Below are 71,793 nucleotides of genomic sequence, written 5' to 3' on the forward strand. Positions count from 1 at the left end.
CAGCGTGCGGGATAGCTCTCAGAAACACACGCGCAATTTACAGATCATCACAGGGTCTTTTTATCTACAGGAGTATTGAATACACAAACTACAAATGCATATTCATAGCTCTGATACCTCCCACTCCCCGCTTCGTATGGTAATTAGCCCAAAAAGCCATCAAGCATGCGTAGTTTGTTCTTTGAAATGGGTCGGTGGTCTTTTTAATGGGGTGGGGTCCCAAAATGATGAAGTAAGATTGTCTTCCTCAGCTCTGACTTTTTAACCTTTAGTGTTCGTGACAGCTAAATCCTGTTTTTCCCAGGACTGTTTGATTTATGATTGTATTGTGTTCATAGGGCCTATTGATTATTCAGGATGCAGAAGCCCTAGTTTGACAGTTCTCATGATTTATCAGTTCCTTATCAGTTCCTTCAGTCTGGCTTCTGTTAGCAAAAGGGAAGTCCTAGCTACATTATCTCAGCACTGTGGTGGTGCTTAAATTCAATTCCAATTGGGTTTTCACTGCTCCAGTTTGGTTTTATAAGTTGTGTTTTATAATTTTGTAATTATTACTATTGTTTAAGATGGCCTCTCCTTCCCTCTCCTTCTCCCCTTCTCTCCTTCCCTCTCCTTCTCTCCTTCCCTCAGACTTTCCCGCCAAAACCTTGGTTGTCCTGGTAACCCTATCCCATAATAGTTGTTTACCACTTTTCTGTTAAGTGTCAATCTTTAAGTTATATAACTTCCCCACCCCCTCATCATGTATTCCTCCTCCCCAAGTTACTTATTATTGGTTCAAAAGTTGTGCATTCCCTCATTATACGTTGGCAAAAGGTTGTGATTGGTCCCACGCAATCCCACCCCTGTAACCCACTCAATAAAGAGCCGTGGCATTCCGAGGTCAGCGTCTCTCCTCGGAGCGCTGCCTTGGGGAACACGCACCCCTTGGTTGCACATCCTGAGAGTCCCGCCTTTCTATTCTGCGCACTATCCGCACCGTGGTCGGGTTTGCCCACGCCTCTGGCAAAGTGGCCCCCTGGTTGTAGTGGCGGCAGGGCTGGCCGGAGCTGCACCCATTGGAGAAGCCGAACCACTGCACAGCACTATCTATTTTGACTACAGTCTTCAATGCCTCATCTGTTTGGTCGGGATAACATCCAGTGAACATGTAAAGAAGACCCTGCTATTGATATACCAACTATCAGCATCTACCATCTGAAGAAAGTATGGACCAAAGCCCAAGCTGGAGGTGATAATGAAGACACAGCCACGAAACACGCATGCTCTATAAAGGCGGACCCAAGGAGGGACCATGCAAAACAGTTCCTGGAATATGGAAACTAGTTTATGGAAGAATATGAATATTCAACACACTGATGCAATAGAAAGGGTGTTTAAAGAAGGCCTCTGAAATAGCAGGTTGCGGACTTGGCTAAATGCCAAGTCACCCGGCTGGCTGTACTTTGCTTTTTTGTTTTCTAATTGTATTATTTTTTATTATTAAACATATTTCTTAAAATTTACCAAAAAGCGAACCTTGTTTACCACAGACCTCTGCTGGGGAAACTCGTCAGGCCCGAGGTGAATGCAAGCGGCATTCAGAGGACTCCCAGCCGTCTCGACTCCTGCGGGAAGGCAGGTGAACAGAGAGACAGGGAAGACCCCATCACCCCTACCCTAACCGGGCAGGCTCACCCGCCCGATCCTCCAGTTTTTCTGGGGTACGAGATGGGACAGAAACTTTCCAAATTAGACCGGGCTGTATATATGTGTTCTTAAAAACTTTTAGCAGACCACAGGAAAGAATTCAAGAAACGAGAGTTAAAACCCCTACTGAAATGGGTATTGCGAAATTCTCCGTCTGCTGTAAATCTGGGCGGCATCATTCCAGCTCCTGCGGGACTCAACTCGGACTATCATATTTTTTCCTCAGGATTTTGAGATCACGTGGGGATGAAGTTATATGATTTAACCACCAGGAGAGACTCGATTGCCCCCCGTTTGCTGCCTACTTTTCAGGTGATCTTAGAAGCCCTAAAAGCCGAAGAAAAGCAGCAGCAACTGCAGTCTCTCATCTCCCCGCCCGAGAGAACTGGAATTGCATCCCCTGCGCCGAGTGCCTGCTCCCTTACACCTGGGACTGCTATTAACCCTCTTATTCCTAGTAAGAAGACACGCGGGCGAAATCCGTCACATACGCAGGAATCTGGTTTATCGGCTACTTCTGTCCCTTCGTGTTCCCTTCCTTCTAGTCCCTCAGATTTTCCTGGACTAGAACACAAAACAGAGATTGCCTCTGTGCGCGGGAGAAGCTATATCGGTTATCCCACTGTTTTGTCTTCTGTCTCACCGGCTGTACGGGGTGTAGAGGATAGCGCTGGCCACATTGTCTCCTACCCCCGGCATTCCTTCCTCCCCTCCCCCTCCTCTTCCTCCCCCCCATCTTTTCTGACTACCCCTCTCCCTCCCGCCTATTCACTTGCAAATGAAGCAGCCCCTGCCTCCCGGCAGGAACCCACTAACCGGTTTTGTCTCAAATTTCCCCGCCCTCCTCCCTTTCCCCTAGCGCGGGGAACGCGGTGACTGCTCTCACCCTGGCACCGCCCTCGTCCCTTCTCCCTCGGACGTAGAGCGCGGGGTCCGTTGCTGTCCCTGCCCTGCCCCTGCCTGCTGCCTCCACAGTGCCCCCGACTGTCCCACCCTCCCGGGGCGTGGAGCGCGGAGCCTGTTCTCGCCCCCACCCCGCGCCCTGCGTGCCACTTCTGCCCTGCCCCCAAGCGCCTGCCTCCCCCCTCCCAGGGCGGGCTCCGGGGAACCCACATCGCCTCCGCTCCAGCCGCAATCCTACACGACCCACGCCACTGCCCCCACACTGGCTCCCCAAACGGCAGCCGTGGGCCCCCGGAAACTCCTGCCGGCTCCCAATATGGCAGCTGCTTGCTGCACTCATAGTAACAAAGCTGCTGTTATAAACACATATTATATTGAGACATTAATTTTTAAGAATTAAGGACTTCAGTTAAACTAGATATTGCTGAGGTAAGATAGATAAACTTTCCTCTATTAACAGAAGCCGGATTTAAGGAACCGATAAATCATGAAGCCTGTCAAACTATGTGCATCCTGACTGATCAATAGACTCCAAGAATACGATACAATCATAAATCAAACAGTCCTGAAAAAACAGGATTCAGTTGTCATGCAACACTAAAAGGTTAAAAAGTCAAAGCAAAGAAGACTCATCTTACTTCATCATTTTGAGACCCCGCCCCGTAAAAAGACCACCAACCCATTTCAAAAAACAAACTACGCATGCTTAATGGCTTTTTTTGGCTAATTACCATACGAAGCGGGGAATGGGATGTACCAGAGTTATGAATATGCATTTGTGTTTTGGGTATTCAATACTCCTGTACATAAAAAGACCCTGTAATCATCTGTAAATTGCACGTGTGCATTTGGGAGCTATCCCACACGCTGCCCCTGTGTCGTAATAAACATACACTTTCTAACTTTAAACTGTTAGAGAGTCTTTGTCCGTCATAGTTGGACATTGGTATTAGATCAATATCCATATTTTTTTAATAATTCACTGGGAATGGGAGGATTCAGGCACCAGTATGCTCCCTGCAGGAATTCTGTCTGCTGCTCATGGATGCTGAGTGTTTGGGGTTTTTTCGTGCCCTAAGCCCCATGGGGTGGACACCACAGTCCCCTGACATGGCTGTGGTCTAAGGCCAGGTCTGCTTCTCGCTGTGGGTGGGAAAAAAAAGATGCCAGGGCTGGTGGTACCTGAGAACCTTGCAGAGAGTGACACAGGGATGTACAAGGAGCCAAACTGGGAGGAAAGCTCCAGCCACCAGGGCTGACCTGTTCCTGGTGCACTTTGGGACACACACACATACACTCCACCTCTCTCCCAGAAGGGCAGATCAATTCACCCTGAGCATCACCAGAGCTTCTGTAAATCCCCACCACCAGGGGCCAGGGCAAGCTGTTGCTCTGTAGATAATGACAAGTCATTTCCCTCCAGAGCAGAAGCTTCCAAGTTACCAGACAGGATTCTTTTTTTTTTTTTTTTTTTTTTTTTTGGGGGGGGTTGTTTTTTTGTTTGTTTTGTTTATTGTTTTTTTTTGTTTGTTTTTTTTTGGGTTTTTTTTTTTCAATCATGGTGAGTTTTTTACTTGCTCTTAAAAGATGCAATTGCAAGAGTCCAAATCAAATCTACACATATGTGAGAAGATGGTGCAACTTCTTTTTGAGCAAGCCCTGAGAAGTCTCCATTTCTGTCCCAGAGCAGTGCTGAAAAGTTTTGCCATTTCCCTGTTTACTCTTTCTTTCTCTTTAATTTGATATTTAACAAAGGCACAACATGTGCCCAGTAACCTGTGCCCATCACTGCTGAGCTTTGCTGAGCAAAGAGCTGCCCAAGCTTCTTGCCCTAAGACAGCTCTCAGCTCCCATAAGGCTGTTCAGGCTGAACCATAAATTTGGGCTTGAGCTTTGCTGATTGACAGTGAGGCCCAGAGTATGGTGGCATTGGGGACAGATGGGTTTCAGCTCACCAGGATATCTGAAAGGACATTTGGAAGAGGATATGGGTGCCTTTGTACACTACTACATTACAGAAAATCTGTGGCTCATGTTTTGTGATTCCTGAAGTCACTCTGCAGAGTTGTCTTTCTACAGCCAGGTATAATTTGTGGTTTCTTGTTGCTAGTATTGGCCCACAGCAAATAAGCAGCAAAAGTCCCATTAGCATTTTCCCACAACAGCCTCCTCGGAGCTAGGACTGTGGTGTTATCTCCATTGGAGCAGCGGCCAGTCCCTGAGCCAGAGCCCTGATGTTCCCCTTGATTAGGGTCATGGTGCTGTACTGTCGCAGCGGGTGATGGTCAGAGTGCCGTAATCTTCCTGGAGAAGTGTCCTTAGAAGGATGACCCAGAGGCACAGGCGCTTCTGCTGCCTGCTGAGTGATTTCAAGCTCTTCAGTGAAATCAGCTCTTTGGGGCGACACTGAAGGAAGAGACAGAGCCTTCGTATGGAGTTCCACAGGAGGCTTTATTCAGCTGCTTCTTTGGAGGAGTCCAGTGACAAAGTGCCAATGGGCCAGAGAAACAGTGGGTTATATAGAGAAGGCAGGGGCCAGGGTAAAACATCTGAGCCAATCGGGTAGAGGATTGAGAAATGAACCAATCAGAGGAAGGATCGAAAACAGACCAATCGGCTGGGGTAAAAAGGAGGAAGTAGGGAAAGAACCAATGGAGTATAACTGATTAACATATCAACCACAAAGCCTCATGAGGGGAACACATTTCCTCACCATAACAGAGACAGCTGTCTGCCAGGGTTTCTCCCTTAGGGGGTTGTGTTCCTATACTGTCTGGATTAACTGCTCTCTCTCTAAGGGAGAATGTTTATATACTGTCTAGCTTGACTGCTCTCTCTCCAGGGGAATGTGTTTATACCATTGTCTGTCTTTTCTCCAGGGAAGTGTGCTTATATTAACACTGTCTGGCTTAATGGCCTCCACACTGTACCAAGGATGCCTGTGCACTGCTGCACCAGAGAGCCCTGGGCTGAGCAGCCAGGCACAGTTCCATGCCAGAGCACTTCACATTAGTGGGCTCAAAACAAATATTGCCATAGTTTCACATTCCTGACTGACTTTGTGTTAGAGTACATCAGCATAAAGAATTGGATGAGCCCTCAGGTTGAAGCAAGATGGTTGTTATTTAGATCTAATGAACTACAATAGGTAGAAATACATAAATCATTCCTGGCCAAGGAGTAAATCAAATGCAAGCGGTTAAGATGACACCGGAGCCTGAATTTCAATCTGCTGAGGGCCAGATGCGTCCAACAAGAATACAAGCTCTGTGATTTCTGACAAGCTGCTTTTCCCAGCACCCGAATTAAATGCTTTAAAACACTGACTGACCTACGCTTTCTGCTGAGACCTCTGCTCTGGGTCAGCCACCTCCTGTGAAAGTCTCTGATTTGGCCATCACCCATATGGAGGTGAATAATAATTTCTACCTGTAATGTGGACAGTTCCCTATGCTGTGTAGGGTTTTGCATGAGCTTTCAGCCTCACTGAGCTTCCTTTATTCAGTTTTTAACTAATGGGAAGTAATTTGAACACTGGTATAACCCCTGGATTCAGCAGAACTGCTCACACAGACAGGGTTGGATCTGGCCTGACCCTCATTAGTAGGAAAAAAGGACAGATCATCACAGTTGCCATCAGAAGTCCCCACCTGGCCCTGCCACTGCACCCCAAAGGTTTTCATCTTGGATAAATAATAAATGCAAAAGCCAGCCTCCCCTTGAAGACTAGATAAAGCTGTATTCAAACGAATTAAATCTGCTTGCTGTCTTTTGGTGATGAACTTGAGGCTGATGAAAGTGAACTATTTTTAGTGCTAGCTAGAGGCACAAGTGAATGGCTGGCAAAGCATGGAGTGCACTTCCCTTCCCTGCCAGTGTATCCAGCCAGGACTGCACTACCCAGGCACAAAGGACACCAAGAGCCTTGATGCCATGCTCCACCTTGCCCTCTTTTATTTAGAGTATACTCTGCAATTCTTGTTTCACAAGGAGAGGCTCCTTCCAGCTCAGACCCACCTTGGGTAGGTGAGTGCCTGCCTTTCTTAGCCAGTGCCAGGGGATACATTGCTGTGTTCAGCATTTGGGTGCTTGCATGCGAGCCTCACGGTTCTACTCCTGAGGCAACAGTGCTTTTCTGCCTTGGAGCAGCTCAGTGGGAAATGCCCTAGGTGTAGCTGCCTGTGCTGTGAGGCAACACTGACAGCACTGCCATGGACTGGAGAAGGAGGAGGAATCTTCTACCTTTGGTTCAGGGCTGCCAATAGTAGCACAAGCATCTAAATTGGCTTCTGCTGCACATCTTGCATCTTGCACCATGGGATGGGGGAGATGTCAGTACTGGATGAGCTTCTATTTCCTCCAAGTGCTCTGAGGGCTGCTGCTGATTTCAGATTTACTTACTGTAATGTGTCCTTTACTGTGGTCATTTGTCTTGTTCTTTAAAGGCTGCAGTCTGACATTTGGTCTTTACTGGATTCCACATTGCTTGTGAGCATAAAGGTCCTGTCTGCTTAAATAAAGTTTTATTGAAGATGCTATTTACAAGTTTCTCCAAAATGTCAATATTTTCTTTCCTGCAAGCTAGCAGGGTACATCACACTTCCTGCTGGATAGCACAGCAAACTGCAGGTGCTCAGTGTCCAGATGGTGTTTCTGAGCCCTCAGGGACTTTTTCTGGTGGCTGATGTCCTGGAGAGCTGCCCCTTGCACATCCAGCTGCAGCTCCTCCAGTAGGGATCTGGCTCCTTTTTTTCAAAGTTTATACTAACAGTCACACATTGGGCTTTTTATACACACATATTTCTTAAACTGTTTTCTTCTGTTCCTTGACATATTTATTTGTGCTGCATGCATGGAACTTTTCTGTCTGGGATATATACTCAAAGCAGAATTGGTCAAGTCTTTCTTTATGGCCTTGGTAGAGTCAGCTGCTCATTTGGCTGTTGTAAAAACAAATGAAGAGTTTAAATCTGCAAGACAGGAAGATCCTGTATTGTGTTTGCAAGCACTGAGTGAGCAGGACCCTATTCGAGGTGGTGGCCCCAATGGCCAGAGGGAGCTGCAAGTGTGAAACAGGCTCCCTGCCTACAGCAGCTGCAGATCCAGGCCAGCAGAGGCCGACTTATCTGCCTAATGGCACAGCAGGAACATTGCTCCATGGGTTGCGGCAGTGCCCAGTCCCCTGGTGCCAGCATCACCTTGCAAGCACTGTGCCAGGAAGGGACAGGTCTCCATGGCTTTGCAAGCTGCCTTCCAAACCAGATATTCAGACAAAGCTCCAGCAGCCTATGTGCCAAATGCGTGGGGGCCTCATGCTGCTTTGGCTCTGGAGGCAACAGGACTGCAGGAGTCTAGCAGCACACATCCCCCTGCCTGCAGGGTGAACCTTGCACTCACACATGCTTGGTCCCCTGCAGCAGTGCCATGGGCTGTGGAAACATCCAAAGTCCGATGGCAGGAGGGGGAGATGAGCTATGGGTGTGGTCCTCAGCACAGCACCCAATACCAGACGCACTCCTGTCCCTGCTACCCAGGGTCTGCTCTGCCCCAGCACCAAGGAAGGGAGGATCTGTTTCCATTGCACCAAACTGCATCTGTTTCCCCACAGTATTATTTTTGTCCAAGTCATTCCCCCAGAAGCAATAGTGCTTTTCTGTTATACCAGAATGCCCTTCCATTGCTGCCTGAGGAAGGGGGTAGTGAACTGTTGTTTGCTCTGCTTTAAGACACGGTGAGGGGAGATAAGCACCAGACAGCAATCTAAGCAACACAGCATGCTCTTCCCAATAGACACTGGCCTGCACTAGACCTCTGCTTTGTGCGATGAATCAGTGTCCTTACCAGAGATATTATAAAACATGATTTCCTTAATTCCATGGTATTCAGGATACAGAGCTAAACTCTCAGGACTTAATCTATTTAAATTGTCCTGTGATATATATTTAAAAAAACAGAGGTACGCTCATAAGAGTTAATCCATTCAAAATTGATTTTGCCTCTCAGCCTTTGTGAAATATCTGTGCAGGAGAGCCTGGGGGATTTCTGCATTTTTCAAGTAGGAAAGAGACCAGTCAAGTCAACCAGGCACAGGGCAGATCTCAGCGTGCTTTATTGCAGGCATGCAATATATCCAGTATTTCAACTAGTACCCAAGGACAAAACTGTTGGAAAGGAACTGGAGAAAGCCACCAGAGTCTTATTTCTTGCAAAGAAGATCAAAACAACCCCTGAGAATTGCTGCAAAGACAAGCAAGTGGAAAGGTCCCAAGGGAGTGAGCATGCTTAAGCTCAGCTCTCATGCAGAGATAAATAAATGGCTTTAAATTGAGTCCTTTGCCAATCCCTGGATGGAGATATAGAATTATAGAATGCTTTGAGTTGGAAGGCACCTTAAGGACCATCGAGTTCCAATCTGCCTGCCATGGGCACTGTTATGAATAAAAATGGGCGGAAAAAATATTAATCTCCTTAAAACGCCTTTATTAATCAGCTCTTTCAATATTTGCTCGAGGGGTTTTTGGCTGCCCGTGCGCCGTGGAGGAGGAGGGTCTTTTCAGCTCTGCTGCAGGCAGTTCAACAGAGTTGGAGAACCCGCCCTCCCTGGGAGCAACCCCAGGGTTCTTGGTTTCTTTTGTTTCTTCCGGGGGTCTCATCTCTGGTTTGGTCTTTTTAACTTACAGCTAGTAAGCAAAACCGGAGAAATCAGCTCTTTCGATACTCCAGGGTCCACACGGCCTAGAATTGGTTTCTGTGCGTTTCAATTTTGCTTGGTTTTTATTTTATAAGGGGTTTTTGGTGTTAAACGGTATCCCGAGATGCACCTGGAGTCCTTTATTTGCATGCGGGATTAGTTGGGGCGGGCGGCTGGAGACTTTTGCTACCGCATGGCAGTTTTGCAGTAGTCATGGCCTCTCGGGGGTCTCACGCTGCTTCACAGCAGCGGCAACGTTTGCGGGGGTTCGGGTCGGGGCTTATGAGGTGGGGGTGGAACGTGGCGAGCGTGGGTTTTTTTCTTTTGGAACGGGGCGGCGGTCCGGCGGGGAGGTCCGGCCCGGGGCGGGCGGCTCCGCGGCTGGAGCCGCGCCGGCGGCGGCGGCGGCGGCTGCTCCGCTGGTCTCTTTCGCTCCGTCGTTGGGGGTGGGGGGGGGACGCGGTGCCGGGCTTCTTTGAATGGAGCTCTTTTTGTTTTTAAGGTGGTCTGGGGGGGAGGTGCCACGGAGGTGGCTTTTCACTGTTACATTACAGGATAAACATTTTAAATTTCATTTTTATCAGGCACCTCCCACAAGACCAGGTTGCTCAAAGGCCCATCCAAATTGGCCTTGAACACTTCCAGGGATGGAGCATAATTCATTTTCCCGTACAGATGGCTTTAGCTGTTGGATACAGTGGCAAGACACGGTGCCTTTCCCCCTGGAGTATCAAATCCGTGTCGACGCAGGGGAAGTAGTAGTGGCCCCAAAGCCTCCAGCGGGATTTGATACCAGGGCTTCACTGTGCGGCTCAGTCAAGGGAAGCCAGGCTCTGTGGAGTTCCCTGAAGGCACTGCGCTTGGTTTCCAGAAGCTGTTAAAACATCCTGCCGCTAAGCCGCAGGGGCCAAGCCCCCCTCCCGGTGACTCCCGGGCAGAGGAAAGGGGGGGGGGGAGAAGCCCAGCCACTTAAGACATCATGCAGCTGAGACCAAAAAGTGGCTCCCCAGCCAAGCAAGGGGCCCCGCAGCAGCCAAAGCCTCAAGATCCTGGCCCAACTTCAATGCAGCCTGGCCCTACCATCTTCAGCCACTTCCCAGGGAGAGCCATCATGCCCTCTCCAGACCTGGGAGATGTTAACTCTTTCCTTGACAGATGAGACTTACAAAGCACTGGCCCTTCTCTGAGTGAGAACAGACAGAGCGATTGAACCCTAAGGAGACACAGCATGAAACTGAAGTCAGTGAAGAGAGAGTAAAAGTCCAAAGTTGGAGGAAGATTAAGGAGTTGCCTAGTTTGGGGTGGACTTGTCTTATGAGGTCATGGAGAATGGACTAAAATTTCCCTGTAATTTATAGAATGCATTTTAGGGGGATGCAAAGTTCTAGTCATAGCTGTGGACTGATATAACTGAGATTTAATGGAGAATTTTGAACAGAGGAAGATAAAGACAAAGTGGTATTAAGCCCTTTGCTCCCAGGGAAAAAGAGACCTCTGTTTCTTGAGATGAAGATGATTTTGGAGATAGATGAAGAGAATCTTCCTTTTATCTTGGGTTTAGGTTTTTTCCCCGAGATTCCAGGTGGTGGTTTGAGTGGGCCTTTTTTGCTCTCTGCCCTCTGAAGGCTTTGAGTCTGTCACGAGAATGAAGCGGAGTCTCAAGGTCTTGTTTTTTCTTGGTTTCTTATGTTGTTTATTAATTCTTATCTTACAATTCTCTGTGCCAGACAAGGTGTTCACAGCAGCTGGGACATGATGCAACTCCCCGCACGATGGGAGGTCGCTACCTCTTATACAGATAATTACGTACTTATTATTTACCATTTCATACCAATGCCTAGTACCTATGCTAAAAGGGTCATCTCTACTCTAACCCAATCCCCTCAAACTACCTTGTGCCCATGTCACTGCAGAAGATGGATGCCAAGGGAGAAGGAGAAGAACTCAGGGCACCGTCCTAAAATTTCCATCTTGTCCCCCTGCATCTACATTTTAAAAACTCAAAACTACAAAACTTTCTACCTGGTGATAAACTACACTACTGTCTGTTACACATTTGTGACTTGTAATTCCTCTCTGTGTTGGAAGTTTTTTTCTCATGGACCAAAATCAAAGTCTGTGTCTTCCTGGGCTCTGTGCCAGTGTCTCAAACTCTCCTGTACAGACCCCAGACCCTCTTTCTCGGGTCCCAGGCCTCTCTACCGAGGTCTGTGACCTTCCAGGGCACCCAGAGGGATGCCCTGGACTCCGACAGTTTAATACTAGAAGAGTCATCCTTAAACGGTACCCTAAAAGAAGCTGATAAGCCCATGAGTGCAGTTGTGAGAAAAGCTGCTAAATGGGAGGGACTTCAGGGTTTGCAGAATTCTCCCAGGCAGATGCAGATTCGTGACATAGGAGCCACCAGAGAACTGTTTTCTTGTGGCAATGTCTCCATGGGAATTCTAAGAGAGGCTCCTCTCCCTAAGAATTGATGAAAGACTATTTTAAAGTGATGAAACTGACTGAAAATCACAGGTTTTGTCTCTTTATGTTGTCAGTGGGAAAGTGAACAGTTTGTGGGGAGGGAGAAGTGTTTCAAAGGTTTAATTTTTGATTCTCATTCTTCTACACCTATCTTTATACCTTTTAAGTTTGAGCCTGCTTTGCTTTTCTCATAATCCTATCTCACAGCAGGAAAAAGAGTGGATGATTCAGGGAGACACTCAGACCACTATAATAAATTTAGAAAACAGAAATCAGCAAACGTGAAATTACTACAATCGGTCATGAGGTCTTACACTTTTATAAGTTTTGGTCCATTTGCATGTTGGGTTTAATTGTCCAATTACAGCTTTGGGTTGTGAAGTCTCATCCTTCTTGCTTTAATTCTTCAGTCCACCATTGCTTATGCTTTTGGGCCTGAAAGTTGTAATTGCTGTCCTTGGTCTTCAGCAGGAAATGGATTTGTGTTGTCTACCTACTCTGTGAAGAGAGCTTACTAACTCTTAATATGATGCTCAGAACTACACTCCTAGGCAGCACAGAATCTGAAAAACATGAAAGCTAAAACTTAAGGCATCAGTTGTGGGTATGAGCTCCTCAATCACCTACAGCATGAAAGAGAGAGGTGATTGCATAGCTTTTGCTGCTTTGCTGCAAGCCTTGGCCAGTCCCACCAAATCAAGCACTGCAGGCTATCTGGGTTGAAAACATCAGATCCACACAGAGTCCAGGCATCATCCCTGGGATGCACCCCAGCCTTAAGCCATCAGAGCCCAGGGCTTTAGCAGGAGCTGCTTCCTTCCAGGAGAACACTGGATCTAAAATAAGTTACATTTCCTTCATTATTTCTTGGCTTGAGCTTCTAAAAATTCAAACTGTTTCTGTTTTCCTGGCATTAGTCATGCACACAGATTGGGAGCTTAACCTGTAATTCTGGGTTTGCTGTTACTATAAAACATTCACACTGGGTTCTTCTAAACCAAGAGCAGAAACCTTCAATTTCATTCCACTAGAGGAGTTTAATCTAGGACTATGACATTTCAATTACTTAGTAACACATATTTACCACTCCCAAAATTAAATCAAAAGAAGGAAAAATGTTGTATATAAGCAACTACAAGGATTTTATTTACAGCCAGTAAAAGCTCTAAATTTAGAACAAAGATCCAAACAAAGATCTTATAGTATCTCCTTCTGCCTGTTAGGCTGCATACTTTAGGATTTTCTGTTCAAAACATAATGTCTGAGATTTTAATTTCTCCTTAGTTTGAATTTTTGGCTTATAAGGGGCAGAAAAGTATAAAATATTGAAAATTTCCCCAAGATGAGAAAATCATTTCTGCAGGATGCTGGTCCTACTCTGGAGCACACAGATGTTCCTCATCTGCAGGGGCTCAGTGCAGCTCCTTTGTCTTTATCTTCTGGTAGCTATAGGTTCTCTCTTGGTCTTTAGTGGAGCTGTGAATTCCCTCAGGCAGGGTGTTTCTCACTGTCCCATGCTGGTGTAGATGCCGGTCCAGCAAGGTGCTGGTCTAGAGCTTGGCAGTGCTGTACTGCAGTATGTGAAGTGCTCCATGGCTTGGCTCTCTTGAATAACTGTCACTAAGAAATACATTCGGTTTTATATTCTTTAACATTGCTGCTTTCTGTGCCTCCATAGATGGCTGTTTATCACCCACAGCCAGAGATGGTTTTGCTCCTCAGCACAATAAATCAGGCTCTTTTTAGCACAGCCTCAAGAATTCCTGGAGTGGTTTCAGCTCCCCCAGAACTACAGTGTGACTCAACACACTGAACAGAAAAACAGACTTTCCCAATAAGCTCCTGTTTCTACATAGAAGTTATTGCTGTATATGTGTTGGCTTCTTTTTCATGGTTGTTGGTACTGGGGATCTTCAGCCTCTGGATTAACATTGAAGCAAGGCATTGCAGGGGAAGCAGGAGGCAGTCTTGACCCTGGAGATCCCACAGAATGGGTGCCAGGTGGGCTGAAGTGGTTGGCGAGCAGGGGACAAGTGATGAACAGTCAAAGGATAAAGGAAAAAATCCTGCCAGGCTGCAGGGATTTGGAAGCAGCCTTGTGGAGGCAGCTGTTCAGGGAGGTGAGGAGCTTCCTGGCTTGGGTTTACGGACACACGCTGGCCCATCGTGTGAAGGATGCAGCTGGGTTTCTGCACTTCTTAAATATTTCTGGGATTATTATTATTACTTTTCAATCAATGCAGGGTATTAATTGAGGTGAGAATGGAAGTGCAGGTGTCAGCAAAGCAGCTGCTTTGTTATTTCTGACACAGCACAGCAGGGACCTGGAGCTGTTGGATAAACCACAACAATATCAACAATAGCCTTGGAGCTTCTTTTTTATAAATTACTACTGATGTCTCTATTAGCTTCCACAGCAGATATCAACACCTGCAGCAGGAAAGAGCTTTATACCCACTAATAATTAATTCTGTGTTAGCAATGGGGACTAACTCAAATACCATTAGCTTTGCCTAACAATAAAACATAGAGGTGGCATAGTGCCCTTTAAAAGCTCTGATGTGACTGTTGTGCTAAACTCACCACACTGCTCTCCTGCCTGCCAGAGCACGCAATGTTAATGTGGTCCTTAGCAGTCTTTAGAGGAAAAGTAAATGCTGAACTTCATTAAATATAATAGCACATAATAGGCTGATATTCATTTACTTAATGCTCATGCTATGAATAGCAGATATTGACCCAAATGTGAGAATAGCCTTATCCAGTGTTCTATCACCTAACATTAATCTTTATCAGCTTCGTGGTCATGTTCAGAGATCTCCCCTGGGTATGTTTCCTTGTTTCCTGGCCACTGTTAAACAAGTAAATTGCTTCTGCTGCCTATAATTAAAGACATATATTCAGCAGCAAAGAGGCACAAATGGAAGTGTACAGCAGAAAATTACTGCACCCTGAGTTATCCTTCATTGTTGCAATTCTGTGTGAGGCCAGTGTGTTATGAGCCCCACAAAGGTGTATCAAGCTCTGAGGGTTAACCAGCAACCTCCCAGAAATGGTTTAATAATAATTAGCAAGACGGCTTGATCAGAGGTGTTTTGAAAAAACAAAAGGGTTTTAATAAAAGATAAAATAACAAATGATACAAGAAAAAAGAATAAAAGCCATGCACAGTGCAGGGGAGTCCCTTACACCTGCTAAGACACCCTGAAAAAGCCCCAAGAATGTCCATGCTCTCGTTTTTTGTACTCAACAATGTAGGAGGTTTTTGGCAAGCTGCCCAATAGAAAATAGCTACATTCTTTGAAGAACAGCTAAAAGGTTCAACAGGTGCCTTTGTCCTGGCACTGAACCAATTACGGTGTGAGAAGCATAGAAGATTCTGGTTCTTCTTCCTTAAAAGTTCCAGGGGTGTAACTTAAACTTTTCCTAATTATGGAAACACCCACTCAAGTGTGGGGGTGCAATGCAACACTTCACATAGACTACGGTGGCAGAATAAGACACGCTCCCTGCTGCCAAGGAAAAAACAGAAAAGAGAATGAGATTAAACACTGACAAGCTGCAGTACAGTCTCTGGGGTGCCCTAGGGTTACCACATCAAATATTTTGATATATCAGCAAATACTCCTGATCTGGGAAAGACCAGGCTCATTTGACCCCCAACACCACTGTTATTCTGTTGCAATCTATCTGAACAGCTTAGGCCATAATGTGCGCCAGGCTAACCATCTTTAGTTATTCTTATCAGAACTCTCAGGAATTCGTCAAGGTTACTGAAACAGAAACAGTGCTAAATTAAGAAAGAGGAGCCTGAGAAGCAGAATACCAAGAATGCAAGAATTAGATAAAGGAGGCCCAACAAAGTGATGGACTGTAACCAATCATATTTCCTGAGGGTGCATGCCGAACGCATGGACAAGATGGAGGAACCAATAAAATAATGCATGATTATGTGAACAAGCAGCCTTAGAATGTATAACTGTAGCTTAATGCAAACAATAAATAGCTTCTGCTCAATCATATTGATTGGTAGTCCAGAGGTCCTTAACTCCCACATTATTCCAGCTTTTACTGCCACCCTCCACTGACACCTCTCTGCTACCACCAACATCACACCACCACCTCTCTCCCCATCCCTGTGCTCTGTTGACACCACGTCTTGCACCAGAGAGCAAAGCTCATTCCCAGGAATGGGGCAGGTGTTTCAATAAGTGGAGGTTTTGGTAGATTCTTTCCATAAAAACTCAGAAGGCCCATTTTAGACTTTTCTCCCACATCTGTCCACCCAAGTTCACAGATATTCACCACGTGATCTTTCTGGGCACTGGAAAGAACAGCAATGAACAATTTCATTTCCTATGGGACCCAGAGTCCATCAAGAGAAAAAGCAGCAGAACAAGTCACTAGAAGTAAATTGTAATTATCATCAAAAGCAGAGATTATCTATCGATCGATCGATCGATCGATCGATCGATAGAAACTTGGGTTTAACTTATCCTAAGGTTTAGGCAGAAAACCATGAAAGCAGGAGATTTCAAAGCTGGGGCTGCCATGGCAACCCTGACTCATGCCATGGTGGTTGGGCATTGCAGCATCTCCCTGGGACCTCCCAGCAAGTGCTGATGTGTGCTCTGCATTTTATGGGCATTCTGTGGACAGGTAATGGAGCAGGAGAAAGCAGCTGGTGTGTTTGTGGAAGAGGATGCAAGTTTTAAAGGAAGAACTGGAAACCCAGATCTGGAGAGTACCAATATAGGCACAGGTAAATCTGGGCTCACAAGTGAGGTTGCACATGAACTCCTGAGCCCACAACCCCAGCAAGCCATGGAACCGTGAGAATCTGGTCAGGAAAACAAAAGTTTTAGTAGTGAAGCTTGGAATACTGCAATCCAACCTGTGAACCCTAAATCAGTGCCAGCTCTAGCATGGGTCCCGCCCACAGGGCTACAACTTCCAGGTCGTGCTCTGCCCAGCAGGTACCTCTGTGCAACAGAACAGCTTCATTTACCTCCAAGTAAAATTTCTTACAGTCATGGAAGCCCCTTCAAACTGCGTCCCATTTGCAGTTATTCTGTGGAGGAATTGAGTCTTAACCAGAGACCAAGGGTTGGTAAAATCTGAGTTAAAAACAGTCTGGCCCACTGGCTGTAGGCCAGGAGAGTCTGGGCCCTCCCTGCACTACATCGGAGAGGCAGTGCCCAGGAAAGCCAGCTACAGGTTATTAAATAGGGGTGTGATGACCAGGAGCTGGAGAAGATGTTTTCTTAGCACCAACTGGCTTCATGCTAATTGAATATAAAGTTATAACTTCCAGACTCCTCAGTGTCCTTAGAAATCAGACTGATTTTTGTGAGCATTTTTAGAATGCAGCCATTTCAGAATGAATTTTGTCCAATACAGAAAATGTATGCAACATGATTCCTCCACTGTAATGTTATTATATTTTCAATTTCTCTTTCCCTTTCAATATAAGTGTTCTGTAAAATTGTGTTAGTAAAAGATATGTATTTGTTTCTCTTTCAATGCTTACATTAATTTTGGATTTTTTTTAGTCTTCACAAGTAACAAATTACCTTTTGAAATCTGACAAAATTAACTTCAAAAGCAACCTGCTCTCAATTGTTCCTTACAAAAACAGACAATATTCTCTTGTCTTGATTTGGAAAGACAGGTTTCTGCCAGGGAAAGCTGGAGCTTCCCTTGGAATGGAGAAGGTAAACCCTCTCCCTCCAAATTATTATAATTTTGAAATTAAGGGGTTTTCAGGCAAAGATATGGGAATAGGAATAACATTTCCTTACTAGGAATATCAAAAATTAAAATGTAGTAATACAAAAAAAGCAAACAAAAAAGAAAACACTGACAGTGTCAGAATACAACCTGACACCCTGTTGGTCAGGTTTTGGTAGCAATCCAATTAAGTCCTCCTGGAGTGACAGATGTGGTTCTGTTGGAGCACAGATGATCCTGTAGAAGGGTGTCGTTTTCCTCTGAAGGTCCAGTGATGGTGAGATGGGTCCAGTCTTCCTCTGGGAAATCCAGTGGAAACAGGCTGTCCTGGTGTTCTGAATCTCAGATTTTATCCAGGTAGGAATGCTTGACTCCTCCCGCTGGGTGGAGCACCTCACAATGGGATGATGTAATTTTATCAATCATGCAGTGATCCTTAATGGCCCATTAACAGCAGATATCTCCCTGGAGGGAGGATGGGTCCTGGAAGAGATAAAGAACACTGCCCCAGCAGGTTTTAACAGCAGGCCCATTAACAGAAGACACCCACCCCCTCCCCCCCGGAGTTATGAGGAATGGGTCGTGGAAGAGATAAAGAAAAACACCTCCCCAACCATGTGGGGATGCTGGAATTGTTTTATAGGTTTTTAGTTATAAGTTTAGTATGGTTTGAATTTTAACCCTAGCTAGGTAAGGGCCCCTGTCCTGGAATGTTCTTATCAGAAGTTGATAAGAGTTTCCAAGACAACCTAAGTCTCTGCCTGGAGACTGGTCTTCCCATTGTCTTTTCCCCCATCCCAATGTATCTTCTCCCCCCTCCTGTCCATCAATCTCCCAGGCCCAAGACCTTCTGAGAGGTGTCGGCCAGTGGTTGGTGGATCCTCCAGGGACCCCACCCCAATTTACCTGATTTGTTAATGTTTGTATATTGCAGTTGGTATTAGCCACCTTGCTCTGTTTCATTGGTTTGCAACTTGTACCCACCCCTGAGACTTCTGTTGAACAAAAACCCCTTGCAGACCAGGTCCTGGGTCACTCTCCTGAGGCACAGGGACTGCCCCTGTGATCCCTGAATAAAACCTTTGTTCCTCGAGCCTTGAGAGTGTCCCCTCTTTCGAACCACGGCCGTGACAGTGAAGGTAAAAGTGCTGCGGAGCCAAAGACCCACGCAAGGTCCTGTTGAGGCGTATCAGAGCTAGCAGGGTGGTCCAGCCGAACGCTGGGCTGGCCTGAGAGACAGATACGCAAAGCAACAGATTGGCGTGCCAACTGTGGGGCCTGCAGACGCCTTTCGACCTCGCTGTGGCGTGGGAGCCGACACGGAGGCCCGAGAAAGGCTCGGACCCTGTGACCCAGAGGCCTTCTGAGAGGACGTCGCTTTGTCGTGTCCCGAGGCTTTCGGCGCTCTGCGCACCACCAGGGTGGCTCAAAAAGCGCCCCTGGTGGACGAAGGGAACAGCTCCTGCCCAGAGGAGTCCCCTTCGGCTTGTGCTTGCCCCAGCAACGTCGTCCAGTGTCCCCAGGGCTGGGTGAGTATTTTCCTCGAAGGGAGGGGAAGATACCCACCACAGAGGCTTGGAAAAGCCTCAGGGATCTAGGTTGCGCAACCCCTGGGAGGGAAGGAGGGAGGACTGTGGGTCCGCCCCGAGCAGAGGCCCTTTCCCCCAGGAAGGGAAGCCCACAGGGGGAATTTAGGGTGGATGTTGCTGGGAGGGGTGGTGAAAAAAGTAACAGCTAGTTCGGAATGGGAAACAGATTAAACACCACCCAGAAAGAGGTTTTTAAAAGTTTAATTGGAGTTTTAATTGTCGCCAAAATTGAATACTCAAAAAAGGAACTGAAAAAATTAATTAGGTATTTGTTTTTGCATTTTCCGAATGTTAATTTGGACCAAGTTAACAGCATTTGGTTTTGGGAAAATGCTTCTAAAAAGTTAGAACAATTAGCAAAGTCAGGAGATATCCTTTCTTCCAAATTTTTATTTTGGCCGTGGCAGATAAAAGCCGCTTTAAAAGAGATCAGAGGAATGCAAGAAAACAAAGTTGCATCCTCTCAAAGTATTCCCTCAGCCCCTTCCCCCCTTCCCCCTCCCTCTGCATCTCCCAAGTCCCCGAAGTCCCCAAAAACCCCACCAGGAATTCTTAAAAACGCAGTGACCCCTCCGAGGTCCCCCAGTCCGGGTGCTTTAGGAATTCCGGGGTCCTCTCCCCCCTGAAGTCACGGCCGGGCTGCAAGGGGTTCCCGGGGCAGTCTGGCTGGCCAGAATGCCCAACCCCCCCCCGATGTCCCCCCGATTTCCCCAGCTAACAAACCCAGAGTTCGTTTCTCGTTTGCCGAGGAAGACCAGCCCCCGACACTCCCTGTTGGGGCCGGCGGCGAGAACGGCTGTGGGAACCCCCAAAAAGGAGACGCCGAGGCCTCCCCCCCTTCAGAGAACAAAGAAAAGTGCCCCGATAATGGCAGCAGCCACGAGGAGCAGCCATCGTCTCTTTGTTCACTTCCCCCCTCACCTTCTTGCCCCCAGAATCCCTTCCCCCCGCCTCCTACCAACCCTCCCCTGTACCCGCCACTCTTTTCCTCCCAAGGCTTGCCCCCGCCCCAGGGGTGGGGCATGTCTGCATCTTGCAGTGCGAGTGCCGCCCCATCTTCACCCCGAACCTCCCTCCTGCCCTCCCCGCCCCCAGAGTGGGGTGTTCCTGCTCCGTGCCGTGCAGGAGCCGCCCCACACCCGCCCCAACCCCTCCTCCCGCCCCCCACGTTCCCGGTGCCGAGCTGTCCCGAGTCATGTGGCCCCGGGGAGGCTCTGCACCCACCCCAATCCCCCACCGCGGCGGCCTCGCTCCTGGGACCGGGAGGAGATCACGGCGCAGCCCAGACAGCGTGGGGCTGTCCTGTGTCGCCGCCTCTCCTGGAGCTGGCGGCGCCGCAGCCACCGTTCCCGCCGGAGCCGCGGACGCCCGCTTTCTCCCCTGCCTGCCCGGTCCCCCCTCCCCGCCTGTGTTCGCGGCAAGTTCCGCACCCGCGTTCACGGCGGGTGCCGCGGCTCCCACGCCCCCCCTACCCCAGCCCATCTTCCCGCAGCCCCCGCGCGGCACGGACGGGGCGCCCCCGTCCAGTGCGAGCCCCTCCCACCAGCCGCAAAATGGAGTTTGAGCTTTGGGAGGTCACTTGGGGAAAACTGCTGAAGGCCGCCCTTCCAGGCCTGTTAGAGGATCCAACCACTGCCACTGACAATGCTGGCAACTCACTCACCCTAAACCACTTGTTGGGTGAAGATGATTGGAAAACAGCCTCAGACCAGGCCACTGACATTCCCCAAAAAGTCCTTGAGTTTGTAGCTAAACAAACATGCAAAGCTTTTTTAAAAATGCAACCATATGGTCCCTCACAATGTTACCTAGAAATTTTTCAGGAACCACAAGAACCCTATGTCAAGTTTGTGGAGCGACTTGCATCAGCAGTTGAACAGCAGTTGGTTGGAGAAGGACAAAAACAAGTGATACAGCAGTTAGCATACTCCCATGCGAACGAGGAATGCACTGCTGCCATAAATCTCATACTCAGAGAACCAGGCTCGATACCTCCTCTCAAGGAGATGCTGCAAGCTGTGAGTGCCATCGTCCCACACTGCAGAAAACCAGCCCTGAAAGAGGGGAAAACGTGACCGAAAATCACCGCTGCTGCCGTGGAAACACCAAAAGCCCAGAACACGCAGAGAACACCAGAGCCACACAAGAAGAACACTCCTGCACGAGCTAACTGCCCGTGTTTTCTTTCTGGAAAAAACGGTCACAGGATCAACCAGTGTCCGTTGAAGGGACGATTTGACAATTTTTTAAAACAAGAAAGGGAAAATGAGGGGAGGGAGAACAAAAAGAACACCAGGGTGCCAAAAAACTGAGTGGGGAGCGCGGGACTGCCCAGCGTGAAGATCTCAATCGGGCAGCCCAAATAACCCAAAAAGAAAAAAGGTCATCTAAATCAGATTTGTCTCTTTCTTCACAGGACCTGACAGAACAAGGGAAACTGAGGCACATAATATTGCCTGAGCCAACAGGATCCTTGACAACAACGGACAGGTATGAGCCCTTTAGGCTCCAGTTGGCAGAGCCTCTTCACCTGTGGGACAGTCAGTGGCAAACAGCCATGGTCTCAAAGGAACTCGGCACGTGGCACATGGTGGAGACAAAATTTGTTGTCATCGGAGACTGTAAGTTCACTCCCTCAGACATAAAGATCTCCCCTGGGACAATCACAACTGACCCAGAGCGATTTGTTGTGTGGCTCCACAGTGAAAACCCACCCACCTTTCTACCAAAGGGGCAAATTATTGCCCAGGCCATCCCAGCAGTGCAAGGGCTTGCAGTAAAAGCAAGTCCAGAGGACAGTGCCACAGAAAGTGGCAAAGGAAAAAGCGACGAAGACACCACTGTCGCTGTGGTAAAAAAGATAGGCTCAGACAGGCCAAAAGATTGCTGTAAGCTCTCCGTGGGTGGGGAATCCAAACTCCTTAAAGGAGCTTGGGACACAGCTGCTGATGTGACGGTCGTCCCAGAAAGGATGTGGCCATCACATTGGGAACTGCAGGACATTGTCAAACATGTAAACGGTATTGGAGGTTTGCAATTGGCCAAACAGTCAAAAAAAGCAGTGACAATTGAAGGGCCAAAAGGGCAATTGGCCACTCTATGCCCTTTCGTTTTGGATTTTGAGAAACCCCTGTGGGGAAGAGATTTGATGTCCCAATGGGGGGTCACAATTAACATTCCTGACCCTCCAAAGGTTTTTCGGGCAGTGGTCACTGAGGAGCGCCCTATCCAGAAACTGAATTGGCTGTCAGATGAACCAGTCTGGATAGAGCAGTGGCCACTTTCTAAGCAAAAGGCGCTCAATGAGCTTGTGGAAGAACAGCTGAAAAAAGGCCACATTGAAGAGACCACTTCACCGTGGAACTCTCCAGTGTTTGTCATTCAGAAAGCAGATAAGACCAGGTGGAGGCTTCTACACGACCTCCGCAAAATTAATGAGGTAATTGAGGACATGGGATCCCTGCAACCAGGGATGGCCGCTCCAAGCATGCTCCCCGAAAACTGGAATTTGACTGTCATTGATATAAAAGACTGTTTTTTCCACATTCCTCTCCACCCTGACGATGCCCCATGCTTTGCCTTTTCGGTGCCCACTTTGAACTGTGAGGCTCTGTGAAAGAGGTATCAGTGGACGGTCCTTCCTCAAGGTCTAAAAGTTTCGCCGGTGATTTCTCAAAAATATGTTTCTTCCCTGCTCGCACCTGTGCGTGCAGCGGTGCCCCAAGTAATAATCCATCATTACATCGACGACGTGTTGATTTCCGCACCAACAGATGACCTGTTGGCGCATGCACTCGACCTCACAGTGTCTGCACTGGTTGCTGCAGGGTTGAGCTGCAAGAATCCAAAATTCAAAAGATGCCACCCTGGAAATACCTAGGGCTTGAAATCGGGAAGAGGACCATTGTTCCTCAAAAATTGGAAATCAAGACCCAAATTCAGACTCTTGCAGATGTACATCAGCTGTGTGGAGCTTTGAACTGGGTCAGACCTTGGCTGGATCTTTCTACCGAAGACCTGGCCCCCCTTTTCAATTTGTTAAAAGGGGGAGTTGAATTGAGTTCACCCAGGACCCCCATCCCAGAGGCAAAGATTGCACTTGAGAACATTCAACACGCATTGTCCACCAGACAGGCCAACAGATGTAAACCTGACCTGCCTTTTCGTTTCATCATTTTAGGAAAGCTGCCACACCTCCATGGGATGATTTTCCAATGGAACAGCAAAACCCTCCTGTCGTCCCTGAATTTCTTGCCTTCAAGTGTTTGAGTCTTTGCAGCACCTTCTCACGCTGCTTCATGTAAACAATGTTGTATTCTTAGAAATTATCTCTATGTTTTGCATTCTTGTTCTCTGAGAGAGAACTTGACTGATGGTCATATTGACCAATGGAGTCAGGAGGTTGTAACCTCTTTGGGCCAATCTTGGCCCTCTGTACAAAATGTATATAAGCCTATTGGAGTCAGATAATAAAGAGCTTTCCATGTTTCACCAAGCTGCTGCCTGCTGTCCTCTGTCAAGGTCCACTCCCACGTCACAACATGTTGCCCCTCTAAAGGCTTGGGGTAACACCCTCCAAAAATCAAGGAAGGTCCAAGGCAAAGAAGATCCTCTCTCTATTATAGAGTGGGTCTTTCTGAGCCACCACAGGACCAAAAGGATGACAAAGCCACAAGAATTGATGGCTGACCTGATTCAGAAAGCCAGAGTTCACCTTCAGGAACTGGCTGGTTGTGACTTTGAGTGCATTCACATGCCAATCAAATTAAAATCGGGCCAAATTACAAAAGCATTGTTAGAGCACTTGCTTCAAGAGAACGAAGCACTGCAGTTTGCCCTAGATAATTACCCTGGCCAAATTTCTATTCATCGGCCTGCCCACAAAATTTTCAATTCGGATGCCCAATTTCAATTAGAGTTAAAAAGTGTCCAAAGCAAGGAGCCTCTTTGTTGTGGTTTGAAAACAAAACGAGTGAGAGGCTCCAAGTCAGAGATATAATTTAATGAGAAGAAAGGTAAAAAGGTAAAAATAAAATAAAATAAATGCAATAACACAAAGAATCACTGACAGGGTCAGAATACAACCTGAGCAGGATGGTGGAAGCAGTCCAGGTGAAGTGCTCTTCCTGAAGCAGTGATCCTGTAGAGAGGTTTGGGAGCTCTGGTCCTCTGGGAATCCAGTGGGTAAGTGCCCACTGCACTGTCCCAAATCCCAGCTTATATCCAGGTGAGAATGCTTGGCTCCTCCCCCTGGGCAGAGCACCTCACAATAGCATGAGAAGTGTGAAATGGGTCCTTGATGGCCCATTAACAGAGATAACCCCTGGAGGGAGTTACCTGTGACTCATGGGCCATTAGCAGGAGACACCCCAGAAGTCATTAGCAGAAAAACACCCCAAAGGCGTTAATGGGCCATTAGCAGAAAAGGCAGGGGGCTTGGGAAAACACTAGCCCACCTGGTTTCAACAGTTGATGAAGATGGTGATAGAATAAATACTTTGTGTACATTCTACACTGCAACTCAGGACACTCTTAATGCTCTAACCCACCTCCTCCTTAGCAGCCCAGGTACGTGAACTGAAAAGAGGAACACCTACCACAAGAAGCCCATCTAGAATCAGGGTTGCCCCAGTCTCTCAAAACTCCAGACGGTACAGGAATGATGATATGACTGATCCTCTTGAAGGGACCTCAGAAACATACATACAGGAGGAGAACAATGTATGCCATGACCAGGAATAGGGGGGCCCTGCCTCTAGCCAGGAAGAGGAAAGGGATAATCGGATCTACTGGACTGTGTAGATGCGATGGCCTGGCACATCTGACCCACAAAAATATACGGCGTTGGTTGACACTGGGGCCCAATGTACCATGATGCCATCAAGGTATATAGGAACAGAATCCATCTCTATTTCTGGGGTGACAGGAGGGTCCCAGGAACTGACTGTATTAGAGGCTGAAGTGAGTTTAACTGGGAACGAGTGGCAAAAACATCCCATTGCAACTGGTCCAGAGGCCCCATGCATTCTCGGCATAGACTATCTCAGGAATGGATATTTCAAAGACCCGAAGGGATATCGCTGGGCTTTTGGGATAGCCGCAGTTGAGAAAGAAAACATCAGACAGTTGAATACTTTGCCTGGTCTCTCAGATGACCCCTCTGCTGTGGGACTGCTCAGAGTCGAAGAACAACAGGTACCAACTGCCACAACAACAGTACACCGCCGCCAATACCGCACTGACAGAGACTCTGTGATTCCCATACATGAGATGATCCGTAAACTGGAGAGCCAAGGGTGGTCAGTAAGACTCATTGACCTTTCAACAGCCCAATATAGCCTGTGCGTAAGTCCGGTGGAGAATGGAGACTGACGGTGGATTACCATGCTCTGAATGAAGTCACGCCACCACTGAGCGCTGCCGTACCAGACATGTTAGAGCTTCAATATGAGCTGGAGTCCAAGGCAGCAAAGTGGTATGTGACCATTGACATTGCCAATGCCTTCTTCTCCATTCCTTTGGCAGCACAGTGCAGGCCCCAGTTTGCTTTCACCTGGAGGGGCGTGCAGTACACCTGGAACCGACTGCCCCAGGTGTGGAAACACAGCCCCACCATCTGCCATGGGCTGATCCAGGCTGCACTGGAAAAAGGTGAGGCTCCAGAACATCTGCAGTACATCGACAACATCATCGTATGGGGGAACACCCCAGGGGAGGTCTTTGAGAAAAGAGAGAAGATTATCCAAATTCTGCTGAAAGCTGGTTTTGCCATTAAACAAAGTAAGGTTAAGGGACCGGCTCAAGAAAACCAGTTCCTGAGAGTCAAGTGGCAAGATGAACGTCGCCAAATCCCCACAGAGATAATAAACAAAATCACTGCCATGTCCCCACCTACCAACACAAAAACCCCACAAGCTTTCCTAAGTGCCATAAACTTTTAGAAGATGCATATTCCTGAGTACAGTCAGATTGTGAGCCCTCTCTATCTGGTTACCCACAAGAAGAACGATTTCCACTGGGGCCCTGAACAGCAACAAACCTTTGTTCAGATCAAGCAAAAAATTGCTCACGCAGTAGCCCTTGGCCCAGTCAGGACAGGACCAGATGTAAAAAATGTGCTTTACTCCACAGCCGGGAGCCATAGTCTATCCTAGAGCTTTTGGCAGAAGGTGCCTGGGGAGACTTGAGGCCGACCATTAAGATTCTGGAGCCGAAGTTACAGAGGCTCCAAAGCCAACTACACTCCCACAGAAAAAGAGATCTTGGCCGCCTATGAAGAAGTTCAAGCTGCCTCAGAAGTAATTAGCACAAAAACACAGCTGCTTTTGGCACCCCAATTACCAGTGCTGGGGTGGATGTTTAAAAAAAAGATTCCCTCCACGCATCACGCCACTGACACCACATGGAGCAAAACACAGCGTGCCCGTATTAGAAACCCAAATCGCCCTGGGATTCTGGAAGTTATAACAAACTAGCCAAAAGATAAGACTTTTAAATTATCGTGTGAAAAAGAAAAAAAGCAAGTAACATGTGTCGAGGGAGCTCCACCATATAATAAGCAACCGGAGACTAAAAAACAATACACTCTCTTCACTGATAGCTCCTGCCAAATTGTAGGCGCTAACCAGAAATAAAAAGCCGCAGTTTGGACCCCCACGCGACAAGTTGCACAAGCTGCCAAAAGACAAAGTAGATCGAATCAAGTTGCAGAGCTTAAAGCTGTCCAGCTGGCTTTAAATATTGCTGAACAAAAGAAATAGCCGAGGCTCTATCTCTACACTGACTCATTGGTAGTAGCGAATACTCTGTGGGGATAGATAAATCGCTAAAAAAAGGCCAACTGGCAGCGCAGAGGAAAACCCATCTGGTCTGCTGACATTTGGCAGGACATTGCTGCCTGAGTAGAGAGACTGACCGTGAAAGTTCGACACATGGACGCGCACGTACCCAAGAGCCGGGCTAATGAAAAGCATCGCAACAACAAGCAGGTGGAAAAAGCTGCCAAGGTGAAAGTATCACAGGTGGATCTAGACTGGCAGCACAAGAACTGTTCCTAGCTCTTTGGGCCCATGATGCCTCAGGTCATCAGGGAAGAGATGCAACATACTGATGGGCCTGTGACTGAGGGGTAGACCTTACTATGGACAGCATCTCACAGGTCATCCACAACTGTGAGACCTGTGCTGCAATCAAAAGCGAGTGAAGCCTCTGTGGTATGGTAGACGATGGCTGAAGTACAGGTATGGGGAAGCCTGGCAAATTGACTACATCACCCTTCCCCAAACCCGCCAAGGAAAGCGTTACGTGCTGACCATGGTGGAAGCCACCACTGGATGGCTGGAAACCTACCCTGTGCCTCATGCCACTGCCCGGAACACCATCCTGGGCCTGGAAAAACAAGTCCTGTGGAGACAGGGCACCCCTGAGAGAATTGAGTCGGACAATGGGACCCATTTCAAAAACAGCCTTATAAACACCTGGGCTAGAGAACATGGTATTGAATGGATATATCACATTCCTTATCACGCACCAGCTGCCGGGAAAGTTGAATGGTGCAATGGACTACTAAAGACTGCCCTGAAGGCACTTGGCAGGGGGACCTTCAAGAATTGGGAAATGAACTTAGCCAAAGCTACCTGGATGGTCAACACCCGAGGGTCTATTAATCGAGGTGGTCCTGCCCAGTCTGAACCCTTGCACACAGTGGATGGAGATAAAGTCCCTGCAGTACATATGAAAGGCATTTTAAGGAAGACTGTTTGGATTAATCCCGCCTCAGGAAAAGGCAGACCCATCCGTGGGATTGTCTTTGCTCAAGGACCTGGTCACACTTGGTGGGTAATGCAGAAAGATGGGGAAACCCATTGTGTACCACAGAGAGACTTAATTTTAAGTGAGAACAGTGTGTAACGTTTTATTCTCTATGTGTATGCATATCTTTGTAAGAATGTATTGATCTGGATATGATGTAGATGGTAATAGAATAAGGGGTGGATTATGTCCTGGGTTGTAGTGTAGGATGTACACAAAGTATTTATTCTATCACCATCTTCATGAACTATTAAAACCAAGTGGGGCAGTGTTCTTCCCAGGCCCTCTGCCTTTGGGCTGTCTTCTGTTAATGGCCCATCAACACCTTGCCCGTGACTCACAGGTAACTCCCTCCAGGAGTTATCTCTGTTTAATGGGCCATTAAGGACCCACTTCACAACTCATCATCCCATGAGAGATGCTCTGCCCAGGGGGAGGAGCCAAGCATTCTCACCTGGATATAAGCTGGTATTTGGAACAGTGCAAGCAGCCCTTACCTACTGGATTCCCAGAGGACCAGAGCTACCAGACCTTTCCACAGGATCACTGCTTCAGGACAACGACCTCATCTGGACTGTTTCCACCATCCTGCTCAGGTTGTATTCTGACTCTGTCACTGGTCCTTTGTGTTATTGCATTTATTTTATTTTATTTTATTTTATTTTATTTTATTTTTTACCTTTTTACCTTTCTTCTTATTAAATTGTATCTCTGACTTGGAGCCTCTCACTTGTTTTGCTTTCAAACCACGACACAGAGCCATCTGCCTTCCCCAGCTAAGGTTACATCATTACTGACTTTATTAATTTAGAGGCCATCCTACTTACTCTAATGCAATTGTTGTGTTTGTCTGTCAGAGCAGAAACAGTGTGCAATGAATAAAATCAGCAATTTTCTGTACTAATTATTTATTCAAATTCTTCAACATTGAGAGCTTATGTGTATGCTAGGCTCATTCTTCCTTATTTTTAAAAAGAAACAGAAGAATTACTCATGCATTTCTGTGGCGATTCACGAGAGTGAGACAGACTTAATTAGCATATCTAGTGTGGTAACTAGGATGCCCTGGCGAGGACAAACAGAACTTTGAGCTCATGAGAAAATAAGATTAAAAACCTGCTTACAAAAAAAGAATTAATCGACTCCCTACAATGAAGATGTTGAAAAATGTATGAGTTGTTTGTATGATCTTTTAACCTAATTATTGTAGTAAAATTTATTAATCTTACTAAAATGGTGTATAAGTTCTTGAAAAACCAGAGTAAAATCAGATTCTGATCATGGTCAGTCTCCCCATCTCTCCTTCATTCGCTGATACATTTCCAGTGTGTTTCTTTCCGAAAACGCATCATCAGTGTGTCATCTAAACATTTCTGGTTTGGCTGAGAAGCATCATGATTTTTTAAGGGAACTGGAGGATGTGGCCTCATGTCACCTGCATGTGCAAGGACAGGTGTGCATGCACATGCCTGCATGTGTACAACCACCTCTGTGTTGACCATTTGACAACAGTATCTGTCTCAAATATGTTAAGCCTTTACTTATTAAAAAAAAAAAAAAATAGACTGAGAACTCCAGCTTGTGTCAGTGCTTTGGGAGACTCTGTACTTGTTAAAAGTCAGAAAAAAAACTGTAGCTCAGCTAAAGGAGCCAAAGAGCAAGGGGGACAGGAGGTCAGTGCAGAGAATGTGGAGGCAAGCCTAAATTTATGCTCAGCCTGCTGAGGCATAGATTTAGAAGAATTAAAGACTGTAGTCAAAATAGATAGTGCTGAGATAATGTAGCTAGGACTTCCCTTTTGCTAACAGAAGCCAGACTGAAAGAACTGATAATCCTTGGAAGGAACCGATCAATCAGAGGAGCTGTCAAACTAGGGCTTCTGCATCCTGAATAATCAATAGACCCCATGAATACAATACAATCATAAATCAAACAGTCCTGGGAAAAACAGGATTTAGCTGTCACAAACACTAAAGGTTAAAAAGAGCTAAGGAAGACAATCTTACTTCATCATTTTGGGACCCCACCCCATTAAAAAGACCACCGACCCATTTCAAAGAACAAACTACGCATGCTTGGTGGCTTTTTGGGCTAATTACCATACGAAGCGGGGAATGGGAGGTATCAGACCTATGAATATGCATTTGTAGTTTGTGTATTCAATACTTCTGTCGATAAAAGACCCTGTGATGATCTGTAAATGGCGCGTGTGTTTCTGGGAGCTATCCCGCACGCTGCCCGGTGTCGTACATACACTTTCTAACTTTAAACTGTTAGAGAGTCTTTGTCCGTCATAGTTGGATATTGGTATTAGATCAATGTCCATAGTTTTTTAATAAATCACTGCCACCGTCACATGTATTGATTGTTTTGGTTCAGGAACAGGCACATATTGCTGAGCAAATATAAAAGCAATGCAGGTTTCAAGGGGAAGCCTCTTTCCCCTGGGAGTTATTGTTGATTGCTCATAATTAGATGGGAGGTCAAAACTGACCAGAAGATCAGATGAAAATATATGGCCAGAAAATATGAGGAAAAACAATTAAAGAACCATATTATTTAATTCCTTCTGCCTGGTGCAAACATTCATTACTGAAATTAATGAGAAAAAATTGTTTAGAAAGTTCCTGTCATTGTCTAGTAGACTATCTTAATTCTCTATCACCTGATTGTATCACAGAATCCTTTGGCTGGAAAAGATCCAGGTGGGGGTCAGGCTCTTCTCCCAGGGAATCAGCAACAGGACAAGGGGACAAAGTCTTAAGTTGCGCCAGGGGAGGTTTAGGTTGGACGTTAGGAAGAATTTCTTCACAAAAAAGGTGATTAGCGATTGCAACGGGCTGCCCTGGGAGGTGGTGGAGTCACCGTCCCTGGAGGTGTTTAAGGAGAAACTGAACGTGGCACTCGGTGCCATGGTCTGGTTGACAAGGTGGTGTTGGGCCATCGGTTGGACTCGATGACCTCAGAGGTCTTTTCCAACCTATTAGATTCCGTGATTTTACGATCCGACGGTTCCGTAAGGGCCGAGAGGCGGCCGCTCCCCCTCACCCACCTCACCGCGGCCGCCAGAGGGCTCTGCAGCGCGCGGGGGGAGCCCATCCCGCAGTTCCGCACGGGCGGGGGCGGAGCCGGGTCCCTCTCGCGATACCCGCGCGGCGCCGCCTGGCCCGCGGTGCCCGGAGGTGGCGGCCCGGCCTGGCCTGGCCATGGCGTCCGATAGCGACGCCGAGGAGTTCTACGATGCGCCCGAGGACCTGCATCCCGCGGGCTCCCCCGCGCCGTGAGTTCGCCCTGCCCTTCCTTCCTTCCTTCCTTCCTTCCTTCCTTCCTTCCTTCCTTCCTTCCTTCCTTCCTTCCTTCCGGGAAGCGGGGTCAGCGCGGGGCCGCGGCTCCCCCGAGAGGTCGGGGTCTGCCCGGGGCGCGGAGGGTGCGGGAACCGAGCGGGGCGCGGTCGGCGCTCGGGGCTGGTGCGGACGGCAGTGGCCGAGAGAGGATGAGATCATATCTGCCTTCCTGAAGCGGGAGCGGGTGTAATGCTGGGAGGAGACGTGCGGAAATGGCATCGGGATCGACAGAAGTAATCCCTGAAATGCGATAAAAGTAACAGATTTTCTGAGGAAGGAGAAGCGAGCGAGCTTCGACAGCATCAGGCAGCTGTTGCTGCGTGAAGAACAACTTCTGGTGTGCTCTGTGCTCTGTTTTTAGTGGTGTCTTTAATACTTTTACTGTTTTTCATGGGGATTGGGCTAGATGATCTCCAGAGGTTCCTTCCGACCCTAACAAATCTGTGATTCTGTGTCGCTTTGATGCTTTTTGCCTTTAGCCTGTTGGTTCCAGTAGTGAAGATTTACCAACGTTTTGTGAAGTAGATCCCAGTGCTGCTGCCTCAGAACTAACCCTGACACCGTGTTGTTGGTGTCAGCCAAATGTGCTCCCTCTTGTAAATCTCTCTAGTTGTGTGCTGGACAGGATACGGCTTGTATCTGTTTGGTTTTTGTGTAGCATGAACCAAACCTCTTCATTATTTTACTTGGTAGGATGAGGTTTCACATGGCTTGTTTACAGAGTAATGGATATGGATTGTGGGATCCATGCATTTGAAGCTTTAATAATGGACTAAGGAGCTTGTTTTAAGCTGCAACTCAGTGGTCACAGGATGCCTGCAAGAAAGGAAAGACTAGATATTTTCTCTTCATCTTCAGATCCTATATTAAAGTTTTTCTGAATTTAGCTACTTAGCTGTAGCCTGGTGAAAAGCACATCTTAGCATACAGTTCTGCAAGATGTGATAAGCCAAATTCACAGTGCTTGTACTGAAATTAGGTTTTTCTCCAACTATTTACCTTCTTCTAGGAATAGTGATCAAACTCTTCTCTGAGTTGCATTAACTCAAAGTAAACAGCAGAAAACTAGAAACAGCAAAAACTGTTCAATAAGTTAAAGCAGCTAGAACCTGTCAGGGTTGGGACAGGAGTGGGTGAAGATGAGGGATTTGTGTGACTAGAGGCCACAGACAGGAAAGGGGAAGCAGACCATTTGGTAGAAATGAGCTATTAAATCTGCCCAACTGCACATCCATTTTTGTCTGATACAGATAATGCCATGTGTCCTGGCTTTGCAGGTTTCCACCACCTGTATCTAAGCAGAACTTGATAGTACAAAGTCACTCACTAGAAATTAAAGTGAAAGATGCTTTTAATTTCTCTAGTGCTCTTCCATAACCTGTATCAATGCATCATTGACTTGAATCAATAGAATTCTGTGAGCCTGAGTCAAGTAAGGAGGTGATGTCCGTGAGCTTAGTTTGCAATACAGCTACTGGCCTGTAATTGTCTGTTGTTGGATCTAACAGTATTTGGACAGTATTTTCTCAAAATAAGCTTTGAGATTTCATAAGGGCTAATTTCACAGAGGCATTGGACACTTCTAGGAAGCAGGCTGGTATATTATTTTGCATGTGTAATGATGTTGAGTTGGGACCGCAAAAAAAAATAAAATCAAAACCTTGTTGCAGGCAAGGCAACTGAAAACAAGTACATGTTGCCCTCTGCAGTTTCAGATATTTCCTCCTGCATTCAGTGTTCTGATGATCAGTAAACTCAGTTGGGAATCCTTTTTGACAGCAATAGTTTGCAGCAAAGCAGTGTAGATATATTTGCCCTAATTAAAAATGTGAGGTTTGTAGCTTCCTCCCTCCCTTGCCTTTGTTCTATGTGGGGAATTTTTAATAGCTGCTGATAGAGAAACTCTGAAAGTGGTGCCAAGTGTTCACATCAGCTTGCTGACTTCTTTGCTGTTTATTTGTTTTATTAATTGTCTGGTCTATAAGAGTGGAGTTTTCAAGTTGGATGTAGGCTCCCAATTCCCACTGTTAAGTTATTAAGTTACTGATGCTTGAGTCCCTCTGAAGGAAAGCACCATATCCTCATCCTCAAGTACATCTCTAACTGGTGCTTTTTAAGAACTAATTAGCAGAAATTACAGAACCTGATGCAAAGTGTTTCTTTCAGATTGGAATGATCTTAGGTAGTGTTTCTGTGGTAGTGCTTCTGGGGTGATGACTTCTCTAAGGTGAGGCATGTTTGGAGATGTTTTGAGACTACTGTATCCCCTCTGGTGAGGCCTGTGTACTTCCCTTCTGCTCTAGATCTTGCCTTTTGCTTGTAATTCTGCTTTTGACAGGACATGTGGAGGGTGTCCATCTGTTGGATAACTAAGTCCAGAGTAAAAAGGGAGAGGTAGTGTGACAAAAGATGCCTCTATTTAACCTCTGTCACTCGCTTTAAAAGCACTATAACCATGGAATAATTTAGGGAAAAATGCTGAAATGTAGAGGCCTGAACAGTCCCAAGCAGGAGGATATCAGTTTTGAGAGAAGGAAAGTATGAAGTAAGGCACACTTGGTTAGATGCAGGCACCTGAAAGGTCCTCTATATTTTATTTATAGGAAAAGTGATCCACCCACTCTGAAATCAAGAACTGCCAGACCTAATAGTTTGGACTTCATATGCCTAGCAGTTTGTTCCTAGTATGCTTGTATCCCAAAAATTGTTATGAGAAACCAAACAAAAGAGATGGTGTAGGTAATGAGAAATGTCCTCTGGTACTTTTGTTTAAATTCTTGACTTGTAACTTCACTAGTCCTGTCTTTTAGAAGTTGTCTTGATGCTTTTCTTGAAGAATCTAGTGTTCCTCTGTGTAGGAGAAGACAGGTAAGGTTAAGTTGTGCCTCATTGACATATGGGAGATGCTTAGTACAACTTTTGTGTGTGCGTTTTAGCCAATGTGCAAAGCTGATCATGGCAGAAAATAGATGAAGTGTGAAGTGTTGGTTGTGTTCAGTGCTGCAGATGCATTTCTGCACTCAGTTTGCTGAATCTTCCGTACAGGAGCTTTCCCAGGGCAGCCCAGACCATGCATTGCAGCAGTGAATCTCTTGTAGGTTTGAAGGTGTGACTGGCATGGAGAGCTGCAGCAGGAGTAATTAAAGCTTCCAGGGCAGCACAGGTTAGAGGGAACATCATGTGCAGGACAGTGGCAAATGCAGTTCCTGGGCTGGCTGTTGAACCTGTATGTTCTGTACAGGGCACAGCTGCTGTGTGTGCACTGTAAACCTCTTCCCATCTGCTTGCTAGCACACATGTTGTATAACAATGTGCATCCTCCCAGGAAGGCAGGCAGTGTCAGTTTGGGATTTGCCCAAGGCCAGTATTCACATTGCTTTTTGTTTGAAGGGCTGAATGTTTTGTTTTCTGTCACAAAACTTAACAACAACATGTTGAAAATGTGTAGCCTGCTTCAAACAGGTGCTAGGCTGGAGCTACCTGATAGTAAGAATGGGAGCTTCCTGTAGTCTGGTCACTATCAGGATGAATTTGATAGTGGGATAAACAATTAAAAAAAAAAGTTTCTCAGTGAGTTTATTTGACTTTCAGATTAATCATACATCTGTTTGTGCAGGTGAAATGGGATATTCCTTTGAATTGTGTTTAATCTTTGTAGCTAAACTCAAAGCCTTCTTTGTTAAACTGGTATAAAAGTGGTATCGTGCAAGATAATTTAGAAGTTATGTGAAATGCAGTCTAGAAGATGTGTTGGTATCACTTTATAAATCCCACTTTTTAGTAAACCTTCATACCAGATTACTTTTTGCCTTATGTTTTCTGTGGCATATGTCAGTTTTCATGTGCTGCCTGACCCTTCAAAGCCAAATCAATATTTGATCTTTGGGTTGATCTTATGTAAATATTTTCAGACACTTTTGCCACTGTATATACTTTTTTTAAAAAATGCAAGGATTTCATACACTGCATCCAGAGAACTAATGGGCCTAAAGTAAAACTGGGACATGGAGAAGGCTGTAACTTCATGTGATTGGGAAGACAAGACCATTCCAGAGTCATGTTTAACTACAAAAGATTTCAGTTACTGAGCTGGCTGACTTTGTGTAAACAAGCAGTAACTTCTCACGACTCAGGGAGCAATGGTGCTGACAAACACACAGCTCAAGTCCTCTCAGGCAAGCCACTGAACTTACCTGGCTGTATTACAAACTGATCTGAAAGTGGGATTTTTGCCAAACATGTCGTGGAAGCTTTGCAGTATTTTAAAACTATGTAAATTCTATGGTAAAGCTTCTCCTTAATTGTGTGTGTGGGTTATGTCAAGCTATCAGCATGATGTGTTCTATACCTACTGGTTCTATAACCCTTATCATTCAAGCATCTTTTTCCCAAGGTAGCTGAGTAGCCTGAGAGTGGAAAGTAACATCTGGTTTTGAGTGCAGATTTTCTGCAAAACTAATTAGCTAAAGAAGTCTGAAACAGTAGCAATGTCTTTTGAACCTCCTATTTTGTGCAACCAGTGTAGGAATGAGTTGCCTCTACCAGAAGTGAGGGGCTAATTAGTGGGAAGTGTCACAGTAGAAAGTTGAAATATCTATTTGCAGTTGAGGGATTTGTCTTATTTAGGTTGTTAAGTCTAAGCAGTGTCTTGGAAAATAGGACCCTGGCTGAAGCTTAGGCATTAATGTCGTAATTACAAATATATTTCATTGCTAAAGTCATCTCATGGATTTAATGAACTGTGACACATTTCTGCCACTCCTAAGGAAATCCAAGAGTTGATAGTGGAACTGAAAATGTTTCAGTAACCAGAAATCCCATACAGGCTGAGGCCTTTCCCACCAATGTATTTTGCGAGACAAAAAATGTTCTTGTTTTTCTGGTCAAAATATTAATTTTTCTATTTTTGCACATCAGGATTAGAGCTTTCCAGGAGGATTATACCTCAAAACAGTGTCACAGGTATTGTGCACCTGAAGTTAGTATTTGGACAGAAGCATCTCAGTGTAACATGTTAAATTAGCTGCAATGATAGAGTTTTTATGTACCAATTCACTGTACTTTCTTGTTTACTTAGCTCTGCTGTATAAATGGGATCTTTGCTTTTTGTGATTAAATGCTTCCAGATGGTAAAGAGAAGAGCTGAAAATCTTAAAAACTAGATGGAAATAGTTGTGGGTTTTTTCAGGAAGTATTGTTCCTTAAAACAATTTAGGAGGCAAGAGGGGAAAATGAGCCTGAGATATTGATATTTGTCTGTATTGCTTGGTGCCAGGTGATACTTGGGATTCAGAGTGTCACTGATCTTGGTTGTCAGCTGGGATATGTGTGTAATCCAGATAGTTCATTTGGTAGTAAACTTTTAGGGAATTAATCTGTAACTTTGTCTCTGCTTGTGACTGACAAACTGATAAAATCATAGAACAGTTCAGGATGGAAGAAGCCTGGAAAAATTATCTAGTCCTTTCCTTTATGTATCAGTAAGATTCTGTAGTCAGAGTAAGCAGTGTGACTCAATATTTTAATATCTTCCAGAATTCTGAAAGTTGTGGAAGATGTAAGTTCAGGATATAATAAGAGCTGACCATCCACTAATTGAATTGACTTGACAAGAAGTAATTATTTGATACCATTCCCCTAAGATAGCTTATTCTTTCATGTAATTAGTGTAACGAGGTGGTGTGTGAGTGGTTGCTAATGCAAAGTCACTGTTTCAAAGTGTGTATTTTGGAAAGTTGTGCTCACCGGTTCCTTCCTGTTTCAAAGTATTTTGTCTCTATTTATACCAAATGTCCTGATTAGAAACAAGATCTTAGGTTTGCTACAGAGTCTGAAGGGCAGAGTGGCTGTGATAGTGACAACTCTATGGATCAGGATTCGGGCACTTGATTTGCACAGTACTGGAGTGTTTGTGCTTCTGCTTTCTGAGAGTTTTTGTTTCTTTAATGTCCACCCAATGCTTGGCATACACATGCTAATTTTAAAAATCTCTGTAATGCAAAATGTTTTTAGTTTTGTACTTAAAGTAACATATTTTTTATTAGAAAAGGGTGATAGGTGATTTGTAGAAGATTCTGCTGACAAACTCAGAGTTTGTAGAAATTGTGGATCTGTGTGTGGTATAGAGTAGGGAACTTGTATACAAGTGATGTGAAAAACATTCACTTTGTTCATCATCTAAATTATCAAGTATACAGTTCTTGCAAAGGAAGGCTGTGTTATAGACTGTTTAAAACAAAGCTTACTGTCTTTGAACTCTACCTAAGTCTATCTTCTCTTTCTGACAGGTCACCAACAAAAGTTGGAACCCATGTAGTAAAGGTGAGTTTCTTCTTAAAATCAATCAAGCACTTGCTGATGATCACAGGGTTGAGTATTTCCACCTAATGTAGATGTGCCCTGGCATCTGCACACAGAGGAAATTATAGACTTTCCTTGTTGTAGGTAACAATTGTGCTTGCCTTGAAATTCCAGCTTTCCTTTTATTTAGGGTATGTTACAGTGTCTTGAAGCTCATTTTATTCTGAAATGTGTATGTGCAATTTAATTAAGCTGCATGTGATTACTAAACTGCCCTCTTTCAATTGATTTGTGAGTAGTAAGCAAGCCTCTGCAGCCATCTGGATTTTGGTCCTGATTTATATGAAATAGTTGATTGTGCTCTCTTCTGTCTCCAAAATAAGAAAAATCTTAATGTTTGTACTTCAGAAGCCTCCCCTCTAGGTTATGTGAAGATAAAACACTATATTTAGCTTAATGAGACAGCGTTGCCACTTCCCACGCAGGTAATTGGTATTCTGTACATAGTGACAGCATGGCTGAATCCAGCACACAGTTAATAGGTGAGGAGCTGGAACCTTGTGCAAATAACACTCATTTCCTGATCTCAGAAAGGCCAAAGGTGGTGCTGTACAACACCATTCTGCCTAATGAAGGCTTGTAGTTTTGTCTGCAAAGTGTTGGGAAATCCTAGTGAAGCCAATGTTTGAGCTGTCAGCAGTACTCTGCTCTGAATCAATAGTATTTTAACAGTGATACTGTATCTTGCTATACCTCTTAGGGAACAGGTCCTTACCCCCCATTTTGTGTTCTATTTAATGTCCCTTTAATAATTAAATATTACATGTGTAAGCCTTTCAAGCAATGTTGTTTTATCATTCTCTCTAAACTTTGTGCAATCAATGAACTTCAAAACTAACTTTAATGTCTTCATCAATTATTAGCTATGAAGTTCTCTATGTTGCTATTAGATTTTTAATTTTTTTGAAGTATCTTTCTAAATCACTTGTTCAAAGCTAAATTTCTGAAGATGGAAAAAGTAGTAGCTTTTCTGCTTGGCATCATATCAGTTCAGCAAATGTGTGACTAATGGTATCGTTTGTCTTGGAATGGGTAAGAAATATTTCCTAAGTCCAAAGTTTAATAGGTGTGTGAGTTTAATGTCAACAGAATTTGAAATTAATATAATGGGCTTCTGTAGGCACTGATTACATCTAAGTATTTAAGTCATCATAAGTTTGAAGATCAATTTTAATAATGAAGCAAAGTAGAGCTTGCATTTAGAGTAGAAGCACTTTGTGACAGGAGGGGGAGGGAGTGGAGAGGGAGGAAGAATTTTTCTGTAATTGTGTAACAGTGTGTCTTTTTTGGAGTGCAGTTACAGCCCAACTAGATCCCAGTCAGCCTTTCCAGTGGAGAAACTGCTTGAGAAGAATTCAGGCAAGCATTCAAGCTCACACATCCACACACGTTACAAGGCTAGCTTAGCAAGAGGCAGAAGGCTCCCAGCCCCAGATCAATTCCAGCAGGCGTTTATTCCATGTGCGGAAGGTGGATTCTGGAGGCCAAAGAGAGGGATCATGTGCTTTTTCTCAGTTATATAGTGTCTCAGACTCGTGGGTGGTACAGGGGGGCAGGGCAGGGGGCAAGTGACCATAGGGAAGACAGTAACTGGACACCCGGCCCCATAGCCAATGAGGAAACAGGGAAAGGGGATACCATGGGGGAGTGATGGACTTGCGAAACCCAGGGAGCAGATTGCACAATGTTTGCAAGGAGCCATGGGGGAGAAGCCTTTGTTACACCTAAGCTTTGCTTTTCCAGGGCTAGGCAGTTGGAAATTCCTTTAAGGGCACAAGGGACTCCACTTAATTGCAGCTGTCTTTGCACAATATGCCATTTCTTTAGGTCAGAACTTTCCAAGATGGATGTCAGCAAGAGTTTGGGGCAGGGAGGAGTTTCAAACATAATATGTTAGGATGCTCTAGAGGTTCTGTTTGGTTGTTTGAGAGTCTAGACAAAGTCTAAGGAGAAATTTCTTAAATATCTGAACTAGATAGTCACTCTAAATAAAAAAACAGGGACAAATGATTGAAAATACCCTGTTCTAGCTGGCTCTGCTTTGAAGGCTGCTTACTGGATCTCCGCAGATCCCTTTCAATGTCAAAGATCCCATCAGGTGGCATTTTAGATATTGCTGATATATGTGCTTATGGACAATGTGATGTTGTGGCCTTTCATTGAACTAGATGGTCTTTAAAGGTGGTTTTTTTTTTCCTAACCCAAACTCTTTACGATTCTAATAATTCATGTAGAAGAGAGGTGTATGATGAATCTCTTACTGGTCTGTATCACCTGAGGTTAAAGCAGTATCCTATGGTATAAACTACTTGTGGTTCTGAACCTAAAATTTTGCAGGAATTGATTAAAATGTTTACTCACAAATAGAATATTTTCAGTTCCGCTTAGTTGGATTTTGGAACCATCTGCATGAAGATGACTGATGGCTAAAATATACAGTGTGCACTAGGAATAGTAGAATGTAAGATTCCATGTTAGAACCTCAGAAGCATATTTGTGACCACTTGATAGAGCTGCGTGCCTTAATTTGGAAATTTCTAAATAGTTTCTACTATATGTGGCTATTATACAGTTCTTGCATCCTTTCCTAAAAGCCGATATAGAAAAGAGAAAATATTTTAATATGGAATTTCCTTGCTGCAGATTATTACATGTGTTTGTTTCTCTAAACTTCATGCTGCCTTCAGTTTGATTTTAGTAGAGGTTGCACCCTCTCATGTACAACTGCCTATTTTGTTGCATACTGGGCAGCCTTTCTGTGCATGACTCTGAAATACTACTCGTGTACTGAGCATTACTGTTTAAACATCTGACAGCAGTAATGTGTGAAAATGTGGCAGATTTCTTGTCCTTTATGCTATTTAATTTGTTAGAGCCATATTTTTGTTAGATCATCTTACTGAAGAAGTTAGTACCATCATCTTATGACTTTTTCTTCTGTAGGATATGGACAATAAACTACACAAAGCTGGAAATGAAACATTTGTACGAGAAATGAAACAAGATGATTCAAAAGAGGTTAGTTAAATATTGCTTTGAGCTTCCAGCATCACACTAAAAATATTAAATAATTTAATGATCAATATTCATCCTGAAACTACCATAAGTTAGAATTAGTTGTTAATGTTAGTAAGAATGTTCCTCTAAAGGGTAAAAATTAAACTAAGTGTTCTAAAAACATATTTAGGATTCACCAGTTTTGAATTATTTGTGTAATTTACAGGATCATATTTAGCAGTACATGAGAACTATGAAGAGTGCATTTTGTATATAAAACAACTCTTCAGTGGAAGAGTTCTTGTGGGTATTGTGCAGGCTGACTGGTTTGTGTACCCAGGAAGTGCCTGCTGGTGACTGGTAGAATGGTTTTGTTTTGTTTCTCTAGATCATTGACAGTATTATAGAAGAAAGCCAGAAGGCCCAACAACTAGAGGATGATTCTTTAGCTTCTAGAGGAAATGAATTGACTGTTCCAACTTTAGATGCAAATGCTTGGATTTCTGGAGCAGGTATCATTAGTGATATCCCAGAAGTACTAGCTGCTAAAATACCATTACCAGAAGACACTAGAGAACCAGAGGATCAGGGTGTGTGTAAGGATGCTGAATTGGAGTCTGAGAAGCTTTTGTTTAGTTCTGACCAACAGGAATCTCATAAACTAACAAAAGTAACAAATGCAACTGACCATAAAATGGATGAAACTGGAGCACAAGGAGAAACATCAAAAAAAGAGCACATAACAGACAAGAAAGAGGCAAATACTTTAGGAAAAGTGGCTTCAGATTTATCTACCAAAGACCTTTCTACAACAGAAGAAATGCCCCCAGTAAAGCCACCAAGGCAGCTGACTGTAGAGCCTGACATAGTTGCGAGCACAAAGAAGCCTGTCCCAGCCCGGCCCCCACCTCCCACAAATGTTCCTCCCCTGAGACCACCCCCCCCTGCACGGCCAGCTCCACCTTTCCAGAAGAAAAGTGAACTGGATCTTGAAGTGCAAAAACCTGTTTTAGAAGGCAAGTATTCTCTTTTAGATGGGTTTATTTATCTACAGGGTTACTATTTTTTGTATTTTGAGTGAAGGATCATTCAGTCCTGAGATTTTAGTTCAGTTAATTGGTAAAAAAATCCTTCAACAGTCTTAGCTCATTACAATGAAGTAATATCCTTCTGCTTTAGAAGTGTTCCTCATTCATAGCCTTTCTTGTAAAGTAAGACTTCCTACTAAAATAGCTGTAGCTATAGCAAGAAGTTGACACATCAATACATAAGGTAAAAACCAGTTAATTCAAATAAAATGTGTGTGTCATCTGTATTTGCATAGAAATGCAAGTCAATGTGTGGACTGAGGTCTTATGAAAATACATAGACCTGGGTTACTAGGGAAATGACTATTAAAAAGAAGTTAATAAAGCTTAAGAGGCCTAGGTGTGAAATCATGCCTGAACCTCCAACAGTATATGAAATACATAATTTTAAGTTAGATTTGGTGGCAGTTGATCATTAAAAAATACCAAACTGGTCAGAAAGGGTGTTCAGGCCTGTAACTGCTGTTAGGATTTGATGCCTATGGCAAGTGTTATGCTCTTCTTTCTAATAAATCTCTTCAGTTTCTCGAGGCAGCTTCACAGCTGGTGGTCTTTTAACTTCAAGTTCAGTGACAGAGGGCGTGCCCAAAGATTCGCAGCCCTCCTTGGATTTGGCCAGTGCAACTAGTGGAGATAAAATCGTCACTGCACAGGTATTGGGAAATGGTTGTATGTTTGGTAATTGTAACATTTTCCATTGCTTCAGTGTTACAGTAGAGATAATGTAATCTATGTTTGCACAATTTCAGGAAAATGGGAAAGCAGCTGACAACCAAACAACAAACGAAGTACTTGGACCACAAAGACCCAGGTCTAACTCTGGCAGAGAGCTCACAGATGAGGTATCAGTGGCTATGGTCTGTACATGGTACACCTTTGTGCTTGCTTTCCCTGTCTGTTAAATGAATTGTTGTAGTCACAGGTCACTCCTTGTTCCATGTCACCAGGAATGCAAATAGAAGTGATGGCACATCTGGCTTTGTCCACCTAAGAACTTGGTGTCCCCTGAGTCATGTGTGGCATTAGCCTTTGGAAGTGTGAGTTGTAACATACCTGAAATGCCATCAAGTTTGTGTTGGTAGCTATGCAAACACCTCAAAGGATTTTCATGGGAGGGAACGCCAGCAAACCCGGCATTTTGTCATGTGTCTAAAAGGGGAAAGAGTCAGCAATAGGAAAATTATCCTCTTCATACTAAAAAATAGTTTCTTCAGTTAATAATTCCACTAATCCTGATGATATTTGGGTTTTGTAAGTTTTCATTTGTGTCTATCACTGTATAGCTTTTTTTTAACTGTTGCTGAACCTATGTAAGTGTTCATGAGATACTCCAAATAAACCTTTTCCTTTGTGGTGCTAGTCAGTTCTAAATTCCTTTCCTCTCTGTATGTTAAGTTTGCCTTTGGCTAAACCTAAGATACAGCAGCTGGAGTAGGAAAGGGGAAGACTGCAATGTCTTTTAATTACACAATATGTTTGATATTAGTATGAAAGGTGTCGGGCAGTGGTTGATGTCTCTATAGATGCGTTTTTGATTGATGAAATTGAAGCTTGTGATATGTAACTGTTCATCTTTGTCTAGTGGTTGATAATGTTTGCACTAACATGCTAATTTAAACTTAGTCTTTGTAAAATAAATATATAGTGAGCTACAGAACTTCCCATTAAAATAAGTAATTTGTAAGTTTTGATTATTTCTGTTTTGCTCTAGGTTTTTAAGTCTAATCAAGTTCTCTTCATTTCACATCTTATTTTTTTCCATAGGAAATTCTAGCAAGTGTAATGATAAAAAACCTTGATACAGGTGAAGAAATACCTCTGAGTTTGGCAGAAGAAAAGTTGCCAACAGGCATTAATCCCCTGACTTTGCATATCATGAGAAGAACTAAAGAATACATCAGGTATGAATCATGAGAGCTTTCAGCTCATAAGATGCTGTTGCTCTCACAGTTTTTGCATAAACGGAAGCAGCTCATATGCAGGTAAAAAGAGCCCCAATCCATCTGTCTGACTAATCTCAGCTAATTCCCAGTTCTCAATGAGCCAGGCTCCTTATTGACTTCTCTCAAGTTTACTAAAAGTTGCTGATATTGCTGGAACTTGACAAGCAAGTACATCTGAAAATCCATTGATCTCCAGTTAGCCTTTGATGTACTAAATATAATTTCTATGCTGAATTAAACACAGTTTACGTTCAAGTACTGGATGTTGTTCATTCCACCACCTCCTTTAGCTTTTTCAGTGTTTCATACGAGACTGTTCTTCTGAAGATCCATTGTTATTATTAGTACAGCTGACTACTTTGAGGTTTACCTGTTCTTAATAGAGCTTTAGATCCTTCTAATATGTAAAACAGTCTTTTTGCAATCTTTGATAGAAAAAGACACGTACTTAATGATCAGAAAACCATGTCAGTCTAGATGTTCTTTTCAAAGGCCTATATTAATTTATACATCAGACAGTTTCTAGATTTTTTGCATTGGTGTATTATTGAAAAGCTCACTTTTCTAGAACTCTTGTGAAAAAACTTCTATTTCAGAATTAACAGCTATTAATTTATGTGATCTGTGGAAAGCAAGATATGAGAACAAAGTGGCATGTTACCAGTTCCTAGTAATTTAATGTATTTTGTCTTCTCTTAGCTTTCAAAGTGTCACTATAAGCTTAAGTTGGAAATTTGCAGCAGGGAATAATATATCTTTTGCACCTGCAGAGTGTCTGCAGCTTTAGTATCAAGATATCTAAGAATTGAAAAACCTGTTTATTATGCGATTAAAATAATGTCCGTGTTTTTCCAATGTGTTACATAGAGGAATAAAGATGGATCCTAAAATGCAGAGCCTACTTTACTAATGTTTCACTCAATTTAGATTCATTATGATATCCCACTAAACAGTCACTTCTGTATTTCCTAGTAATGATGCAGCACAGTCTGATGATGAAGACAAAATGCAGACACAGCAAACTGACACCGATGGAGGGAGGTTAAAACAGAAAACGTAAGATGTTGTTTTATGTTTTTCCTTTCCCTAGAAAGAAAAAACAGATTATTTTTCTAAGCTGAAGGTTCCCTTCTGACTACTGAACAAGTTACCTTTTAAGTAATCACTTTACAAGTGATACCTGATTTTACATAAGCCTGTAGCTCTGTGGTTGAACTGAAGATTGCATGACTGCTGTCAAATTTACTGCTTATTTTAAGAAGCAGTAATGAAAAAAGATTGCATTTCAAATCAAAATTATTGATTCATGGTAGCCAAAAAATGAGAATTTCCCATTATTATGTGTTGAAAAAGTACCCTTGCTTTTAAGGACTCAACTGAAGAAGTTCCTAGGCAAATCTGTAAAGAAAGCAAAGCACCTTGCCGAAGAATATGGTGAACGTGCTGTAAATAAGGTTAAGAGTGTTCGAGATGAAGGTAAATGACACTCAATCCTTTTTTTTTTAATAGAATAATCGGTTTATCCTTGTGCTTTTAGGAATCAAAGCTGGCAGAGGAACATACACTGTTGCATTCTACCACTGTTCTACAGTTGGTGGTACAATATTTTTAGAGTTGAACCTTGTAGCTTAGTAGACATTTTGAGACAACTAGGTTGCAAGGATAAATTCTTGTAAAATAAAAGTTGAGAGACCTTTTCAACTAAACCAGCTTAATACTCTGATTTTTTGTTGTGCTGTTAGAAAGAGGTTTTGATATCAAAATGTAAACATTTTTGGAAAGTTATTCCAACAAAGGTAGAAGTGGGAATTATCTTCATTACTTTAGTAAATCAGATTGTTTTCTGGCAACCAGTGCCACAATTAGAATTCTCATATAGCTTGAGCTCCTGTTAGATTTCCCAACTACAACTGAATTCTCCCCTTCTTGTTTCATCAGTATATCTTTCAGACAGACTTCTAGTGCTGCAGCAAGTTGGTGTAACCACAGCCTCAGATAAGTGCCATGGAAGTGCTGCACTTCAGTGTCTTGTGTTGCCACTGGCTGTTGGCCACAGCTCATGCAATTCTTATACTTCATAGGCAAATCACCAGGCCATTGCAGTGTACTCAGAGAGAAGAAACCAATAACCTCGTTTTCAGCACACATTAAACTGACAGAAATCACTTAGTGGAAGATCTGCTGAATGCAAGACAGGTGCCAAGAAAGGGGCACAACAAAAATTGATAGCAGTTCTTATTTTCAGTGTTCAGTGTTTGGATTCGCTGTAGCCTAAAATTAATGCAGATGATTTTTTAGACCTTGATGCAATACTATTCTTATTTTGCTTTAAGATCTTAAAATTGCCTAAAAAAATTGTCTAATTCAAGACTAGTCTGCTACCAAAAGGCTTGCTAACAGATTAAATGGATGCTGCAATATGTAGTGCTGAATTTGTGTTTCTCTTAGTCTTTCACACAGATCAAGACGATCCCTCTTCCAGCGATGATGAAGGGATGCCCTATACAAGACCAGTTAAGTTCAAAGCAGCACACGGCTTCAAGGGACCTTATGATTTTGAACAAATTAAAGTTGTTCAGGATCTCAGTGGAGAGCATATGGTAGGTCTCAATTTCCATCCATGGTTTTGCTGAATCTGTTCAGCCTGAGATTCAACTTTTCATTTCCATCTACTTGCTGACCTCCAAAAATGACTGTCAGGTTTATTCTCCGTGAAAAACTTCATTCTGGAAAACAATAGTCTGGCAAAAAAATGAAAATTTGGCTGGTTTGACCAGATCTTCAGGGGGTAAAAAGCATGTAGATTCCTAGACATTAGGGATTCTCCAGAGCTCTCCTTTGAAGAGTTATAGCATCAAGTGGTATTTGATTTTTTTGGTTCCTGCAGTTACAACTTTAGGCTGAAATAGGCTCTTTTCCACTACCAGAACTGAGCACAGAGCAGCAAGCTTGATGTGCTCAGCAGTAAATAAATTTGTCTATTAGACAGATGAACACAAGTATTGAACAGAAATACTTAATAGGTTTTGGAGGCATAAGTCAGGAGAGGTTAATAGAGTATGTGGATCAGAATGATAAGGTGGGGAGAAACCAGGATAGGATATTTGCAGAGATGCCTGTGGAGAATCAGGCAGAAAAGCTACCTATTTATCACTGTTTGAAGTGTGCATGTTTCCCTATGGAGTCTGGAATACGTTCTAGTATTCCTGATTTCCCAAACTTCTGCTGACAGCAGCTGTCTGACATTTGAAGCAATCTCTCATCTCTAAGTGTTGGGCTGAGGGTAATGACCTACAGCAGTCAGTGACCAGAGATCCCAAGCTTGTCATCCACAACTGAACTTTCCATTCCTACTGGTAATCTGTTTTTGTTTCCATCATGCCAGTATTTGACTTCTTAAACCTAGGAAATTCCTCCAAATTGGTGGAACTTGGTGAATACAAATGCCTAGCAGCTCTTTATTCAGTACCAGGAGGAAATGGGATACTGCTTGTGTGGTTATGTTTTATTGACTAGTAACTCTTTGGACTTTGCAATGGAGAAAGAATTGTTCTCGTCAGAGGCTTTGCAAAACCCTCATACCAATTATGAATATAACAAATATATGTAGTACCCATTTTGGTTGCCAGTTGGTGTAATCAATCACAGTTTCTACTTTAAAAAAAGCATGCGAACCTCAAGTGCAGCTACAAGTACTTGTTGGTTCTACAAAACAAACAGGAGATTCTGAGTCCCTCAGACAACTGTACCAGTCTTATGTGGAATTCTGTGGTAGTGCTGACCTCCTGTAACTCCTCTCTTGCAGTCATTTGCCCTGTGGGCTTTTTCTTTCAAACTGTTTTTGCATGTGTTGCACAATTCACCAGTCTTAACAATTACTTAGTGTTTTGGTATACAGTTTATTTCACTTGTGGTATCTTGTGTATGCCAGTTGATTTTGTAGCAAGTCTTTTTGATACACAGAAAAGCACTTTTTGTGACTTAAACTGTCATCTCTATTTTGACAGGGTGCTGTTTGGACAATGAAATTTTCTCACTGTGGCCGATTACTGGCATCTGCAGGGCAGGACAACGTAGTAAGAATATGGGTTTTAAAGAATGCCTTTGACTATTTCAATAACATGCGCATGAAGTACAACACAGAAGGTATCTCTCTGTGCATGGCTAGAGCTCTGAAACAGCAGAAATTCTGGGTATTTGGGAACTTGATGTTGACCATAGTGTTTCTGTCTGTGTTCCAGGTCGTGTCTCCCCTTCTCCCTCTCAAGAGAGCCTGAATTCTTCCAAGTCTGATACCGATGCAGGGGTAGGTACACAAGGTATTGGGAGGGGAAGAGATGGTCTGGTTTGTAATCCCAGATCTTCATTGTTGCTTTATCCAAAGACACATTAAGGAGATCTTGGCTTGTGTCTTTTTGTCAAACTGTCATATCAATAGACATCTTCAATCAAATACATTAATCCCGTGTACAAGGGGTGCAAGCAAGGAAGCTCATCAATGAATTTAAAGCATTACAAAATCTGCATAGCTGTACTGTGGCCTCCTGCCAGAAGAGATTGCTGAGTGAACTGCTAAGGAGAAAAACCCTACATCATTGAATTTCCTGTCTTAGTGTTTTATCTCTGACCATTACTTGTGGTTAACGTCTGACTTGATGTTTTTTCCGAGGAGGGCCAAAGTGAACAATGGGATTCTCAGAAGCATGATACCTGACACATTTAAATTTTTCACATCCATGTAGAAAAAAAATGGAACATGACTGAAGAAAAGTATTCAGACACTCTTACTTGTAGTTTCCAGATACTGTAGTAAACCTTGCCATTAAAATGAATGTATTTAAGGTGGGTTTTTTTCTCTTTTTAGGTTCCAGTAGTGTAAGAAACAGATGACAAAATCAGGGTTTAAGTGAAGATCTTGGCAGTAGTGTTATTTAGTGTGTGTTGTTTTGGCAGAGGGGGAAGCAGGGAAGCCAGCAATCATTCTTCAACTCATGTAAATGAGTGGGTTTGATAAGCCACACACACCAGAGATGTTGTTTTGAGTGGTTGGGTTTGTTTGGGTTTGAGTTGTTTTTTTTTTCCTGGAGAGGTTTTATATAGGAACTTCTAGGGCTTTTTAAAATTATTATTTTATACCTGTTAATTCTGAACTAGTCTCTTATTAGGAGGTTGTCATTCATGATATGCACTAGAAACTTGGAAACCTGAACTCACAGTTTATATTCTGAAGTGGAACGCAATTTTTAAGGTTGATATACTTTTGTTCCAAAAGCTTATCTTCAGGTGTTTGCTTAAATTCCTGTCAAACTGATCCCACTGAATAAGAGCTGAAAAATGGAAAATTTAGAACTTCTTAATTTTGCAATTTGAAGATGATGTTTCACAGCCCATTGTACTTGACATTTACTTCAGTTGTTTACCAGTGCAATATTGTTTATTTTAAAGTAGTAAGAGTTGTTCTAATTGTTATTGTCCTTATACTTTTTTAAGCAGTAAGTGCCTCATTGTTAATTTTTCCAGCTAATATTTGGTAATATTTCTATACATTTCTCTGATAGATTTGCAGTGGAGTTGATGAAGACCCAGATGATAAAAATGCCCCGTTTCGTCAACGACCATTTTGCAAATACAAAGGCCACACAGCAGATCTTCTTGATCTTTCCTGGTCTAAAGTAAGGCACCTTAATACAGGGTACACAGTTCTTCTGTGTTTTCCTTGTTTTCTGTTGTCAGTTGCCACTGGAACCATGCATTAAACAATATGAAATGATCCTTGAAGTCAAGAGTTTTGTATAGGCAACATTTTATTCTAGTTGAAATAGTTGGAACAAAATGTGCTTGTGTAATTAAGAGTGGTCTTAAAAAAAACTAAGGAAGCCAGTAACAATTATAGTTGTGTATTTAGTAATGAAAGTAAATTATTTAGAGTGTGAGGATTTTCCATTGGAGCTGTGTGGTTTCTGTTTTGTGGTGTTACTGCTTTTCTTGTCTTCAGTATACTTCGCTTTTTGTGCTAAGTTTACACGTTCTGAAGTTGCTGAATACATGCATCTATTTTAAAATTAGAGAATTACCTTGTTTCACATCAGACTTATTCAGATATTTCTCCATGTGGGAATGCAGTTGTACTTTTAGGGACACAGTCTGGTTGAAGCATCTCAGGCATCTCTAAAGTCTGTTGTGCCATTTCTTCTCTGAATACTTTAACTACATTCCAAGTATTAATTTTCACTGAGATTCTTCGAGAAAATTTTCTGTGACCAAGGGTCAGTGTACAGCTCTTAAGGAAAGCACCAATCAGTAATGGTAATTTGGATAAACCTTTGTTTTGGTTTGAAAGACAGGTATCTGCTAGGGAGGGGCAGGGCCTCCCTTCAAATTATTATAATTTAGAAAATTAAAGGGGCTTTCCAGCAGAGGTATGGGGATAGGAATAATAGTTCTTTACTAGTATGTATAACAAGGCAAATAAACAACAACTACAGTAATAATAATAACAGAACCAGGAACCTTGAGGGGCTTTGTGAAACAAAGCCCAGGGCAGTCCAATCTCTTGGGACTCAGAGCACCAGGCTGGAACTGTGAAAAATCCCGGGCTGGTGGATGATCAGAAGCTCCATTGGTGGTAGCTGGAACGTCAGGGATGTCCTGGCAGGGCAGGGGGTGCAGAGCTACAGAGTAGCAAAATGCCTCAAAGCAGTGCCAAAGAAACGTGGCAGCAGGACAGGGCTGGCCCAACAGGGCAGGAAGAGGTGAGCTCAGAGTTCCCAGGCCCACAAGCAGATGGTGGTAGATTTTCTCAGGACCGGACCCAGTTGGGACAGTGAACTCCTACCGCAGCAAGCAGCAGCCTGCCCGTGTCCTCTTCGATGTGATGCTGAGAGCAAGACAGAGAGCTGCCCCCAGCCCTGTCCTTATCTCCCCCTCCTGAATTTTGGCCATCTCTTTGTTTTGGTCAAGCACCCTTAAGCACCCAGTACTTAGTCTCCTAGCAACTTATGGGGAAAAATTCCTTAGAGTAAAAAAGGAACAAACCTAACCTCCAACAACCTTTTTATCTGAAAAGCTAAAATGTTGAATTTCATGGCAGCATAGAAGTTGGTAAGGCTCTACCAATCAAATTGCTTCTGTATTTCCAGTTACTTTCATGTCTGTTAATAACTAGAATTCTTTTGTTTCACAGAATTACTTCTTGCTTTCTTCTTCTATGGATAAAACTGTCAGATTATGGCACATATCAAGAAGAGAATGTCTTTGCTGTTTCCAGCATATAGACTTTGTCACTGCTATAGCTTTCCATCCAAGGGTAAGTGTAACTGCCCTCTTACTTCTAGAGAGGGAGAATTTAAAATTACAACATTCCACTCCCTTTTTTATTTTAATTTAAAAAATGATTGAATAATAGACTTTCTGCACTTCAAAAATATGCCTCCTGGATAATATTCCAGATATTTGTGTTCATCTTCATTGAACTTCACTGGGATTGTCCATGGGGTTTAACCATGTGTACATGTGAAGTGGGAAGTGAATAATTGTTGGCTGTACCATCACAGCTGGTATAGTGTAGAGTAACTTCATGAAAAGTTAGAATTTCCACTGAGGGACATTGTGATTAAATATTTGCGGGAAAAAATAATCATAATTATGAGTTTGAACAGATTGTCCAGAGACCACAGGATTCCTTAGAATTTTTAAAACTTGACAGAATATAACTCACTATAGCCTAATCAAACTTTTGAAACTGTCCTTGCTACAAGCAGGGGAGGTGGATCAGAGACCTTACTTTCAACTTATTTTTTTATAATTTTTTTAAAATACTGTAATCAAACTTCCTAATATTAATAAAACTCAAGTGGAAAAACAGTGTTTGTCAGTGTTCCCTAAACATTCAGAACTAGTAGATGTATGGGAAACTGTGAAAAGAGCTTTCAGCTCCTGGCAAGGTGAGTGTCGAGAGGGTAGAAACTACCTGTGCTAACAGTGAGCAATTTTCTAACTTGAGGTATAACTGCATGTGTGTAATCTTGTCAAAAACCTGTAATAATTCTAATTCCACTTGCCACAAATTTCTTAAACATTATGATCAGCTCATCTGAGGGCTCTTATTTGGGAAATTCTGTAGAGGAGCTGTTTGGAAATGGAGTGGGAAGGTTTTAAGGAAGGCAGAGACACTTGTAGCACAAGCAGAGATTAAACCTTGTGTGTGTTCTCAGGACGACAGGTACTTTTTAAGTGGTTCATTGGATGGAAAACTCCGACTCTGGAACATTCCTGACAAAAAGGTGGCATTATGGAATGAAGTAGATGGGCAGACAAAATTGATTACAGCTGCCAACTTCTGTCAGAATGGCAAATATGCAGTCATAGGCACCTATGATGGAAGATGCATCTTTTATGACACAGAGGTAAAAAAACGTTGAGACTGTGGATTTTTTTATGTTAAATAACAAACGAATTTAGAAGTCATGGTTATTTAAATATCAAGAAACAAACCTGTTAGAGCTTGAAGCAAACTAATGTTTTTACACAATTGTTTCAAATTCGAACATGTTTTGATATCTTTTCAGCACTTGAAATATCACACACAAATACATGTTCGTTCTACCAGAGGTCGAAATAGAGTGGGAAGAAAAATTACTGGCATTGAACCTTTGCCAGGAGAAAATAAGGTACTCTCTTTCAGTGCAGCTTTGACCCAGTACTGAATTCTGATGTTTATATCTAATGCTTAGTAAGTTTGTGCCAAATCTTTTAACACTACTAAAATGAGCCTTACTCTTTGCTGATTTAGGCTAATACAATACTAAGTAATGGTAAAATAGAATATATATTCTTTTAATGACGTTATGCTCTGATTAGTGTGCAGGTGAAAAAATGGTTACACGTGGCTAATTGTTTCCATTCCTAAATTTATTTATTTCTTTTCTAGATACTAGTGACATCAAATGATTCCAGAATCAGGTTGTATGACCTAAGAGATCTGTCTCTATCTATGAAGTACAAAGGTTATGTCAACAGCAGCAGCCAAATCAAAGCCAGCTTTAGGTAGGACAGTATTGTAACAACTGAGTTGTTGGATTTGGGAAATGCTGTGGCTAAAGTACAAAGGGTTTTGTTTGAATAATCTACATTGTCATGAAACTGAGCCTCTGAAATGTCACTTGACTAGGAATGCGAAGATAAAAAAGGCTCTGGTCAAGAGTGATTAGCTGGGAGCTCCTGTGGATGAGTGAATGCAGTTGCATCCTGTGGACAGTATGATGTGTGTCCAGTACTATTGCTGTGAGTGCAGGAACTGAGGTTGGAAAGGAGCTTGGGAGATCATCTTGCTCAGTCCCCCTGCTCTAGATAAATTTCCCAGATTAAATCATCTCTACTTACTGGGCTGTAGCCCAGTTAGTGTCAGAGTTTACAGATGCAGAGCTACTGTAATGCATGCTTGAACAGCTAAGAAAAGTAATGTTTTTCCTTCTTTGAATTTTTAGCCATGACTTTACCTACATTGTAAGTGGTTCAGAAGACAAATATGTCTACATTTGGAGTACATACCATGACCTGAGCAAGTTTACATCTGTTAGAAGAGACCGAAATGAGTTCTGGGAAGGCATTAAAGGTAAAAATCAGCTTTTGATCTTTGTTTTATCAAAACTCATATGATTAGAAAATTGCAGTATTTTATTTGCTATGCATTTTGTGTGAACAAATTCTTAGCAGGATGCATGGTAATTGGTGGCCTGTCAGGAATCCTTGTTCACAGGAGACTCTCTTTGGGATGGCAAGAGGCAGAGTAGCTTAGAGTTTGTCGAGCTTCAGTAAGAGATTCAGAATAAATGTAATGTTTTGCTGGCTGATTGTAGAAATCAAAATAATTATCAACCCATAGCCTTTTATGGAAAAGTGACTTTGAGAACAAATGCAAGCTTTTTCTTTTTCATAGCAGGGTAAAAACAAAAACAGGTGGGGAAAAAAGCAGCTCTTTTATCTGCTCCACACACACAGTTTTTGGGAAATGTGGGCCATGTTTGTATCAAATGTGTTTTGGAGCTCTTGCCAGTTAGTTTTGGGCACTTAGAGCATGTCGTGGTTTGAAAGCAAAACGAGTGAGAGGCTCCAGTCAGAAATACAATTTAATAGGAAGAAAGGTAAAAAGGTAAAAATAAAATAAATGCAATAACACAAAGGATCACTGACAGAGTCAGAATACAACCTGAGCAGGATGGTGAAAGCAGTCCAGATGAGGTGGTCTTCCTGAAGCAGTGATCCTGTAGAAAGGTCTGGTAGCTCTGGTCCTCTGGGAATCCAGTAGGTAAGGGCTGCTTGTACTATTCCCAAATCCCAGATTATATCCAGGTGAGAATGCTTGGCTCCTCCCCCTGGGCAGAGCATCTCACAATGGGATGATGAGTTGTGAAGTGGGTCCTTGATGGCCCATTAAACAGAGATAACTCCTGGAGGGAATTACCTGTGAGTCATGGGCAAGGCGTTAATGGGCCATTAGCAGTAGACAGCCCAAAGGCAGGGGGCCTGGGAAGAACACTGCCGCACTTGGTTTAACAGTTCATGAAGATGGTGATAGAATAAATACTTTGTGTACATCCTACACTACAACCCAGGACAGGGCATGTTCTGAAATTCCTAAGATTATAGAACAATGATAGTTGCTCCTCAAATTCTGAGTTTACCTGATGCCACTAGCACTGAGATTCTTGTATCTTTACTAGAACTTATGCCTGCTATTCTTGTAAAATTAACAAATTCTTGAAACAAGGTAATCAAAATTGGATTCTGTTTCTGAAGCGCACAATGTGGTCGTCACCTCTGCGATCTTTGCTCCAAATCCTGTTTTGATGGTGTCACTGGAAACTTCTGAAAAGCAAGAACCTGAAAGTAAGGGAGAAGGTTGTGAGATATCAGACACCATACCCTCTGGTAGGTGTTTAAGATGAACTCTGCTTGGTACCATGGTATGAGCAGGAAAATATTTTGAATACTTTTGATCTGGGTGGGAGTTTCTTGAGAAGAAAAGTCCTTGCAGTGGCATGGGTATATATTCCAACTTAGCTTTCTACCTTGAACATTTTGGCAGCTGTTGCATTCTTAAAAGCTGAGGATGTGAGATGAGGGGTACAGTTGCCATCCTAAGTACTTTAGGATTATTCCTTTTATATTAGAAGTGTTAGGAAGTAGAGCTGCACCAACCATTAATGAAAAGGTTTCTTTCCTAGAAATGCTGATGTTTCTTGAAGTATTGGCTAGAAATCAGGAATATGATAAAGGAAGAAGGGCATCACAGTGATGTCATATATTTTAATGAGAGTGTGATTTTCATGCATTTTTTTTAAAATGAACTAACAGTTTATTCTCTTTCCTGTTAAGGAGCTTTGAAGACAGATCACACAGAAGTGCTTTTATCAGCTGATTTTACTGGAGCAATTAAAGTCTTCATTAACAAAAAGAAATATGTATCTTAGTTGGTTTGCAACTGACAGCATAAAGCTATAGTACTGTGAGATTAAAATTCCATAAATAATGCAGGCAAAAGCAAAGTATCTAATATAATAATGTTACAGGCTGATTTATTTTAAATCTTTATTTTAAGGCTACTCAAATATTGGATCCTTGGAAAGCAGTGTGCCTATTAACACCTGGGCTTGTAGGATAGAAAGGAATGTATAATAATCCTGCCAAACATTAGACTTTAAACTTTGTACAAACAGTTGTTTTGCAATGTCATTGTGAACCTGTACAGGTTTCTGCACAAAACTGTGTTCGCACGTGTGTGTGCCTTTTAGATATATGCACAAATTGGAACCTGTATCAAAAGCATTTTAGTGGTGCTTGTGGCCACTAGATGTCAGGAACTGGGATGGGAAGGGAATGCTGGAAAAATGCTGAATAGTGTAGTCTGATCTTTGCACAAAATTCCATTTGAGAAAGATCTTGAATTTGTAGTAGCTAATATTCAGAGTTTTAAGTTATGCAAGTTTTTGATGGATCAGCAACCATGCATAAATGTTTTTTATAAATTTCTCAACTTCAAGACATGAATTTTTTTTTTGTTATATTTTAATTGTTGTGGACTTTAGATTCCTTTCTTATATATAATTTTTTGCACACTGGAGCACAATACTTGTGTAAAGAATTCTCTCATTCAGTGTTCATGGACACCAGGATATATTCACCTTCCAGATAAAATAAAGCTGCATTAGAAAGTTCTTATATTTCACAACTATGTAAAATAAAATGTTTATATTTTTTAAGCATTGTAGCTTAAAGTTTTAAGTTCTTGTTTGTTTAGTGCCACTGAATTTTGAAAGTCTGTAAATATTCATATAAAATACCTATGAAGTAACATTCTGGGCATCATAACCCATGAAATGTTATTGATGGTCAAATGTTTCAGACAACAAATGTATCATTAAACTTGATCACACACTTGGAAATAGTTGATTCTTTTCCATTTTGGTTTGTTAATTTGCCTGTCGTCTAAAGTAGTTTTGACCTGTTTCTGAGATCATTGATCCTGCAAGCACTTGTTACCTTCTGAGTTCTACTTTTCCTGATCTTGTCACACCTTTTTTTCTGAAAGAATGGGGAATGGAGTACTGCAACTGGATATTAAGCAGAATTAAGAGTAATTATATGATAGTTTAGCATGAGGAGGACATTTCAAAAGTGTGCACAGAATGCTCTCCTTCCCATTAGTGGAAGAATGAAGACATGTGAGATAAATTTGGGGTAAAAATTCGTGTATGAAATAATAATCCGATGTATAATAAGAGCAATGTTAATAAAGTGTAAAGAGATTGCGGTGGTACATATGAAAGGGCATCAGACTGGATTGCAATTTCAAACGCGTGGCAATAATCTGGCTGATCAGGAAGCAAAAAGGGCAGCGTTGCTCACGGTGAGCGTCCCCGAGGTGGTCGGGGAGGAGGACTCCGAAATCCAAATATGTCCCTCAGAAAAGGACATTGAAGGATTCAAGGAGATGGGAGGGGCATTGGAGATGGGGAAATGGAAATTGCCGGACGGGAGGGAATTGGTCCCGAAAAGTGCGGCCAGAGGGATCCTGAGACGTCTGCATGAACAGACCCACTGGGGAACACGGGCATTGGCTGACCAGTTTCTGAAGTTCTTTGGGTGCAAGGGAATCTTTGAATTGGCAAAACAAGAGGTACAGGGGTGCGTGACTTGCCAGAAAGTGAACCGGTCCAGATCCAGACAAGCAGCTTGGGGAGGTTGTCCTCTTTCGTACCGGCCGTTTGAAAGGATCCAGGTGGATTTCACTGATTTACCAAAGGTCGGAAGATATAGGTACTTATTGGTCATAGTGGACAAATTGACGCATTGGGTAGAGGCATACCCAAGGGCAAAAGCCACGGCTCAAACAGTTTCCAAAGTGTTACTGGAAGAAATAGTCCCCAGGTATGGAATCGTGGATTGCATAGATTCAGACCAGGGGACTCATTTCACCTCAAAAATCATAAAAACAATTAACCGAAGCTTTGGGAATCAGATGGCAATATCACACCCCCTGGCACCCTCAAAGTTCAGGACAAGTAGAGAGAATGAATCAGACTCTAAAATCACAATTGGCAAAACTCATGCTAGAAACCAAAATATGTTGGGTGAAATGCCTTCCCCTTTCTTTGTTGAATGTGAGAACCATGCCCCACTCCGATACAGGGCTGTCCCCCTTTGAAATGTTGTATGGGATGCCATACAAACACGGAATGCCGGTGGGACATCCCCGAGTCGAGGATGTGCAATTGCAACCTTATCTCATCACTGTAAACAAAAATTTACAGGAGCTTCGAAGGCGTGGACTCATTCCCCAAAGTGCCCCACTCGAATTTGCAATCCATCAGATTCAGCCGGGAGACAAAGTGTTGATCAGAACTTGGAAAGAAATTCCTCTCGCCCCGCAGTGGGAAGGACCGTTCCTGGTGCTGCTCACCACTGACACCGCAGTTCGAAACGCTGAGAAGGGTTGGACTTATTCGTCAAGGGTGAAAAAGATCGAGGACCCAAAAACTTCGGACTGGAAGGTCACCACTCCTCCCGGAGAACTCAAAATCAAACTCCGGCATCAACCTAAATGACCAGTCAGATAAGTTGCAATACCCCAGACTGTGAATGTTTTCCTTTCATTCATTTTGAGTGTGTATACTGTAAACAGGTTTGGGTCACCCATTGTTGGGGAGGGAATCGACCTAGAGGTTTGTGTACTAACTGTCTAGTTGAGGAGCAGGATAACACAGACTGTCTCTTAATACTTGCCACTCGGGCCAGACTTTTGGAATTAGACTCTCCTGAGTGGTACCAAATTTTCAAAAAGGGAATAAAGAGAAAATTGGACGCTAAAGCAGAGCCTTTAGCAGTTTAGTGCCGGAGGACCATCAAAGTACCTTGCCGAGGGGATACAATCAAATTATCCCGGTGGGCAACCTACAAGAGAAGGTTTGCCATCAGGACCACACGGGCCCCTGAAGCACACCCTTGCTGCCAAGAAGATGGTTTACCCCGCCGTATGTTCACATACGGGCGAAGGGCAAGGCAGAGGGGTATTTCGGTGGGGAATCCTGACGGTCCTAAGTCTAGCCGTGTGCTAGACCAAGGGGGCCCTTCCAGGGGCGCTCCTGGGGGAGAATCCTCCCGCGAAGTGTGAATGGTGCTTAACAGCTCCAGAAACCGAGCAGATAATGGATTGTCCTCTAGAAAGGCAGTTGGGTGATTGTTGGGCTAATGGCACTCGATTTCACCTTTGTGAATTGTAAGAAAGGGTCCGGTGCCAACGCTATGGGGCAAGTCCTAAGGGCGGGCTGTTCAGGGATCCTGCTCACTCATTAGACAAAGGCGCGAACTCAAAATTCCTTACCCGGTGCAAACATGTCAGCAATGTAACAAAACTGTATGGGTGGGAGGAAAAAGGCAATCTACTTTCCTTGCCTACTACAAGGTGAATCCCCTGTGCTACGACAAAACGAAACTGAAAATATGTAACATGGGTGAAAAATTGTATTGGGAAGGGAAGAATCTCAAACACGAGGAACTAGGTTCCTTTGATACTGAACCCATCATTTTCGATTTATTGCCTCCGGGTGATAATCGTGTGTGTTTGCAGTTTGATCAGACCTTTTGTTTTTCAAGGAACGAGGAAGGGATAGACCCTGAGAGTAAAATGAACCAGGTGATGAATCCTCTCAGGAGGACTGGGAAGAGTGTGATCTCAATTGGAATTGAGGTCAAAGTAAATAAAAGAAACGAATTTTTAATTTGATGAATTATTAGGCGGGGGACTGTGATAAATTTGGGGTAAAAATTCGTGTATGAAATAATAATCCGATGTATAATAAGAGCAATGTTAATAAAGTGTAAAGCAAACTGTTCCCCCCCCCTCAGCCTGCATGGCTTCAGTTGTGAAACAGGATAAGAATCATCAGACTAGACAAAGACTCTGGCCAACCTTGATAAGAATCACTTCCTCGCCAATGCAAGGAGAAATTCCTTCTTGACGACGATGCAGATTTCATCAACTCCCTGGCCGACATGCAAACTGAAATCAACATAAGACTGACCTGTGAAATTGACATAAGAAAAGAAAACTTCCCAGAATGGAACAACAGGACTTGACAAGATCCGGGAAGACCATCGAAAAGAAATTTGGACTATTCAGCCCGCCTTGGACACCTGGACTGCCTAAGGACAGAAAAATCCTATAAAAGGGTGGACTGAAAGCTGCACCGGCGTGGATTTGGGCGTCTTGTACCCTGGTGTGCGGACCCCTGTCCACCCAGCGCGGCGCTGATATTCTCCTAATTTGTGGTTTTCTCATTTTTCCGATGTTCGATGTTCTGTTATTAATAAATTGTCTTTTATTAATCCGATATTTGCCGTTGCATTTATAACAACATGGAAAGGCAGGAAGTGAGTTTCACTCGTCTTTTAATTCTTTTCTTCTCAGGTGAATTTGGCTATGACTTTGTATAGAATTGTCTTGGACAAGAAAGGCAGTTGCAAGGGGTTTATCATCAGTCAAAATAGATACAAGAATGGTACACGCATTTTTAAAAATTATCTTCAGTTAACACAGTTGGGTGAGTTTGACTCAGAGTCAAAAATACCTGGATGGATGATGAAACAAGCTAAACTCTCTCAAAGTTCTTTTGTTACTTTGAGCTCCACTGAACTGACAGAAGTGAGGAGGTGGTACAAGAAGACATTTGGTTTGTGATTCCAAAAATCGGTCTCTATATATGCAATATCTGTGTAGAAGACTGTAACTGACTGAGATTTCTGTGAGTTGTTCCCAGACACTTCTAGGGTTTGTTATACATGTTCTACATATTTATTGACTCATAAAAGTTTAGAAGCTGCTTTCTACAGTACAAATGCCATCACTTTGCTTGCAGGTACCTTAATTCCAGACTCTTGGCACATTGTGGCCTTCCTGTCTCTGGAACTAAAAGTCCAGACTGGAGAAAGAGGCATATGGGCTTAGCATTGGGGGTTTGGGGTATGCTTTTTTGTGTGTGTGTGTGTGCTGCTCTTCCATTCCTGCTTTTCCCATATTATAGTTAAAATAGTAAATGCAAAAATTGGGGGTGAGTAATAGGAGAAGGGAGCTCTTATTAGCTGCTAAGAAATACACAGAAGAGGATGAGTCAAACCCAGCTCTGAGTGACTGAAGACCTGGCTGCTGTCAACATGCAGTTTTGAAGGTACATGTGGGGCTAAGTGGACTTTGGGAGGGGTTCCTGCAGCATAAATGGCCCGCATTTTGGTAGTTGCTTTGCATGTTTTATGCAGTCTCCTCTGTAACCTCTTAATGATTGAATGGTTTTGGGGGTTTTTTTCCAACATGACTACTTTGGAGATATAAGTTGAACTATTAGTTTTGCATATTAGCTGCCAGAAACTCAATATATTAAGATGTTGTATTTGGACCTCTAAAGTACTCAGGTGATCATTAAAAAAGGGTTATTGTTTTCATTATCCAGGCAGTAAACAAAGCTGATCTTGAGGAAGATTGGCTTCCATTTATCTTGATATTTAGCTTTTCAGCACTCACAGTTCTAATGTTCCCCTGCATTGATCTAATATTCTCAATGCTTTCTCCCCAGTTGAACTGTTCTGCTCATTTTTGATGATTCAGAAATCAGTGCCTCTTTCCCTCTCCTTCCAAAAGTTGTGTCAGTTAAGTGCTGTTCCAGTCTGAGTGGTGCTGTGTCCTGTCTGATCTCGGCCACTGCTGGGTCTGGAGGTTTCTCTGGTGCCTTACGTGCTGCATTCTGCTTTTGTCCACACCCTCCAAGTTCTCCTTGCAGGTAAACGTCAGTTGCTCTGCTGAGCCTGTTGGGTTCAGTGAAGTGCCTTCACTGTCTGTACATCAGGGAGTGCCCTTGCACTGCAGTGATGTTCCTGGCTGGAGCACAAGCACAGCATAGATGGAGATCTGTTGAAATAAAACACTTCCCTTTGTGCAGGAAAGTTCCTCTCTCTGGAGTGTTTTTTCCAGGGGGCTACTTAACTTCTGTTAAAGAACAAAAGGTTGATATTCATGTCATCAATATCCTGCTTACAGAAAGTGATTGAGAATTCCCAGGAGGCAAAGTGAGGAATAGCCATTGCAGAGGAACCTTGGTGCAGGAAATGTGAATTAACCCAGTCGTTTCCCAAGAATCAATAAAATGAGCTGATTGGAGTGTCACAGATCTTCAGCACCTCATTTCTGCTGTAGCTGGCTCCTGGCAGCTGGTTCTGGCAGTGAATGGCTGTGGGTGGAACCAAAGCTGTGTCTCTGCTACCTTTGTCTCTTTCAGAGCTGGGCCCCAACCCCAGTACACATACAGAGGAACAAAAACAACAGATCGAGTAGCTGAATCATGCTAAAATTTGATTTCTAAATGCTCCACAAGTCATATTTTCTGAAGTTAAAAAGGGGAGGGGTGTCTTTGTTTCTTTTGGTTGGTGAGATTCTTTTGGGTTTTGCTTTTTAACTGAAAGCAATGCTGAACTACGACTAGCATGATGCTAACACAATTAAATATAAGAGCATTAGCCACAGGCATGGCAGAATCAATTCATTAGTCACGGAAGGTGTGAAAAACAAGGTTCACTTTCTTGGTAAAATTTAAAAAGTTTAATAAAAAGACAATTATGAGACAGAAGTAAAGCAAAATATTAATTATATGGCCGGGTGACTTGGAATTCAGGCAAGAGCACACCCTACCCCTTCAGAACACCGGTTTAAAACGATCAGTATGTTACATATTCAATAGACCCTAATGCATGATTCAAGCATTCCTCTTGAGTTTGAATTTTCTCTGTTCAGTTTCAACTCCCCCTCAACCATTTTATCTTGTAGACCTATCTTTGAGTGCCTCTGAAACTACGTGGAAAGAACTCCACAACTAATAATAGTTGTTATAGCGGTATGTATTTATCAACATCAAGATGCGTGGGGAATAATTTCACCAAAGACACGCATACCCACCAGGGAACTTGCCCTCATTCTCTGAGGTCTTACATATGCATGACATTCTGTGGTCCCCCTTCATACATATTAATTTTCTGACCTCACCCATCTGGGCTTGGTACGGTAATTACTCCACGCCCTTCTGGGCATGCTCAGTCCTTAGTGGTAGTGGTCTCCAGGCCATGGTAGTGGTTTTCTGATGTTCACCTCATCACTTTTATCTCTCTCATGTGTGCTTTGGCCTTCTCGGCACGTTTTCAAGGGAACATAGCATCTTAGTGTCTGTGGTTGGTTTTTTTTATTTGCGCCCTTAGCCCTGTTCTTCTGCTATTTAGGCTAGTTCTTCTAGTTCTTCTTCTGAGTATGCTGAAGGTTTCCCGTACTTGTGGTGCTCAGATATATGCGAAAGGGTAACAGACACAGCATTCAGTGTTCACTAAATGTCTTCTAAAATGCAATCTCATATATTTTAAAGTACTACTTGGAATACTTTCTAACATACAGTATATGTTCTTAAATCTACTATAAAGGATCAGCTGGGATTTTTCAAATCTATGTCTCAGCCTCCCCCCTTTTCTATAAATGTAGTAAATTCTTTTACTACTATGGTGGCTTCTTCCTAGCCTTTAGTCAACTATTTTGATAATTTTCTTTTTAATATTATCTCATGTATACCCACTATTATCTAATGATGGGGTGACATAGGGTGTTTAAGATTCCAGTCTATGTTGGTGACTATCCAAAGAGAGCATCCCGCTCAATTGTGCTTGCATACTACTGGAAGCCTCGGATATATTGCTTTCTTTGAAATCTGCCACTGATTACTTCTTAATGCTAATAAAGATGATTGCAGGAGCTGTTTTAGTTTTTCTTCTATGTTACGCTCTCTAAGTAGTTTCTCTAAACAACAAGGCCCACTAAATTAATTACTTGGAATTGCGGGCTATGCTTTGTCTCTACAGATTTCACCAACACTCTCGGGGTGATTTCTATTGTTGCAATATTTAGTCACATTCTGATGCCATGGAGAGTTTAAGTAATAATTTCTAGGCATTGATCCTAACAGGTCCAGTTCTTGAGGCTCTAGTCCTCTTTTATCCAGTGATGGTGCTATCATGCCTGCTTGGAACCCCCCCCCCCCCCCCCCCCCGCCATTTGGCTTTATCTTCAATCCTTCATATGTCTAATTTTGTACTACCTCTGGCTATGTTACACCAGCAATTCTCTGCACCTGATTCATTTGCTTATATATATATATATATATTTCTTTCCTCCTGCTTCTACACATTTTGTAAAAGCAGTAAATTTACTTATGGGGATACCAATTAAACATGTGGAGAAAGGGTCTTTTGGGATGGCTAAACATCTCCTCTTCCCATCTCTGCTTTGTCTGTCAGGTTTAACACCCTAAGTCCCAGGGATAAATATCCTCTTCTCACATTCAATTGTTTTGACTTTCTTCTCCCTCTCTTTCTGCTTAAGTTTCCGGAGTTCGTTATGATACCACTGAATAGTCTGCTCCAAATGCTCCCAAGATTCAAACAAGCTTAGTGCTTCCTGACAGGTTTTGGGGGAATTAACTGGTGTTTTTGTCACTTGGGATAACAACACGTATTTATTGAACTTCTGGAAGTGCTGACGTCTACATTCCATACACCTGGGGAAGCTGCTTCCTCTAAATTGATACCTCCTGTCCAATCTACACTCCACACATTCTAATCTCACCCAGGGGTAGCAAAAACTTTCATAATTCTGAGGGCAACTGATGTTTTCTGGTAACGCTGATTGTGGGTTCATTGGCAGTCCTTGGTCTGGTGTCACCCTCAAGAGTTTTCTGGAACTTTTTTCTTAACTCGGCTGTGGTGGATCCAAGCACTCTGCTCTTTGATCTTAATCGTGGTGAAGGTAGTCAGGAGCACCAGGTACGATCCCTCCCACTGTGGTTCCAAGGTTTTCTCTGCAAGAGACCTAACATTTACATAGTCTCCAGGTTGTATGTCATACACTGGTGCATCAGGCCCTGTGCTCTGAGTTCAAGTCATGTTTTTCAATTGCTCTCCCATACAGCATTTCAAAGGGGATAAGTTTTCCTTAGCTCTAGGTTTGGTTTGAATTCTCAGTAGAGCTAATGGGAGGGATTGGGGCCAGGGTAAATTAACTTCTTGACCCAATCTCACAATTTGTTGCTTAATTAAATGATTAATCTTCTCCACCTGGCCATTTGACTGGGGGTGGTATGGAATGTGGAGTTCCCAATCTATGCCTAGGTGACAATTAATCTGTTATGCTATTTTTGAAATGAAGTGTGGTCCTCTGTCTGAGGATATCATGGCTGGAACTCTGAAGCGTAGTGGGGTTTTTTGTGGTTTTTTGTTGGTTGGTTGGTTGTTTTTTTTTTTTTTTTGTAACAATACTTTAGTTACCTCTCAGGCTTTTGCAGTTTTTGTGGGGAAAGCTTTTGGCCATCCTGAAAAGGTATCTGTTAATACCAATAAATACTTATACTCCCCTTTTCTTGGCAATTCGGTGAAATCCATTTGTCATTGTTCTTCAGGCCCCTGGCCCCTTCCAATTTGGCTTATTTTTGGTCCAGGTATATTCTTGAGATTGGTCTGGAGGTAAAGACCACAGTGCTGAGTTACTTGAGCAACAGTGGAGTATAGATTCCTGGCCACTATTTTTTCAATTAGGTAGTTATATAGGGCATTTATTCCCCAGTGTGTCTTTCGATGTTCCTCCCTTACCTGTTGTCTTCTGTAACTGCTCACTCCTTGGTTATATGTTCTCTTTTGACTCTTAACGTTTTTGTCTCTTTTGTTATATACTGCTGGCTTACCTTCGAGAGGAATTTGCCTGTCTGGAACTAAAACCCCTTCTGTTGTTATCTCACCTTTTGCTGCTTCTTTTGCCTTCCTATCCGCCAGTTTGTCCTTCTTCTAATTCTGAGCTCACTTTTTTTATGGGCTTTTATATGCATGATTTCCACTTTCTCAGGTAATCGGACTGTTTGATGTTTTCTCTTGTGAGTCCAGTTCAGTAGTCCTCTTTCTTTCCAAATGGCTCCATGTGCAAGCACCACTCCAAAAGCATATTTTGAGTCTGTATAAATGTTTATTTTCTTCTCTTTTGCCATTTCGAAAGCACGGGTTAGTGCGATTATTTTAGCTTTCTGTGCAGAGGTGTTTACTGGTAAGGGTCTGAAACCTCTCTACAGGTAGTGACTGCATATCCAGCATATCGTTTTTCACTAATAGCACAGCTACTTCTATCAGTAAACTAGGTTTCTGTGTCTGTGAGAGGGGTGTCCTTCAGGTCTAGTTGGCTGGAGTAGATGGCTTTGATGGTTTCTATGCAATCATGTTTTACCGGCTCCCCTTGGTTTCCATGGAGGAAAGAAGCTGGATTGACAATATTAGTCACAACTATTTCTACATCATCTTGTTAGTATAACTGCTGCGACAGCTCTGAGGCACCCAGGCCATCCCTTAGCTGTTGCATCTAGCTGCTTTGAAAAATAGGCAACTGCCCTTTGACATGGGTGCAGGTCCTGGGCTAATATCCCCAGGGCAATTCCCTGTTTTTCATGGGAAAACAGGAAGAATGGTTTACTTACATCCGGGAGTCCTGAGGCTGGAGCTGACATGAAAGCCTTCTTCATCTGTTTGTAGGCCCAGTTGGCCTCTTTGTCCACTGAAGGTCTTTACCCTCATTCGCAGTAAGTAGGGGTTTGATGAGTAGTCCATAATTGTAGATCCATAATCTACACCATTTATGGCTCTGTCCTGGAGTCCATTGCAACTGCCCAGGCCACACATGGCTCCTCTGTTCTGGTGGCTATCTTCTGGTAGGGTTTCCCAGGACTCCAGATCTTTTGCAAGTTGTCTTCCAAATAAGGCCTATAGGAGCTGAGTTTTGCTCTCGCTTTTCAGGCTTTTTCATTCAAAATGTAAAAATTTTCTGACTGGCTTTGTGGATAGGAATGCAAAAGAAGGCATCTTCCACATCTAGAACAGTAAATAAAATTAGCTCTGGTGTTAGGCATGGTAGCAATGTGTATGGGTTGGCCATTATAGGATAAAGATTTTGTTATCTTATTCACTGCCTGTAAGTCCTGTACTAGCCGATATGACCGGTCTAGTTTTCGAACAGCTAGTATGGGGGTATTAAAATTGGGTTGTCACTCCTTCAGCAATCCTAGCTGTAAAAATTTCTCTATTATAGGGCTAATTCCCTCCCTGTTTTCCTTCTTCAAAGGGTATTGTTCAATCCTAACTGGTTGTCTTCCTTCCTTAAGCTTAACTTGTATAGGGGTAGCATTCTTTGCCCTTCCTGGCACATCAAAGGCCCATACTCCAGGAAATACCTGGGTTTAATATTTCCTTGGCAATTTCCCCTTCAGCTTCAATTGCTGTTAGTATTAGACTCAACACCTTCACGTATTGCTCGTTGTTTACTTCCAGAACAATTTCCCTTTCCTAAATTTAATGTTTTTACAGAAATATGCCTTTTCAGATTGGCTAGTTGCTCCTACCACTGTAACATAATCATCTTCTATAGGTACTAAATCCTTGTTCAAAGCAGAATATATTGCTCCAGTGTCAACCCAAAATTTTACTTCTTTCTCCTCCTCCCCTAGCTTCATTTTATAACCATCAGGTCTGCTGGGGTAGACACCCTCAGTCCCCCTCAGTCTTTTTGCACATGTGCCACTACTCCCTCTTTTCCTTGCCTCGTGTCCACCTCGTCTTTGTTCCCAACACTCATTTTTCAGTGGCCAAACTTCTTAAAATTTGCACACTGGTCTCTGCCCAGCTGAGGCTGGTCTCGCTTGGGTCAGCCCCATCTACGCCCACGTTCTCCTTTCTTTTCTTCCTACACTACTGTCACAAACTTTCTCTTTCCTTGTTTGTACCCCTCTTCTTGATTACTAAAAATTCTCCATGGTTCTTCCAACAGGACTTCTAAGTTTCTCCCATCTGACTCCCTGAGTTTTTGAAGTTTGCATCCCTATCTTGGATGCCAGATCCAGTGAGGTGTGGCAGTGCCTGGCATCCCTCAGGCGGTCTAGAAATTCAGATGGTTTCAGAGGGACTTTGTTTTATTATGTATAAAGCTGACCAATTTATAGTCTTAGGTATAGTCTTCCCCACTCCCCTTGCTATCCACTCTTGGTAGCTTAACAACCTTTGCCTACCTGCCATCTTGTTGGGGTCCCAACATGGGTCCTGAAGGGGAAAATAGAATGCTTTCACAGCTTATGGAAGGGGAGGCAGCCGTAAGGCTATAAAAAGAGGAAAAGGCTATGTTTGGGTATTTACAGAAGGCTGGAAAGCTATTAGCTTGTTGGAGTTATAGCTGTATTACCACAGAAATGTATTTGAGATACACTTTGCACACAAGGTACCTGGTCCTGGTAGGCCCCGCCTGTACCAGGCACCTGCGGCCGGTGGGGCCGAAGCTGGGGGGGAGCGCACGGCGCAGCAAGCAGTTTTCACTGAGTCACACCTGAGCCAGCGAGCCAGCAGGGAGAAATATGGTGGGCCGGTGTGTGGGATGACAGGGACTGAGTGTGCAGCAAAAGCCGAGCAGGCAGCAAGCAGTGCCCAGCCGTGCCGCCGAGGGTGGGGAGAGTGAGTGAACGGCGGGCAGCGCTCAGCAGTGCCAGCGGGGTGAGGGAGAAGGTGAGCAAGTGGCAAGCGGTGGCACTCAGCAGGACCGGCGAGGAGGGGAGAGCGAGCAACTCCACTGTGAGGCGGCCCAACCACCCGTGGTGTGGGGAAGTGAGCCCTCTACCCCCCCTTCACCCCGCGCCGCCAGCCTTGCACGACTCCCCAGTCCCGTGCGTACGGGAAAAATCAATTTGCCTGGTCGCTCTCCAGGCTATCCTGCATTCCTGGAAACGAAATACTTTTCTCAACCTGGGACAGGCTGAGAGGAATCCTATGAATTACACAATACACAGTTTTCTCTGCAATAAACAGTCTGAATACACGTTACTAAACACACAACACACACGTGATGCTCTGAATCTTTCAGCTGCCTCAGCCATGCAAAGCAAAGGGTGTCCCCGATGCACGATACCTACACACACAATCAGCACAAACACGTCTGACCACCACACTCATCCACAAATTAGCAACTTTTCAGGCAGAAATCCACTCAAATTCCCTTGAGACGCCTTGGGAGTGAGGATTCCCCTCCTCCTTTCTCAATACTACATTTCCCACTGTCCCTTGCTCACACCACGCACTGTCGCTTCCTGACTGTCTCACACATACACACACAAAAAGTCCAGACTTTGTTCTTATAACCTCAAAACTGCGGTTCACCAATGCAGGGGTTCCCTAGGCCTACCCCCAAGGCCTCTAGCAGGTCGCCTCTCGACCAGGGAATCCCCTAAATTTCTATGCCGGCTCTCGCCGGTTCCCAGCCAGTATGCTTGCAAGCTAACCCCCAGGGCAGTACACCCAAGCGTGTGGACGTCTCTCACGCGTCTTACTGGAGCCCTCCTATCTCAGCGTACGCTTTCCATTCTAGATTAATACATACCTTCATCCGCGTTGGCTCCGACACGTCCTTCTGTCCCCCCGTGGGTGAGCAGGCACGTAGGGGATCCCCACCGGGAATGCCCGGCGGCGCCTGGGGAGTCCCACTCTGCCTGCCCCTGTCGCTGGACAGAGGGTGTCCCTTCATGGTCGCCAACTGAAACAAGGCGGAAAAAACTCCACAACTAATAGTAGTTGTTAGAGCGGTATGTACTTATCAACATCAAGATGCGTGGGGAATAATTTCACCAAAGACACGCATACCCACCAGGGAACTTGCCCTCATTCTCTGAGGTCTTACATATGCATGACATTCTGTGGTCCCCCTTCATACATATTAATTTTCTGACCTCACCCATCTGGGCTTGGTATGGTAATTACTCCACGCCCTTCTGGGCATGCTCAGTCCTTAGTGGTAGTGGTCTCCAGGCCATGGTAGTGGTTTTCTGATGTTCACCTCATCACTTTTATCTCTCTCATGTGTGCTTTGGCCTTCTCGGCACGTTTTCAAGGGAACATAGCATCTTAGTGTCTGTGGTTGGTTTTTTTTATTTGCGCCCTTAGCCCTGTTCTTCTGCTATTTAGGCTAGTTCTTCTAGTTCTTCTTCTGAGTATGCTGAAGGTTTCCCGTACTTGTGGTGCTCAGATATATGCGAAAGGGTAACAGACACAGCATTCAGTGTTCACTAAATGTCTTCTAAAATGCAATCTCATATATTTTAAAGTACTACTTGGAATACTTTCTAACATACAGTATATGTTCTTAAATCTACTATAAAGGATCAGCTGGGATTTTTCAAATCTATGTCTCAGCCTCTATTCCATCTGATAGCATAGGTTCAATAAATTCCTTCTCGGAGCTTTGGTTCACGGCTATCTTCATCTGGATAATTCAGGAATGCAAGAGGACCCTCTCCATCCTCCTGGTTTAGCCGTGAGACATTAATTTTTAAGAATTAAGGACTTAAGTTAAACTAGATATTGCTGAGGTAAGAGAGATAAACTTCCTTCTATTAACAGAAGCCGGATTTCAGGAACTGATAAATCATGAGGCCTGTTTATGTATTCTGACTAATCAATGGATCCCAAGAATACAATACAATCATAAATCAAACAGTCCTGGAAAAACAGGATTCAGTTGTCACGCAACACTAAAGGTTAAAAAGTCAAAGCGAGGAAGACCATCTTACTTCATCATTTTGGGACCCTGCCTGTGATAAATTTGGTGTAAAAATTCGTGTATAAAATAATAATCCAATGTATGATAAGAATGGTGTTAATAAAATGTAAAGTCCAGTAGGTAGCAAACCGTTCCCCCCCAGCCTGCACGGCTTCAGTTGCGAAACGAGACAAGGATCATCAGACTGGACAAAGACGCTAGCCAGCCCTGATAAGAATCACTTCCTCCCCAATGCAAGGAGAATTCCTTCTTGACGACGATGCAGATTTCATCAACGCCCTGGCACGATATGCACACTGAAATCAACATAAGACTGACTGGTACAATTGGCATAAGAAAGGACCTTCCCAGAATGGATCAATGGGACTTGACAAGATCCGGGAAGGCCATTGAAAAGAAATTCGGACTATTCGGCCCACCCTGGACACCTGGACTGCCTAAGGGCAGAAAAATCCTATAAAACGGTGGACTGAGGACTGTTCGGCGTGGATTTGGGCATCCTGTACCCTGGTGTGCAGAACCCTATCCACCCGGCGCAGCGCTGCTATTTTCCTATTTTGTGGTTTTCTCTTTTTGTTGGTGATCGATATCGTGTTATTAATAAATTGTCTCTTTGTTAATCCGATATTTGCCATTGCATTTATAACACTGCCCCATATAAAGGACCACCGACCCATTTCAAAGAACAAACTACACATGCTTAATGGCTTTTTGACTAATTACCATACAAAGCGGGGAATGGGATGTACCACAGTTGTGAATATGCATTTGTGTTTTAGTTATTCAATACTCCTGTACATAAAAAGACCCTGTGATCATCTGTGGATTGCGCATGTGTATTTGGGAATGATCCCGCACGCTGCCCCGCATCGTAATAAACATACACTTTCTAACTTTAAACTGTTAGAGAGTCTTTGTCTGTCATAGTTGGATATTGGTATTAGATCAATATCCTTTTTTTTATATTTCAGCTGGTTTAGATGGTATAAAAAAAGTCTTTACTTTTAAAACTATGCTACAACCCCCCAAAAAATCTACACATTCATCACATCACCATTTTTAAACCCTGTTAATAATAAAAAAAAACTATATTAATACAGTAAAACCTTCCCACATTATACATACAGCATTCATTTCAATATTTTTGAAAAGCCAACTTTATAATATGTGTTATATATGATATATATAAATTAATTCGTGCTTAGAATTTAAAGAATCTAAAATTGGAAACTCACAAGTGGCTACCGGGGAAGACTGATTTGCAATTGTGAAGTATGGGTGGCACCAAGGAAAATACGAATTTACAACAGAAAAGAGTGGCTGCAGTCGGAGATGGATCGTTACCAGGGCTGGGTCGGACTACACCCTGGTGATTGATACCTGATATGCATCTGTGATAAGACAATCGAAGTCATCAAGGATGTGCATCCCAATGCCGAATTCCTGTAAAATGGAATCAAGCTCTAGTCCCTGCCTGGAAAACAGTTTCCGAAAACCAAACTCAGAAAAGAAGACACTTGAATATGCGAATTGAGCAAAAGAGGACAAAGAACCCTGCCTTAGGGGAAATAAACTGTATAAAAACCAACCCCTCAGCAGCCAGATTTGTGAACAGGGAAGGTTCGGTGCGATAGAGGCCGAACGGAGGTTCACACAACACCGATCCTGGGATTGGTGTTGTCCTTTTTATTGTGGCTTCCTGTGATCACTTTTTGTAGCAAAATAAAATTTGCTTTTGATTATTAATCTGGCTACCTCGTTTATAACATATGTATCTAACAGAAGGTCACTTCTTTTTTTGCCTGTCATTAGCAATTTGCTGAACACATGTTGGAAAATGGCCACTCTTCAAATGAGCCAAAGTGAACCTGTGAGTGTAAGGAATGCTAAGCTGTTAACTTTTGAGGCAAACTTACCTGCTGCTTCTGACTGGAATATCAGCAATGCAAATTTTTTTGTGTTTTATCTGTCTGTTT

General features: G+C 43.4%; 1 protein-coding gene across 4 annotated transcripts; it reads left to right on the top strand.

Annotated features, from left to right (window-relative positions):
* The first annotated feature begins 31,052 nt into the window (after positions 1 to 31,052).
* LOC310922111 (WD repeat-containing protein 44-like) lies at positions 31,053 to 59,496 on the top strand. 4 transcript variants are annotated; one of them, XM_083882472.1, is made up of 20 exons: positions 31,053 to 31,159; positions 37,511 to 37,544; positions 40,527 to 40,601; positions 40,969 to 41,596; positions 42,191 to 42,321; positions 42,418 to 42,510; positions 43,433 to 43,569; positions 44,584 to 44,667; positions 44,981 to 45,087; positions 46,060 to 46,211; positions 47,619 to 47,757; positions 47,853 to 47,917; positions 49,170 to 49,283; positions 50,795 to 50,917; positions 51,825 to 52,016; positions 52,179 to 52,280; positions 52,541 to 52,656; positions 53,097 to 53,224; positions 54,409 to 54,540; positions 54,988 to 59,496. In XM_083882472.1, the coding sequence occupies exons 1-20, from the start codon at positions 31,086 to 31,088 to the stop codon at positions 55,080 to 55,082; spliced, it is 2,721 nt and encodes a 906-aa protein (XP_083738598.1). In that variant the 5' UTR covers positions 31,053 to 31,085; the 3' UTR covers positions 55,083 to 59,496. The 4 variants fall into 4 exon arrangements, with proteins under 4 accessions (XP_083738598.1, XP_083738600.1, XP_083738599.1 ...); XM_083882474.1 differs by having other exon boundaries at positions 31,080 to 31,159; positions 41,217 to 41,596; XM_083882473.1 differs by lacking the exon at positions 31,053 to 31,159 and adding an exon at positions 33,392 to 33,450.
* Positions 59,497 to 71,793: the final 12,297 nt, after the last annotated feature.

Source organism: Zosterops lateralis (genome assembly GCF_965231275.1).
Source record: "Zosterops lateralis genome assembly, chromosome: W".
In the NCBI taxonomy this organism is placed as follows: domain Eukaryota; kingdom Metazoa; phylum Chordata; class Aves; order Passeriformes; family Zosteropidae; genus Zosterops; species Zosterops lateralis.

What these genes read in the sequence shown, in the direction of transcription:
- LOC310922111 (XM_083882472.1), top strand. Translation starts at nt 31,086, where the DNA reads ATGGCGTCCGATAGCGACGCCGAGGAGTTCTACGATGCGCCCGAGGAC. An exon ending in CCCGCGGGCTCCCCCGCGCC is followed by an intron (nt 31,160 to 37,510) that starts GTGAGTTCGCCC and finishes TCTTTCTGACAG; the next exon opens with GTCACCAACAAAAGTTGGAA. An exon ending in TAAGAGTGTTCGAGATGAAG is followed by an intron (nt 45,088 to 46,059) that starts GTAAATGACACT and finishes TGTTTCTCTTAG; the next exon opens with TCTTTCACACAGATCAAGAC.